The sequence below is a fragment of the Callorhinchus milii genome, unplaced genomic scaffold, assembly GCF_018977255.1.
Source record: "Callorhinchus milii isolate IMCB2004 unplaced genomic scaffold, IMCB_Cmil_1.0 Scaffold27, whole genome shotgun sequence".
In the NCBI taxonomy this organism is placed as follows: domain Eukaryota; kingdom Metazoa; phylum Chordata; class Chondrichthyes; order Chimaeriformes; family Callorhinchidae; genus Callorhinchus; species Callorhinchus milii.
Genome location: NW_024704768.1, coordinates 178935 through 240771, shown reverse-complemented (window position 1 = coordinate 240771; position 61837 = coordinate 178935). Strand labels below are relative to the sequence as shown.

Sequence of the window (61837 nt, the reverse complement as noted above, 5' to 3'; positions counted from 1 at the left end):
CACCCTCCCTCCCCGACACACACCCTCCCTCCCGACACACACCCTCCCTCCCAGACACACACCCTCCCTCCCCGACACACACCCTCCATCCCCGACACACACACCCTCCCTCCCCGACACACACCCTCCCTCCCCAACACACACCCTCCCACCCCGACACAAACCCTCCCTCCCACCCCGACACACACCCTCCCTCCCAGACACACACCCTCCCTCCCACACACACACCCTCCCTCCCCACCCCGACACACACCCTCCCTCCCCCCCGACAAACACACGCTCACCGACACACAAACACCCTCCCTCCCCGACACACACCCTCCCTCACCCACACACCCTCCCTCCCTCACACACACCCTCCCTTCCCCGACACACACCCTCCATCCCCGACACACACCCTCCCTCCCCGACACACACCTCCCTCCCCGACACACACCCTCCCTCCCCGACACACACCCTCCCTCTCCGACACACACACACCCTCCATCCCCGACACACACACCTCCCTCCCCAACACACACACAACCCTCCCTCCCCGACACATACACACCCTCCCTCCCTAACACACACCCTCCCTCCCCGACACACCAACCCCTCCCTCCCCGACATACACACACCCTCCCCGACACACACACACCCACCCTCGTCGACACACACACACCCTCCCTCCCCGACAAACACACACACACCCTCCCTCCCCCAACACACACCCTCCCTCCCCAACACACACACCCTCCCTCCCCGACACACACCCTCCCTCCCCGACACACACCCTCCCTCCCCGACACACACACACCCTCCCACCCCGACACACACACACACCCTCCCTCCCCGACACACACACACCCTCCATCCCCGACACACCCTCCCTCCCCAACACACATACCATCCCTCCCCAACACACACACACCCTCCCTCCCCAACACACACGCTCCCTCCCCGACACACACACACCCTCCATCCCCGACACACACACACCCTCCCTCCCCAACACACACCCTCCCTCCCCGACACACACACACCCTCCCCCCCGGACACACACACAACCCTCCCTCCCCAACACACACCCTCCCTCCCCGACACACACACACCCTCCCTCCCCGACACACACACACCCTCCCCCCCCGACACACACACACCCTCCCTCCCCGACACACACCCTCCCCGACACACACACACACACCCTCCCTCCTCGACACACACACACCCACCCTCCTCGACACACACACACCCACCCTCCTCGACACACACACACCCACCCTCCTCGACCCACACACACCCTCCCTCCCCAACACACACACACCCTCCCTCCCCGACACACACCCTCCCTCCCCGACACACACACACCCTCCCTCCCCGACCACACACACCCTCCCTCCCCGACACACACCCTCCCTCCCCGACACAAACACACCCTCCCTCCCCGACACACACCCTCCCTCCCGACACACACACACCCTCCCTCCCCGACACACACACAACCCTCCCTCCCCGACACACACACACACACCCTCCCTAACACACACCCTCCCTCCCCAACACACACCCTCCCTCCCTCCCCGACACACACCCTCCCTCCCCAACACACACACCCTCCCTCCCCGACACACACACACCCTCCCTCCCCGACACACACACACCCTCCCTCCCCGACACACACACACCCTCCCTCCCTGACACACACACCCTCCATCCCCAACACACACACACAATCTCTCCCCAACACACACACAAGCTCCCTCCCTGACACACAACCTCACTCACCGACACACACAATCCCTCCCCTACACGCACCTCTCTCCCCGACACACACACACCCTCCCTCCCGGACACCCTCCCTCCCAGACACACACCCTCCCTCTCTGACACACACCCTCCATCCCCAACACTCACACACACACCTTCCCTCCCCGTCTTACACCCTCCCTCCCCGACACACACACACCCTCCCTCCCCGACACACACACACCCTCCCTCCCCGACACACACACACCCTCCCTCCCCGACACACACACACCCTCCCTCCCCGACACACACATCCTCCCTCCCCGACACACACATACCCTCCCTCCCCGACACACACACACCCTCCCTCCCAGACACACACACACCCTCCCTCCCCGACACACACACCCTCCCGACACACACACACACACACCCTCCCACACACACCCTCCCCGACACACACACCCTCCCCGACACACACACACCCTCCCTCCCGACACACACACACCCTCCCTCCCAGACACACACACACCCTCCCTCCCCGACACACACACACACCCTCCCGACACACACACACACACCCTCCCCGACACACACCCTCCCGACACACACATACCCTCCCTCCCCGACACACACACACCCTCCCTCCCAGACACACACACACCCTCCCTCCCCGACACACACACCCTCCCGACACACACACACACCCTCCCCAACACACACCCTCCCCGACACACACACACCCTCCCTCCCCGACACACACACACCCTCCCCGACACACACACACCCTCCCCGACTCACAAACTCCCTATAGGGTGTGAGGGGTGGAAGGGGTTGAAGCTACACTGAATCAAACTGAAATACTGGGAGATAAATGAGTGGTCTGTACCATTCTGGATGAGAATCTGAGATCGTGTAAACCTGCCGTGAATTGCAGCCATGTGCAACGGACTTTTCCCATCTTTACTCTGAAACAGAGAGAGGTACAGATGGTGAGAGTGAGTGATGAAGGTGGAGGGACAATTTCTGGGCAACACAAGCAAGCAAGTCACTTTGCACACAGCAATAATAATAATAATAATCCATCATTTGATACAGCGCCTTATCAAGTCGTCGAGACGTCTCAAAGCGCTTCACAGGATACATTGTAAACAACAACAACAAATGACATTTACACAGCAGCTTTCACGTCAGGAGGACATCCCAAGGCGCTGGACAGTCAGGGATCTGCATCCGAGCTGGTGGCTGTGATCAGGAGAGTTGGAGGGCGGGGAGGGTAGGGGTAAGAGGATGACTGAAGCACAGTCGAAGCGGACGGTCTAGAGATGGGTGTTAAAGGAGGTGAGGGAGGGGGTGAGGCAGAGGGATTATGAGATGGAGTTCCAGAGGGTGGGGATAGGGCAAGGTGGGGGATATAGAGCAGGCCAGAGCCTGCTGAGCGGGAGGAGCAAACAGGTAGGTAGGGAGTTAGGACGTTATAGCAGTAGGGAGGAACAAGGCCATGGAGGGCTTTAAAGGTGACGGTCAGGATCTTGAACTGTATCCTCTGAGTGAGATAGAGCCATCGGAGCCGGGTGGAGGATGGGGATGATAGGGTCACGGAGCCTGGTGCTGGAGAGGACAAGAGCTGCAGAGTTCTGGAGGGAGGAGTTGGGGAGGCCGACAAACAGGGAGTTTGCGTAGTTGAGCTTGGATGTGATGAATGCGTGGATGAAGGTCTCGGTTGCCTGAGTGGTGAGGCAGTGGCGGAGCCGGGCAATGTTGCGGTGGTGGGGAAAGGCAGAGCTGGTCATGGCACGGATGTGGGGAATGAAGGAGAGTTGAGGATCGAACAGACCCCGAGGTTCCGTATTGGCTCCGTGAGGTGTAGATTGCATCGATGAAGGGTGATGCTGTCAGCCCCCCCCCCCCCCCTGACAGCATCACCCTTCAGCAATCATCCCTTTCTTGGAGGGATTATGACCCCCAGAAAAGTGATCCGCCAATCAACTAACACGCGGGTTGCTACTTACTGCCAGGTAAACAGGTGTGGGAAGTGAGGAGACTTGCCAAACATTTGAATCTCCCACAGGGGCCAGGAGGCAACTGAGCTCAGTGACACCAGCTGACACCAGTGGGCTAGGAAAGGGTGGGAACACACAAACACACAAACACACACACACGCTCAGACATACACGTGTAGACACACACATGCGCAGATACACACGTATAGACACACACCACACGCAGACACACACGTGCAGCGCACACACGATAATGGTTCCCACCTCACCTGAACATTCACGTCTGCCCCATTGTTGACCAGGAGCTCCAGGCATAAAGCCCCGTTTGTCGACACAGCAGCAAAGTGCAGTGGGGTGAAGCCCTGCTCATTGGGCTGGTTGACGTTGGCACCACAGTTAACCAGCTGGTTGGCCACGGCATCTTGTCCAGTGTAACAGGCGATGTGCAGAGCAGTGTTTCCATATAGATTGGGTTCATCGATCTGTCAGGAGAGAACAGCCACGCAATGTGTCATTATGATAATCCTCAGCAGTTCCTCTCAGAATCACTGGCTTTACAGTGAGCAAAATGCAACATTGTCATTGACAGATCAGGGCACCCCCCCAACCCCCACCCTGTTCCCCCCCACACACCTCCAGCATTCGCACCCCCTCTCCCGGGTCAAACCTCTCCAGACCCCTCCCTCTCCCCAACCCCCAATCCTCTTTCCTGCCCCCTACATACAGCTCCAGCCCCCGCTCCCCCCCTCTCCCGGGACACACCCCTCCAGACCCCTCCCCTTCACCAGACCACCATCCCCAAGCCCCCCCTCCCCAACCCCTACACACACCTCCAGCCCGAGCCGCAGGAGGTATCTGACAACGTCTATCTGTCCGTTGGAGGCGGCAGCATGCAGTGGTGTGTATCCTCTCCTGTCCTTGCTCGTGACGTCCGCCCCGCGAGAGGACAACAGCTTAACAACATCCAGATGTCCTGCAACGGGAAACCCACAGATCAGCGTTCCCATCCCCCGGCGTCCCACCCTCAGAACTCCCACACTGCCCCGAGTTCCCAAACGCCCCCCTCCCAGTGTTCCAAACCCCTTCCTCACAGTGTTCCCATTCGCCCCCCCGCCCCCTCAGCGTTCCCAACCTACTCATAAAGCTCGTAAGCACTCTGCAGGTCGATCCGGGACACACACTGACCTATGAAAGCTGCCCAGTGTATCGGTTGCCTTTCCTTCTTATCACAGGCCTTGACGTTGGCCCCTTTGTTCAGCAACAAATGCACCATCTGGGTAAAGAGATGTAATGAGAGAAGAGGAGAGAGAACGAACGTGAGGGGGGGTGGGGATGGGGAAATACAAAGATAGAGAGAGGGAAGAAAGGGAGGGAGATAAGAGAGGCAGCAGGGAAGAGAGGGAAAGAGGGCAAGAGAGAGAGGATGGGAAAGAGCTAGAGAGAGGGGGAGGGAGAGTGAGAAAGAGAGAGTGAGAGAAAGAGGGAGAGAGAGAGAGATTGTTGTTATTGGGAGAGACATTGTGCGATGCTTCATGTGGTGCGAGGCTCAGTGTGAGGAACAGTAAATCACCGCAGAATAAACACAAGATTCAAAGAATTCTTGTTCAACGAAGGGAAAGAGAGAGAACGAGAGAGAGACAGAGACAGGAGTAGGGGGGAGGGGAGAAAGACAGGACAGGTAGCACCCCGTTGCACCATCATTTTTCACCCCCATCCCTTCACTCTCTCGTTCTCTCCCTCTCTCTCACGTTCTCTCTCGCTCTCACGTTCTCTCTCGCTCTCACGTTCTCTCTCGCTCTCACGTTCTCTCTCGCTCTCACGTTCTCTCTCGCTCTCACGTTCTCTCTGGCTCTTTTGTTCCCTCTCTCTCGTTCTCTCTCTCATTCTCTCTCTCTCTCGTTCTCTCTCTCTCTCGTTCTCTCTCTCTCTCTTCTCTCTCTCTCTCGTTCTCTCTCTCTCTCGTTCTCTCTCTCTCTCGGTCGTCCTCTCTCTCTTTTGGTTGCCCTCTCTCTCTCTGGGTCGTCCTCTTTCTCGCCCTCTCATTCTTTCTTTCTTGTTGTATCTCTCTTTTTCGGCAGGGCTGGTGACTTGCCTCCAGGTGGCTGCTGTAGGCAGCGTGGTGCAGTGCTGTGCGGCCTGTCCTGTCGGCCGTGTTGACGTTGCTCAGCAGTGGGATCAGCCGCTCACTGCACTTTGTGGCCTTGTTGGCCGCGGCCACATGGAGCGGTGTCTGCCATGACTTGTCGCGAGCATCGGGCTCCGCAGAGTGTTTCAGCAGCACACTCACCGCTCGCTGTAACCACAACACAAGCTCACCCTCGTTCACACAACACATGACAGTTACACAGCACATTTCACATCAGGAGGACGTCCCAAGGCGCTGGACAGTCAGGGATTTAGACCCGAGCTCGGGATTTGAATCATGTGGGACGAAGGGCAAGGAGGGTGGGAGTAGGTGCCTGTCCGAAGGCACGGTTCAAAAGGAGGATCTCGAGGCGGACATTGAAGGCGGCAAGGGAGCGTGCGAGGTGGAGGGACTGTGGGATGGAGTTCCAGTGGGTGGGGCCAAAAACAAGCAGGAATGTACCATAACAGACATAATGCAATGTGCAGAGCATCTAACATCTCGGCCTGGGTAATGAGTCTCTCCCCCCCCCCTCACATCAGGGAGAGAGGGAGAGAGTAACTCTGTGAAATGCTGTCTACAGGTTCCATGTTTATTTATATCTGCGCTGCGAGGAGCAACTCGACCTGCAAAGCCCACGATACCCACGTGCTGGCCATTGCCGTAAGGTCCCTTCACAATAGCTGGACTCACCTCATTGCGGGATGCTGCAGCGCGGTGCAGGGGGGTCAGCCAGGCACTGTCCTTAGTGTTGACAATGGCACCTGTCACAGCAACAGAACAATCGCTGACAAACGGGAATGCAATGCTCCCAGACAACCCTCCATCTACACTGTACGTCCACACTCCCAAGTCAGTGACAGCTTGGGTTAGAGACATGGGTTGGCAAAATGATGAGTTTTTTTTCCAAATACAGAAGCACGAATCATGACGTCTCCAGCTCACAAAGAACGGGAGTAACGAGATGGGGAGTGGAGTATAAAAAGGAGTGTGGAAAGTGATTCCAGAATTGGCTGGTGTGGGAGAAAGCTTTGTGCTCAGAGTGAAGGCGTGTGTGAGCTTGTGGCTGATGTGATCAGCGAGGTCACTAACCTGACTGAATGAGGAGCTCTAGAATTTGAACATCGCCCAGGTAAGCAGCAGCGTGAAGAGGTGTGCGTTTCTGTTGGTCCTGTAAACACAAGTCAAACCTCACAGTTACCCAATGTAATTTAATACTGTGTGCAGTTTTGGTCTCCTTATTTAAGGAAGGATGTACTTGCCTTGGAGGGGGCGCAGCGTAGATTTACTAGGATAGTACCAGGGATGAAGGGGATGAGTTACGAGGATAGGCTGACCAATTTGGGGCTATATTCTCTAGAATATAGAAGAATTAGAGGGGCTCTTATAGAAACCTATAAGATCATCAAAGGGCAATGATAGAGTAGATAGTGGGAGATTGTTTCCCGTTTGGAGGAACTAAAACCAGGGGTCACAACCTTAAAATCAGAGGCAGCCCTTTCGCACTGAGTTGAGGAAGAACTTCTTCACTCAAAGGGCAGTGAATGTATGGAACTCACTACCCCAAAGGGCTGTTGACGCTCAGTCCTTGAACATATTCAAGACTGAGAGAGATAGATTTCTTATTGCTAAAGGGATTAAGGGATATGGGGATAATGGGGATAAGGCTGGGGGTTGGGGGGGGATATGGGGGTGAGGCGGGGTCAGGTTATTAGCTGGAGTTAGATTAGAAGATCAGCTATGATTGAATGGCGGGGCAGGCTCGAAGGGCCGAATGGCCTACTCCTGCTCCTACATGTTATGTTATGTTACTGTTCACATCTACATTTATACAGCGTCCCTCACGCAGGATAGCGTCCCAGAGCGCTTGACAGTGGCGGAGCAGGATTCCAAGCGGGAGGAAGGTAACCTCACAATTACCCAATGTACTGAGCACATCTACATGACACGATGTGTGGATGTGTCCATCTGTGCTGAACAGTCACAACCTCAGGCCCAATCTCTAACCTAAGGTAAAGAGTGTGAGGAGATGTGAGGCCCGTGGGGGTCTGCGTGCACGTGGAGAGAAGCAGTGATTGAGACAGGAAATTATTTTTCTGAGTTTTGTTCCATTGTTTATCAGAGAGAATTAGAAATGGCCAGAAGTGAGACGTCAGGGAGGGGATCGATGCTCTGGGGAACAGTGATTACCAGCTCTCGGGGGTGTTGGGGGAAGAGCTCAGTCAGTGCAGCTCTGATCAGCTCAGCACTTTACATTTGGCAGAATTCTGAGACCTGCCCTGTGCAAAGGCGCCGTGTAAATGCAAGTGGATTGTACTGCACTGCCCGGCTTACAATATAGCATAGACAATAAATGGCATTAGATTAAGTGGTAAAATCGGAGCCAGACTAAAGTATTGAGCGGAAATGCACCAGTTACCGCAGCTCCACAAGTGTCTGTGAAATCCTGAGAGGCGAGAGAGAGAGAGAGAAAATGCTGTCTGCGTACAACGACAACAACAACATTTGTATAGCGCCTTTCACGTCGGGAGGACGTCCCAAGGCGCTGTACAGTGACAGCATTTCAGACCCGAGCTGGATTCGGGGGATGGGGGTGGGGGTGGGGAGGGGAAGGTGGGGGGCCGATGGCATGGTCGAAGAGGAGGGTCTTGAGGCGGGATGGAGTTCCAGAGGTTGGGGGCAGAGTGACTGAAGGCTCTCCCGCCAATGGTGGGGATGGTGGGTCGGGGGACGTGGAGCCGGCTGAGCGGAGGGAGCGGGTGGGTTGGTAGGGGGTTAGGAGGTCACAGAGGTAGGGTTGGGCGAGGCCATGGAGGGCATTGTAGGTGAGGACCAGGATCTTGAACTGGATCCTCCGAAGGATAGGGAGCCGATGGAGTCAGGCGAGAGTGGGGGAGATGGGGTCACGGAGTTTGGTGCGGGAGAGGACACGGGCTGCAGAGTTAGTTCTGGATTATCTGCAGCTGTGGAGGGAGGAGTTGGGAAGGCCGACACGCAGAGTGTTTGCGTAGTCGAGTCTGGAGGTGATGAAGGCGTGAACAAGAGTTTCAGCGCCTGAGAGGTGAGGTAGTGGCAGAGTCGGGCGATGTTACGGAGGTGAGGAAAGGCAGAGAGGGTCATGGGTTGAATGTGAGGGAGAAAAGACACTTGAGAGTCGAACAAGACCCCCAGGTTCCTGACTGGCGGTGAGTTGGTGAGTTGTGGTGGGCAACCATGGAGGGTGATGCTCCCAGAGCCTGAGGTGCGGAGGCGCTGGTGTGAGCCAATCAGGAGCCTCAGTCTTGTTTCACATTCAACTGTAGGAAGTTTGCCCTCATCCAGGACTTGGTGTCCGACAGACAGTCTGTCAGGACAGCAGTGGTCCTGGAGTTGAGGGTGGGGGCAGAACGATAGAGTTGCGGGTCATCTGCATACATGTGGAAGTTGACCCCATGTCTGCGGATGATGTCACCGAGGGGGACCATGTAGATATTAAAGAGGAGAGAAGGACAGAGCCCTGGGGGACGCCAGACATGACAGTGTGGGGACTGGAGGAGAAACCGGTAGAGGCAACAAAGTGGAGACGGTGAGAGAGATAGGAATCGAACCAGACAAGGGGCAGGTCCACGAAGATTGAGTGAGGAGGAGAGGCGGTGTATGAGGATGGAGTGGTCGACAGTGTTGAAGGCGGCAGAGAGGCAGAGGGAGCCCTGATCACAGATGTTCGGAATGTCATTAGTGACTGTGACCAGGGCTGTTCCGTGCTATGGGCAGCGCGGAAGCCGGATTGGAGGGGTTCAAAGAGAGAATGGCGAGAGAGAAAGGAGCGGAGCCGGGACGCAATGACTCGTCTCAGGACCTTGGAGAGGAATGGGAGGTTAGGGATGGGGCAGTAGCTGGAGAGTAGCGATGGATCCAGGGAAGGTTGTTTCAGGATGGAGGTGATGACAGCTGTTTTTCGGGAGGTTGGAACTGAACTGGTGGACAAGGAGAGGTTGATGACATCGGACAGGAGAGGGGCCAGAAGGTGGAGCTGGTAAATGAGGAGAGAGGTGGGGATGGGATCGAGGGAGCAGGTGGTGAGTTTGAGTTTTCAGATAATCATGGTGAGGGAGGAGGGAGAGATAGGGTTGAAGGAGTATGGGGGATGGGTAAGTGGTGGGTCATGAGGGAGAGGTGATGTGGGGGTGGCTGTGGACGGGGCTGAGGTGGTTGAATGTATCCCCTCGATTTTAGATTCGAGGAAGTCCAGCATCTCCTCACAGTTGGAGTGTAAAAGGTTAACAACAACACCATACAGAATCATATAATACAACCCAGGCTGCAGACAAAGGGAACTCTCTTCCTTTTTCGTAAACTGCTGGTCTCAAAATAATAAAAATCATCCTTTCATCTGACACAGTCTCTGTAACGTCAAAACATTTCAAATTGCCTGACAGGATTCGCTGTGGTGTAATGACTGTGTCTGTACTATGTTTGTACACAATGCGGGAGCCAGTTTGTGCACAACAATGTCTCTCAAACAGCCATGAGGTCAGGGACCAATCTTATCTGGGTGTTTGTCAGTGGAGAAAAACTTTCTTCTCGATATTATCCAGTAGCCCGCAGTATCTTTAATGTTCACTTGAACAGGGCATAGACCGGAGCTTGGTTTAACATCTCATCCAAAGAACAGCCCCTCACACCATTCAGTGCTCAACCCCAACAGTGTGCTGCAGCCTAGACAATGAGCTCAAAGTCTCCCAAATGAGGCTTGAACCCACAATCCTGATTCCCAGCTGAGAATGCGATCGAAGGAGACAGGATGACACAATCGTCACCTGAAATTTTCACTTTTTCTGAGTTTTGTTCCATTGTTTATCAGAGAGAATTAGAAATGGCCAGAAGTGAGACGTCAGGGAGGGGATCGATGCTCTGGGGTACAGTGATTACCAGCTCTCGGGGGTGTTGGGGGAAGAGCTCAGTCACTGCAACTCTGATCAGCTCAGCACTTCACATTTGGCACAATTCTGAGACGCTGCCCTGTGCGAAGGCAGTAAATGCAAGTGGTTGTTGTTCAAGTGGATGGTACTGCGCTGCCCGACTCAGGCTGCGGGGGCTCAGGCTGCGGGGGCTCAGGCTGCGGGGGCTCAGGCTGCGGGGGCTCAGGCTGCGGGGGCTCAGGCTGCGGGGCTCAGGCTGCGGGGGCTCAGGCTGCGGGGCTCAGGCTGCGGGGGCTCAGGCTGCGGGGGCTCAGGCTGCGGGGGCTCAGGCTGCGGGGGCTCAGGCTGCGGGGCTCAGGCTGCGGGGGCTCAGGCTGCGGGGGCTCAGGCTGCGGGGCTCAGGCTGCGGGGGCTCAGGCTGCGGGGGCTCAGGCTCACTCACACGCTTTCCATACGTACCAGCCCATTGACATCTTCATTCTGGTTTATTAACGACCGAACCTCGTCCCGATCCCGGTTGAAAATAGCCTGGACCAGCGGCGTCTGTAACAGGCAGAAAAGAGTCAGAACCAGTGCCTCACAACCCCTCTCCCCGTCACCCTCCAGTGTAAATGTAGACGTCTCCTTACCTTTCATATCCACACAGACAGACTCCTCACACACACACACACACACAGACACACACCCAGACACACACAGTCACACACACAGACACACAGACAGACAGACACACACAGACAGACACACACACACACACACACACAGACACACACACACAGACACACACACACAGACACACACAGACACACACACACACAGACACACACACACAGACACACACACACAGACACACACACACAGACACACACACACACACACACACACACAGACACACACACACAGACACACACACACACAGACACACACACAGACACAGACACACACACACAGCTTTTTATATTGTTTCAAATATTTCTCTAATTTCTTTTACGGATTCCACTTTCTATATCCTAATGACCGTCGTTCTCCTGACTTCTCCGTTTGTTTTCTTCGTGATGACCAGGACAGTTTCCCCCTCGTTCCCAATGTCTGGGGAGGAGATGACCGGCCACACGGTTACAATCCAGGAATGGGAAAAGGAATGGAAACAACATGTCTGTCCTCTGAACCCAGAAAAAGTAAATGACGGAAACAGGAGGTCCTGAAACTCAATCACAAAATATCTGCTGCAAACGAGAGGATTTAACTGTGTCACAGCCAACAGCTGTAAAGGACAATAAAACCACAAATAACGGCAGGTCAGCAGCTCTGTCCTCTACACGCTGGGGTGGTACAGAGCGAATGCCGCCCTCCCCCAGCCCACACCAGATGGGCAAATGGAGATTTCCTAACAAAGGATCTGACTGTCTCGAACAAATGGTCTTTCACAAGTCAGTCGGACAGAAAAGCATTTTGTGTTTCTCTCCTCTGGAGAGTTCAGTTCACAGACATCTCCCCCTCCCACAGCTTCAATTATGATTATTAATAATAATAAGCAATCTTTTCATTTGATATTGCACCTTTTGCATCGGGAGGATGTCTCAAGTGTTTCATAGAATTTACTCTAAGGTGTAGTAACTGTGTTTTGTAGACAAATGCAGCAGCCAGTTTGTGACAGCAACAAACGCTCACGAAGTAAATGAACAATTTTATCTGGGGTGGGGTGGGTGAGGGGTTGTCGGCCAGGACACAGGAGCGCTCCCTGCTCTTTTTAAATAGTTCTGTGTGATCGTTATCGTCTACCGGGACAGGCCTTCCCCAGCCAGCACTGCGCTTGGACTATCAGCACAAACCCCAACATTACACTTGAGCCCAAGGAGGTTAGATTGTACCAGACTGACACCTGCCCCCCCCAAGCACTGATGTGATGTCCAGGCACATTCCCCCCGGGGGGGTGACACTGCAGTTGGAGCTGTTGAGGCGCTCGGAGCTGTTATTGTTTTACAACCTGAATGTCTGCCCAGATTGATGAAATTAGAATTCAACCAAACAAACAAATGCTCAGCACAGTGTCTCCTGAGGGAAGGGGAGGGCAACGAGGAGCTGCTTATTTCACACACTGCCCCGAGCCTCACCTCCCTGACTCACTACAAAACCTGAGCTTCAATCATGGTACGCTTATCATGGCCTGATCTGATCTCAGCCTCGCTCTGTGTGTTACTGATCTTGAGCAGAGAGCCCAGCAGCGTGAGGAGGGAACTGAGTGAGAATTCTGTTAAGGAATTTGATGAGAGTGGGAATTCTTCAGCAAGAGGATACCAGAGAGCAAGAGAGAACTGTTTCATTCAGCAGAAGAGTGGGAAATCTATATTGAGGTAGAGGCAACCTTATATGTAAGCAGGCAAACAAGTCAATTAGCAGTTAATCATAGGCTGGGTGTTGGGGATTAATAAATTTGCTGACGGGTCAAAACCGGATGCTTTTGTTTGAGTCCCATATAAAGAAGACTTGCGAGAGTCTCACTTGAGCAGAGAGCTCACCAGACTGAGGAGGGAACTGAGTGAGAATTTGCTGCAGAGGGGGAAGAGGTGCATAATTATAAAATATTTAAGCTATATTAAAATAATAAAAACATGTCTGGGAATATGGCAGGGCAGCTGAGATTGGTTGTATGCACAATGTGTGTCATGTGGGAATTCCAGGATGCTTTGTGTGACCTGGACAGATGTGTGTACGAAGTGCCTCTGGCAGCTTGAGCTCAGGGTTTCTGAGCTCGAGGAGAGGTTGGAGTCACTACACAGCACACGGGAGGCTGAAGAGTTCATGGATTAAATGTTTCACACCACACCCACAGAGGGTTCAGAAGGAGAGTGAGTGGGTGACATCCCGGCATGGTAGGAAGAAGGGACGGGCAGTGCAGAAATCTTCTGAGAGTGCGGCACTCACAAACCAGTTCTCTGCACTGAATACCGGTCAGGGTGATGACACCTCTGGGGAGAGGAGTCAAAAGCAAATGGATGAACTGGGGGACACAGGGAAGAATGTTAATGCAATTGTCATTGGGGACAACGGTGAAAGGAGTAGACAGAAGTTTCTGCAAACACAAACGTGACTCTCGCATGGTCTGTTGCCTCCCTGGTGCCAGAGTTGAAGACATCATGGAACGGGTGCAAAACCTTCTAACGGGGGAGGGGAACATCCATAAGTTGTGGTCCATTTTGGGATCCATGACGTAGGGAAAAAAAGGGCTGAGATTCTACAGAAAGAGTATCAGAGGCCAGGGAACAAGCTAAAGAGTAGGGCCTCACAGGTGGTGATCTCTGAATTACTCCCAGTGCCTCGGGCAAGTGAGTATCAAAACAGCAGCTCAAACACATGAATACATGGCTGGAGAAATGGTGCAGAAAGGAGGGCTTCAGGTTCCTGGATCATTGGGACCAGTTCTGTATGAGGTGGATAGGTTACATCTGAACAGGGCTGGGACCAATGTCCTCGCAGGGAGGTTAACTAGTGATGTGGGGAAGGGTTTGAACTAATTTCAAAGGGGGAAGGGACCCAGGATGTAGCATTAGAGAGGACAAACAAGTTACGTAGAGGGCTGGGAGAGACGAATAGCAATGTAATAAGGAGTAATCCAGAAGAAGGAGGGATTAGATGGGGGAGAAATGCAGAGCAGACTCAGTCAGGCTTGGAGTGCATGAGCATAAATGCACAGAGTGTGACAAATAAGATTTTGAGCTGCAGCTCAAGTTGCCACATGGGGTTAAGATGTAGTGGCAATAACGGAGACTTGGCTCAAACAAGGGCAGGAATGGGAGCTGAATATTCCTGGCTACACTGTATTCAGGAGGGATAGGGCAGGAAAGAAAAGGAGGGGAAGGGGCAATATGGTTTAAAGACACGCTTATGGCCCTGGAAAGGGATGATGTGCTAGAGAGTCCAAAAACAGAATCTATTTGGTTAGAGTTAAGGACCAGAAAAGGAGCTGTTACTCTGTCAGGTATTTATTATAGACCTCCAAATAGCGGGAAGGAGAGACGAGCAAATCTGCAGCAGATTTCAGAAAGATGCAAAACCAATAGAGTAGTGATAATGCGGGACTTCAATTATCCTGACATAGACTGGCAAAATAACAGTGTACAGGGCAAGGAGGGGGAGGATTCCTGAAATGTGTGCAGGAGAACTTTCTGGATCAGTACGTTTCCAGCCCAACGAGAAAGGAAGCAGTGCTGGATCTCGTTCTGGGGCATGAAGTGGGGCAAGTGGAGCAGGTTTCAGTAGGAGAGCATCTGGATAACAGTGATCACAAGACCATTGGGTTTCGAGTATTTATGGAAAGGTGCAAGACACTCAACTGGAAGAGGCTAATTTCAGTGAGTTAAACAGGGACCGAGCCAAGGTGGACTGGAACAAAAGATTGGCGGTAAAACAGCTAACGAGCAATGGGAAGCCTTCAAGGAGGAGAGGGTTTGAGGACAGAACAAATACATTCCCGCAAAGGGGAAAGGAGAACATTCAAACCTCCCTGGATGAATAAGGAAATTGGGATTAAAATAAAACAGAAAAAGAAGGTTTATGATAAATGTCAGGTCCAAAACACAGAAGATAATCAAATAGAATATAGAAAGTACAGAGGAGAACTGAGAAAGGAAATAAAAGGGGCAAAGAGATTGTATGAGAAAAGATTAGTGGGTAATATAAAAAGGAAGCCTAAGGTATTTTATAAGCATATAAAGAAGAAAGGTCAGTCAAAGATTGGGTGGGTCCAATTATGGACCAAAGAGGAAATCTTCCTGTGGAGGCAGAGGGCATCGGCTGACGTACTGAATGAGGACTTTGCATCTGTCTTCACAAAAGAAGAGGATGGAGCCAATGCCACAGTAAAGGAGGAGAGAGGAGAGAAATGGGATAAGATAAGAATAAACCGAGAGGAGCGACTAAAAAAGGTTGTCGGTGCTCAAGGTAAAGTCACCCGGTCCCCGGACGGGATGCATCCCAGGTTACTGAGGGAAGTAAGGCTGGAAATAACGGAGGCTCCGGCCACAATCTTTCAATCCTCCTTGGACACCGGGTGGTGCCAGAGGACTGGAGAGCTGCAAATGTTACTCCCTGTACAAAAAGAGACAAAAGGATAAACCCAAGAACGACAGACCAGTCAGCCTAACGTCAGCAGTGGGGAAACTTCCAGAGACGATAATCCGGGAGGAAATAAATTTTCACTTAGTAAAAAATGGGTTAATAAAGGACAGTCAACATGGAATTGTGTCTAACAAACCGGATAGTTTTTTGATGCAGTAACGGAGAGGGTGGATGAAGGCAGTGCAGTATGTGGTTTATATGGAGTTTCAAAAGGCATTTGATAAAGTGCCACATAAGAGACTTGTAGCAAAATAGCAGTCCCCGGTATTAAAGGGACAGCGGCAGCGGAGACCGAGAGCAGAGAGTGCTGGTGACTGGAGGGAAGTGCAGTGGTGTCCCCCGGGGTCAGTGTTGGGGCCACTGCTGTTTGTGATCTATATGAATGTCCTGGACTTGGGTATAGGGAGGACAATTCCCAAGTTTGCAGATGATACTAAGTTAGGAAAAGCAGTAAACAGTGAGGAGGATAGTAACAGACTGCAAGAGGACATAGACAGACTGGTAACGTGGGCAGACACGGGGCAATGACGTTTAATGTGGAGAAATGCGAAGTGATGCCTTTTGGGAGGAAGAATGAGGAGAGGCAATATACGCTGATGGTCCAATCTTAAAGGGGGTGAAGGGACAGAGAGACCTGGGGGTCATACAGTAAATCTTTGAAGGTGGCCGGACAGGGAGATACAGCTGTTAAAAAAAACTTACATGATAATAGGCTTTATAAATGGGGCATAGAATACAACAGTCAGGAAGTTATGATGAACCTTTATATAAAACACTGGTGAGGCCTCAGCGAGAGACTGGGTTCAGTTCTGGGCCCCACACGTTAGGAAGGATGTCAAGGCATTGGAGAGGGTGCAAAGGAGATTGACCAGAATGGCACCAGGAATGAGGGACTTCAGTGATCAGGAGAGGCGAGAGAGGCGAGGATTATTCTCCTTGGGGCAGAGAAGATTAAGAGGAGACTTAATAGAAGTTTTCAAAACGATGAGGGGATTCGATCGAGTGAACAGGGAGACACTATTCCCACTGGCGGTGGGTCGGTAACCCGAGGGCACCGATTGAAAATAGTTGTTAAAAGAAACAGAGGGGAGGGGAGGAGAAATGTCTTCACACAGCGAGTTGTTGGGATCTGGAATGCGTTGCCTGAAAGGCCGGTGGGAACCGATTCTATAACAACTTTATGAGAGAAGTAGATAATTATTTGGGGAGGACAAGTTTGCAGCACTATGGAGAGAGGCGGGGGAGTGGGGTTGATCAGGGCTATGGGGAGAGAGCGGGGGAATGGGGTTGATCAGGGCTATGGAGAGAGGCGGGGGAGTGGGGTTGATCAGGGCTATGGGGAGAGAGTGGGGTTGATCAGGGCTATGGGGAGAGAGTGGGGGAGTGGAGTTGATTAGGGCTATGGGGAGAGCGGGGGGAGTGGGGTTGAATTGGAAGTTCTTTTCAAGGAGCAGCACAGACACATTGAGCCAAATGGCCTCCTTTTATGCTGTATGATTCTATGTTTACGTTCCACTCCATGTGTTACTGTGTGGAGTCCTGTAGCTCAGTCGTTAGAGCACTCGCTTTGCAAGTGAGACAATAGACTAGACTTTGAATAGACAATAGACTAGACAATAGAATAGACTTTGCAAGTCTATTCTGCGAAGCACTTTGAGACGTCGAGAAGACGCGATAAGGCGCTGTATCAAATGAAGGATTATTATTATTAGTATTACTACTGATCTCAGTCCCGGTTTGTGATGAGGCGCTGATCTCAGCCATTTGGTTTACAACTATTTTGCCAACAATTACACTCCCGAGTTATTGCTCTGATGCAAAGGAGCAGAGTTCATGGCTGCCTCCGCATTGTAGACAGAGCTTCTCACTGTGACGCCAGCAGTACATTTCTGCAAATGGCTTTTCTTCGCGCTTCCACCCGGTCACCTGGGGGGTAGATACCCCAATGATCCATCCTTGGCCCCTTCTCTTCCTGATCTATATGCTCCCTCACGGTGATGTCACCCGCAGACACGGGGTTAACTTCCTCATGTTTGCGGATGACACTCAACTCCACTTTTCCACCTCCAGCTGCGACCCCCAGTCCCCATCTTCTGTCAGCTTGTGTGTCGGACATCAGGAGCTGGATGAGCGCAAATTTCCTGCAGTTAAAATCAACAAGAAGGAAGCCATACTCTTTGGCTCCCGCCAACGTCTTCTGTCCCACGGTTCCGACCTCCTCAACCTACCCGACCGGTCCTTAAAACTCTCTGAACCCGTGCGCAACTTAGGCGTCAGGTTTTGGTCCCCAGTTATCCTTCCTCCCCTACATCCGGTCCAGGGATCAGCACCGCTTTCTTCCATCTCCGCCACATTGTCCATCTCCGACAATACCTCACCGCAAAAGCTGCCGAAACCCTTGTCCGTGCCTTTGTCACCTCTCGGCTGGACAACTCTAACCCCCTCCTCGCCCGTCTCCCCTCCTCCACGGTCCACAATATTCAACTCATTCAAACTCCGCCGCCCACATTGTCACCTGCACCAAACCCCGTACCCCATTACTCCAGTCCTGGCCAAACTCCACTGGTTCCTGTCACAGAGCGGATCCTCACTCGAGTGTTTAAATGCCTCCATTCCTTGCCCCCCCCCATCTCTCTAACCTCCTCTCTCCCCACAGCAGTTCCCGCTGCCTCCGCTCTCCTGGGTCCGGCTTCCTCCGCATCCCCAGAGTCCTGTGCTCCACCATTGGGGCCTTCAGCCACTACACCCCCAAACTGTGGAACTCCCTCCCTCAACCCCTTCGCCTCATCCCCTCCTTCTCCATCTTCAGGTCGTGCCTGAAGACCTTCCTTTTCGACCGCACCTACGATCATCTCCCCCCTCCCCAGCTCGGCCTCGGCCAGTGTTAAGCTCTGAGACCCCGCCTGATGTGGAGGGCGCTGTATAAGTGCAAGTTGTTGTAACAGGGGAAGGAAGCACTTGCAGCTTAACTCTACACGTGGGTACTTTCCGTTTCAGAATAAACTTCTAAAAAGGAACCAAATGGACATGGAGTCCTGTAGCTCAGTGGTTAGAGCACTCGCTTTGCAAGTGAGAGACCTGAGTTCAATTCCCGGCAGAGGGCGAAACCTCGGGCAAGTTTCCTTACTCCACACAGAGCCTAATAATAATCCCTCCAAAACAAAAACGATAATAAATTGGTCATTTTCAATCCACGACTGTTTGTGGGACATTGCTGTGCGCAATTGGCTGCCGCGTTCGCCCACAAATATACAGTCAATTCACTTTACAGTGTGTTCTGTGAAGCGCTTTGGGACGTCCTCCCGACGTGAAAAGCGCTATATCAAATGCGAGGATTATTATTATTATAAATGAAACATTCGGTTTCATAAGACAATTTCAAACAGTTTCACAGACAAAACACACAATCAGTACACTTTACAGTACATTTGAGAAGTTTTTACTGAGTCACCACCAAATGTCATTTACTAGAGAATGTAATCGATTTCGAAGCCAAACAGCAGAGTTGACTGTGTGTCCGCACGGCATTAGGGAAACAGAGCCCTTCAGAAGAGGTGATAAACTGAGTGACTGTTCAGGTGGATGTCACAGGTGTCATCATCCGCAGACATGGGGTTCACTCCCACATGTATGCGGATGACACCCAACTCTACCTTTCCTCCTCTACTCTCAACTCCACGACCCCCGATGTCCTGACAGCTGTCTGTCCGACATCGAGTCCTGGACGAGAGACAACTTTCTTCAGCTCAACGTGCGAAAAACCGAGGCCCTCCTGATTGGCTCACGTCAGCGCCTCCGCACCTCAGGCGCTGACACCATCAGCATCCAAGGCTGCACTCTCCACCTCGCAAAGCCATCAGGAACCTCGGCGTTTTGTTCGACCCTGAGCTGTCCTTTCTCCCTCACATCCGCACCACAACTGGACCGCCTTCCATCACCTCCGGAACATCGCCAGACTACGGCACTACCTCACCCCTCACGCGGCTGAAACTCTGGTCCACACCTTCGTCACCTCAAGGCTGGACTATGGGAACTCTCTCCTCGTCGGCCTTCCCGGCCCTCCCTCCACACTGCAGGTCATTCAGAACTCTGCAGCTCGTGTACTGTCCCGCACCAGACACCGCGACCACATCACTCCCACCCTCATCCTCGTCCTCACTCCCACCCTCGCCCTCACCCTCGCCCTCACCCTCGCTCGCCTCCACTGGCTCCCCATCCCCCAGAGGATTGATTTTAAGATCCTCATCCTCACCTACAAGGCCATTCACGGCCTCACTCCCTCCTACCTCTCTGACCTACTATCCCCCTACCTACCTGCCCGTACCCTCCGTTCCTCCGGCTCCGGTCTGCTCCACGTCCCCCGCCCCAACCGCCCTACCATCGGTGGTCGGGCCTTCAGCCTCTCAGCCCCGAGGCTCTGGAACTCCATCCCCAGTGCCTTCGCCGCTTCCTCCCTCTCCTCCTTCAAGGCCGGTCTCAAAACCTTTCTCTTTGACCTTCAGCCTTCAGCTCCCCTCTCAACTCTCTACCCCCTCCTCGCTCCCTCCCTTCCCTCCCCTCACCCTGACCATTTCCCCCCTCCTCGCTCCCTCCCTCCCTTCCCTCCCCTCACCCTGACCATTTCCCCCCAATGCTCGGGTCATGACCCAACTGTGCAGCGCCTTGGGACGTCCTCCTGACGTGAAAGGCGCTTTATAAATGGAATCTTGTTGTTGTTGTTGTTGTTGTCAATGCTACGCTATTCAAACCCGGGACAGGAGTTTCCCCAGGTGTCCCCAGGTCAACTGATGATTTCCTCTTTGGGATCTCACTATGTCTAAAACCACAGCCAATAATTTGACAGCAGTTTACCCACAACTCTACGGACTTGGGATCAGTTAGTTCCTTTGGTTTTCTGGTGGCTGTCACAGACACCAGTGAAACAGTGACAGGTTGAGGAGAAGATGGGCATCAAAACCATGATCCCTGAGCGTTTAAACCACAGACAGTTATTATATTGAGATTTTTCATACTCGTTATCATGTGGTTCGTTTAACAAATGGTTTCAGTTTTGTTTGTCAATCGTGCTGCTCCCTGTGAGGTAGTGCCTGGTGCTGGGGCCAGGGGTCAGTGAGGAAATCCTGACTGATCTCTCGCTCACTGAGCCCAAGCCCCTGCTCTAAGCACTAATGGTGTACAGACCTGAGCTGCGAGGAAAGCACAGCTTCCTGGGCTCTGTGAAGTGGAGAACACCATACACTGGGAGCACATTGCAGGGTGGAGGAGACATCAGGCCCTGAAGCTGCAGTCCACACACAATGTCCCTCATCACAATAATAGCCTTGGATTTCACATTGTGACTTTTTAAAAGTCATCAAAACATCTCAAATAATTTCACAGAATTTACTGTAATAATAATAAGTGTAGTGACTGAATTCTGTAGACAAATGCAGTAGCCAATTTGTGCACAGCAATGTCCCACAAACAACCATGAGGTGAATGACTGAATTTATCTGGGGGATTGTCAACCAAGTCACGGGAAGAGAGAAACTCGCTTCTGTTTTCAAACAGTGTCGCGGCGTATTTAACCTGCACCTGAACGGGCAGAGAGAGGAGCTCAATCTCACTTTGTATCCAAGCGACGGCCCCTCAAACACCAACCGATTAATCATAATTAGTGCAAGGATTAATTAATAATAATCCTTGCAGTTGAGACGTCTTTGAGACGTTTCAAAGTGTTTCACAGAATATACTGTAAAGTGAACTGACTGTATTTTGTGGGCGAAATGAGGCAATTGTGCACAGCAGCGTTCCACAAACAGTTGTGAGTTGAGTGACCAAATTATTATTTTTTAAAAAAAAATTCTAGGGATTATTTACACCCGGAAAAGCAATCCGCCAATCAACAGACAACCAGGTTCCTACCTACTGCTGGTAAACAGAGGGTACAAACTGCTATCAAGAGGAAAACTGGATTTCAGGATAAGGTCACAGAGCAAGTGAATGTCAGCCGAGTGGCCGTAACAAAGCCCAGAACCTCCCTTCAAAATATACAATTATTTTGTAGACTTTATGCGCTGAGGTGCAACTGACTGTAAGAAGTCAGTGGGTCCAGATGATAATAAAGCTTGTTTTCGACGCAGCAATGTTACCATCGGGGTGTGTCAAACCGTACGTCAGGAATTACAGTTATGTGTAGTGACTGGTTGTGCAGGACATGTGATTGCTGCCTTCCATTCAATCTCAACCCCTCAATGCAATCGTTCTCTCTGTCTCTCTGTCACTGACACTTGTCCACATGGCTGCTCCGGCAGCTCCAATCAGCGGCACCAACACGCCAGTCACCCGCTGCACTGCTGTCACTCACCCCAATCCTGGCCTGCGTGATGGAGCCGGTGTAACTGCCATTACTATTATTATTATCATTAGACAACAATTCAGAACTAAAATAACTGTGCCATTAACCAGAAAGGTATTTGGAGTCATACTAAAACTTCCTGCACTAACTCGATCCGATTAGCTATCATCTGCGGCTCCTCTGATGATCTCAAGACGATAAAGGTTCTCCTTCCTGACACAGCAAAAGGCACCGATGGAACGCGGAGAGCCGGAGAGCGGAGAGCCGGAGAGCGGAGAGCCGAGCGGAGAGCCGAGCGGAGAGCCGAGCGGAGAGCCGAGCGGAGAGCCGAGCGGAGAGCCGAGCGGAGAGCCGAGCGGAGAGCCGAGCGGAGAGCGGAGAGCCGAGCGGAGAGCCGGAGAGCGGAGAGCCGAGCGGAGAGCGGAGAGCCGGAGAGCGGAGAGCCGAGCGGAGAGCGGAGAGCCGAGCGGAGAGCGGAGAGCCGGAGAGCGGAGAGCCGAGCGGAGAGCGGAGAGCCGGAGAGCGGAGAGCGGAGAGCCGAGCGGAGAGCCGGAGAGCCGAGCGGAGAGCGGAGAGCCGGAGAGCGGAGAGCGGAGAGCCGAGCGGAGAGCGGAGAGCCGGAGAGCGGAGAGCCGAGCGGAGAGCGGAGAGCCGGAGAGCGGAGAGCCGAGCGGAGAGCCGGAGAGCCGAGCGGAGAGCGGAGAGCCGGAGAGCGGAGAGCGGAGAGCCGAGCGGAGAGCGGAGAGCCGGAGAGCGGAGAGCCGAGCGGAGAGCCGAGCGGAGAGCGGAGAGCCGAGCGGAGAGCCGAGCGGAGAGCGGAGCGGAGAGCCGAGCGGAGAGCGGAGAGCCGGAGAGCGGAGAGCGGAGAGCCGAGCGGAGAGCCGAGCGGAGAGCGGAGAGCCGAGCGGAGAGCCGAGCGGAGAGCGGAGAGCCGAGCGGAGAGCGGAGAGCCGGAGAGCGGAGAGCCGAGCGGAGAGCCGAGCGGAGAGCGGAGAGCCGAGCGGAGAGCCGAGCGGAGAGCGGAGAGCCGAGCGGAGAGCGGAGAGCCGGAGAGCGGAGAGCGGAGAGCCGAGCGGAGAGCCGGAGAGCGGAGAGCGGAGAGCCGGAGAGCGGAGAGCCGGAGAGCGGAGAGCCGGAGAGCGGAGAGCGGAGAGCGGAGAGCCGAGCGGAGAGCGGAGAGCGGAGAGCGGAGAGCGGAGAGCGGAGAGCGGAGAGCCGGAGAGCCGGAGAGCGGAGAGCCGAGCGGAGAGCCGGAGAGCGGAGAGCCGAGCGAAGAAAAGATATAACTCCTAATTCCTAATGATCTCAGTAAACCCACTGGGGCCCAAGTCACAGGGAATGTTATTCTGCTTATAACCCACTGCCTGAAGTCAACTGCTCAGCGCCCAAACACACCCCCACACACACACACCCCCACACACACACACCCCCACACACACACACCCCCACACACACCCTCACACACACACCCCCCACACACACACACCCCCCCACACACACACCCCCACACACACACACCCCCACACACACCCCCACCCCACACACACACACCCCCACACACACACCCCCACACACACACCCCCACACACACACACCCCCACACACACACACCCCCACACACACACCCCCACACACACACCCCCACACACACACACCCCACACACCCCCCCACACACACCCCCACACACACACACCCCCACACACACCCACACACACACACACCCCCACACACACACACCCCCACACACACACACCCCCACACACACACACCCCCACACACACACCCCCCACACACACCCCCACACACACACACCCCCACACACACACCCACACACACACACCCCGACACACACACACCCCGACACACACACCCCGACACACACACCCCCACAACACCAAACACACAGCCCCAAACAAACGCACACACCCCCAAACAAACGCACACACCCCCAAAACAAACACACACACAGCCCAAACACACACACCCCAACACACACACACCCCAAACACACACACACCCCAAACACACACACACCCCAAACACACACACACCCCAAACACACACACACCCCAAACACACACACACCCCCAAACACACACACCCCAAACACACACACCCCCCAAACACACACACACCCCCAAACCACACACACCCCCAAACACACACACAAACACACACACACCCCCAAACACACACACACCCCCAAACACACACACACCCCCAAACACACACACACCCCCAAACACACACACACCCAAACACACACACACCCCACACACACACCCCAAACACACACACACACCCCAAACACACACACACCCCAAACACACACACACCCCAAACACACACACACCCCCAAACACACACACACCCCCAAACACACACACACCCCCAAACACACACACACCCCCAAACACACACACACCCCCAAACACACACACACACCCACACACACACACACACCCAAACACACACACACCCCCAAACACACACCACCCCCAAACACACACACCCCCCAAACACACACACACCCCCAACACACACCCCCCCCAAACACACACACACCCCCAAACACACACACACCCCAAACACACACACGCCCCCAAACACACACACACCCCAAACACACACACACCCCCAAACACACACACACCCCCAACACACACACACCCCCAAACACACACACACCCCCAAACACACACACACCCCCAAACACACACACACCCCCACACACACACCCCCCACACACACACACCCCCACACACACACACCCCCACACACACACACCCCCACACACACACACAAACCTGGGGCTCAGATCTCTCCATTGCCTTCATTTGAAGGCCCAACAAACCTGAGGTCAGTGCTCATCACTATGAGACACATCGCAAATGCTCATCAAAAGTGAACCCAATTACCCGCGGAACACAACGCAGATATCTCACACTTCTACACCACTGTCCCCTCCACAACACCGCCCAGGAATCCGGGCATTCCATACAGCGCCTCACAGCGCCTCACAGGACACACCGCCAAGTGTAGTGACTGTGCTCAGGGAGAAGGAATACACTGAGAGGGGCGGCTATACATGTAGGAAATTGCTGTATAAACACCAGTTGCTGATCCCCCCGACCGCCCCCGACCCCTCCCCCGCGACCCCCGGGGCCCGACCCCTCCCCCGCGACCCCTCCCACCCCCGACCCCCCCACCCCCGACCCCTCCCACCCCCGACCCCCCGGGGCCCGACCCCGCGACCCCCCCCCCCGGGACCCCTCCCACCCCCCCGGCTCCCCCCCCCCGCGGGTCCACCGCGCAATGACCGAGGCTTCAGTCCCCCCCGCGGGCCCGAGGCCTGTGTCCGGCTGTGAGGCCTATGGGATCCCCGGGTTTTCCTGCGTCTCCCTCCCGCTCAGCTGCGGCTGAGCTCCGGTTGGGCTCCGGTGCGGCCGCTCTCTCACCTGGTCCCCGAGGCTCAGGATCCCCATATCCCGCGCACTCCACACCCCTCAGTGGCTCTGAGCTGATGGCGGCGCATCACTGAGCAGAGAGCGCGGGGCAGCGGCCGGAACGGAGCCGCCTTCAGCGGGAGAGCATCAGCGCCACCTCCCGGCCCCGCCCGGTACTGCGGCTCTCCGGCTCCAGCGCCACCTCCCGGCCCCGCCCGGTACTGCGGCTCTCCGGCTCCAGCGCCACCTCCCGGCCCCGCCCGGTACTGCGGCTCGAAGCGGCCTCTGGACTTTCAAGTGATCAATGAAAGTTACACCTGAAAACAGACCATTTGGTCAAACTTGTGGTTGTTCATCCTGCGCCCCCCCTCCCCCCCCTTTCCCCCTCTCCCCCCTCCTTCCCCCTCTCCCCCCTCTCTCCCCCCCTCCCCCCTCTCTCCCCCCTCCCCCCCCCTCCCCCCCCCTTCCCCCTCCCCCCTCTCTCCCCCCTCCCCCCCTCCTTCCCCCCTCTCCCCCCTCCCCCCTCCTTCCCCCTCCCCCCCCTCCTTCCCCCTCTCCCCCTCCTTCCCCCTCTCCCTCTCCCCCCCTCCCCCTCTCCCCCCACCTCCCCCTCCCCCCACCCCTTCTCCCCCTCCCCCCACCTCCTCCTTCCCCCCACCTTCCCCCTCTCCCCCTATCCCCTCTCCCCCTCCCCCCCACCTTCCCCCTCTCCCCCCTCCCCCCCCACTTCCCCCTCCCCTCTCCCCCCACCTTCCCCCTAATAAAATAAAATAAAAATAATAAAATAAAAATTATTTTTAGTGAAGGATGACCCTGGAGTCTGACTCGCCAGTGGTCAGAGGCTCCGTTGTTCCCATGAGAGGTGGTGTCTGTGCTCTGTTGGGGTCTGAGCCCCACTGCACTGCCGGTTTCTGGGACTTTGCTGCTCCTATGGACAAAACCCACAGTGCACGATGTCCAATTTAACGCTACTGTGAAGTAAAGACTAACACAAATCTTGTACAATTAATCAAGGTTTATTAATTAAAATTAGTAACAGTTATAGGTAGTTAAAAGAATACAACAGAATAATTACGTATCAACATGATACGAGAGAGACAGAGAATGGGAGAGAAGGGGAGAGGATGGGAAGAGAGAGCGAGAGAGAGGGAATGAGAAGAGAGGTAATGAAAGGGGGAAGGGAAGAAGAGCAAGAGAGGGAAAGGCGGAAGGAGAGAAAGAGAGTCAACTCATATATATATATATATATATTTACAGTTAAATCGTAGATTTCTTTCCATAAAATAATGAGAAAGATATCCAAAAGGTAACATTTTAAGAGGAATATCGTTAAAGAATATGGGGGAAGAGCAAAGGAATCCATCATCTGCCATCACATCTCAATCCATCCCGACTTCCCCAAGTCTCTATCGTGGAGTCCTGTAGCTCAGTGGTTAGAGCACTCGCTTTGCGAGCGAGAGACCTGAGTTCAATCCCAGGCAGAGGGCCAAACCTCGGGCAAGTTTCCTTACTCCACACAGAGCCTAATAATAATCCTTTCAAACCCAAAAACAATAATAAATTGGTCATTTTCAATCTACGACTGTTTGTGGGACATTGCTGTGCGCAATTGGCTGCCGCGTTCGCCCACAAATATACAGTCAATTCACTTTACAGTGTGTTCTGTGAAGCGCTTTGGGACGTCCTCCCGACGTGAAAAGCGCTATATCAAATGCAAGGATTATTATTATTATTATTATTATTATAACATACAGTTCACAATGATGAACGTTGGCCAAACCAAATGTTGTGGAAGAGAGGAGTAATGTCCGATTTATTGTCCAATTGAATCCAATTTTAATCTATCAAAAGGTATCCAAGTACAACAAAATACAATACAACATTATATTTGTAAAGCGCCTTTCATGTCGGGAGGATGTTCCAGTTAGTGATTAGGACCTGATTGGGGGTGGGGGCTTGGTGGTTGGGGTCAGGGAGGGTGGAGGGCAGAGATTGTAGGAGGGTGGCTGAAGGCACAGTCAAAGAGGTATTGAAGTGTGCCTTGAAGGAGGTGAGCGTGGAAACAAGGCAAAGGGAATGTGGGATGGAGTTACAGATGGTGGGAGCAGAGAGACTGAAGGCTCGACTGCCGATGGTGAGAGTAATCCTCGCTTCTCCAGCCTCTCCTGATAACTGAAGTCCCTCATTCCTGGTATAGAGGATACAGTTCAAGATCCTGGTCCTCACCTCAAAGCCCTCCATGGTCTCGCTCCCCCTGAGCTCTCCGACCTCCTCACCCCCTACCACCCTGTTCACTCCTTCTGCTCAGCGGGCTCCGGCCTGCTTCACATCCCCCGCCTCGCTCACCCCACTATCAGCGGGCGGGCCTTCCGCCACTCTGCCCCCACCCTCTGGAACCCCATCCCGCAGTCCCTCCGTCTCACCCCCTCCCTCTCCTCCTTCAAGATCCACCTAAAGACCCTCCTCTTTGACTGTGCTTTCGCTCTCCCTGCTCCCCCCTCCCCCCCGCCGTCCCCCCCACCATCCCCCCTCCCCCCCGCCGTCCCCCCTCCCCCCGCCCTCCCCCCGCCATCCCCTTCCCCCCCAGCTCGGGTCCAAAACACCGTCTGTCCAGCGCCTTGGGATGTCCTCCTGGCGTGAAAGGCCTTACACCAGATCATGTTGTTGTTTATGTGACCCCCCCTCCCCCCCGGTCTCTGCTCCTTTCAGCTGACATGTAGGTTTGCGAGTCTCCGAGACCTGATCAGACGCTGCGATCAAATGTATCGATGATGGTTATTATTGCCTGCTGTTGTTGTTGTTGCTGTTGTTGTGGGGGAGGTGCAGTGAGTGAGAGGCAGCCCTCCTGATCACTGAAGTCCCTCATTCCTGGTGCCATTCTGGTCAATCTCCTTTGCACCCTCTCCAATGCCTTGACATCCTTCCTAACGTGTGGGGCCCAGAACTGAACCCAGTCTCTCGCTGAGGCCTCACCAGTGTTTTATATAAAGGTTCATCAGAACTTCCTGACTGTTGTATTCTTTGCCCCTATTTTTATAGTATCCCTATGCTTTTTTAACAGCTGTACCTCCCTGTCCGGCCACCTTCAGAGATTTACTTGTATGACCTCCAGGTGATGCACTTTGGGAAGATGAATGAGGAGGTAATATAAGCTTAAAGGAGGTGTTCTGTATAATTCTATGATTCTATGATAAATGTCGTCACTGGAACTGATCTGTGACGTAGGAGCAGCTGTAGGCAATTCGGCCCCTCGAGCCTCCCCCACCATTTAATAAGATCATGGCTGATCTTGTAAGTGTAACTGGGCTGATCCGGGTGTCAGTGTACACGGGGCTGATCCGGGTGTCAGTGTACACGGGGCTGATCCGGGTGTCAGTGTACACGGGGCTGATCCGGGTGTCAGTGTACACGGGGCTGATCCGGGTGTCAGTGTACACGGGGCTGATCCGGGTGTCAGTGTACACGGGGCTGATCCGGGTGTCAGTGTACACGGGGCTGATCCGGGTGTCAGTGTACACGGGGCTGATCCGGGTGTCAGTGTACACGGGGCTGATCCGGGTGTCAGTGTACACGGGGCTGATCCGGGTGTCAGTGTACACGGGGCTGATCCGGGTGTCAGTGTACACGGGGCTGATCCGGGTGTACAGCGTGCGGTACAGTCAGGAGAGAGACTCGGGGGTGGGGGGGGGGGGTGGGGGCTGATATCCAGATCCAGTCCAGTTCCCAGCAAAGCTCAGGCCGCCTTCCCCCACACACATCGCGACACAGAGCCCGACCCGGACCCGGTACCTGAGCAGCCGCCGCCCCCGCGGGACTCCCGCCAGAGGCTGCCCGAGCGCCCACTGCCGCCAACTCTCCATCTCCCGGTCCCTCCCGGTCTCCGCCTCTCACACACGGCTCCCGCTCCGCTTTAACAGAGGAAACTGTGTGAGGCTGAAAGGCCAAAGCCTCCCCCCACCTTCATCATCACCACCACCACCATCATCATCACCACCACCATCATCATCATCATCACCACTACCACCATCATCATCATCACCACTACCACCATCATCATCACCACCACCATCATCATCATCACCACCACCGCCATCATCATCATCATCATCACCACCACCATCATCATCATCATCATCACCACCATTATCATCATCATCACCACCACCATCATCAGCATCACCACCACCGCCATCATCATCACCACCACCAGCATCATCATCATCGTCATCATCATCATCACCACCATTATCATCATCATCATCATCACCACCACCACCATCATCATCATCATCACCACCACCACCATCATCATCATCACCACTACCACCATCATCATCATCATCATCACCACCGCCATCATCATCACCACCACCACCATCATCATCATCATCATCACCACCATTATCATCATCATCATCATCACCACCACCACCATCATTATCATCACCACCACCATCATCATCATCATCACCACCACCACCATCATCATCATCATCATCACCACCACCATCATCATCATCACCACCATTATCATCACCACCACCACCACCATCATCATCATCATCACCACCACCACCACCCAGGGCTGCCTCTCACTCACTGCACCTCCCCCACAACAACAGCAACAACAACAACAGCAGGCAATAATAACCATCATCGATACATTTGATCGCAGCGTCTGATCAGGTCTCGGAGACTCGCATACCTGCCCCTTATCTCGGGGTCCCTGCCCCTTATCTCGGGGTCCCTGCCCCTTATCTCGGGGTCCCTGCCCCTTATCTCGGAGTCCCTGCCCCTTATCTCGGGGTCCCTGCCCCTTATCTCGGGGTCCCTGCCCCTTATCTCGGGGTCCCTGCCCCTTATCTCGGGGTCCCTGCCCCTTATCTCGGGGTCCCTGCCCCTTATCTCGGGGTCCCTGCCCCTTATCTCGGGGTCTCTGCCCCTTATCTCGGGGTCTCTGCCGCGACTGAAGGTGCTGCTGACTGGAGCAATGGTGGGACCAGTGGCTGATTTTCATCCGATCGCTGCCCCCCATCGTACTTCCTGAACCTTGGTTCCTCTTCTCTCCAGAGTCTGAGGGTGAGATCAGAGACACCACAACAGACCATTCACCCCGTCCAGTGTAATCCCTGACCCCCGCTTGCTCCTCCCCATCCCCCCAACTTACACAGCCTTTTAATATTCGTCCCCTTTCAAAAATGAACCTGATTTGATGGTGTAAGGATCCTCAGGTTGGGAGTAGTTTTGTGATGATCTGAATGTTTGTGCGTCTCTTGATGTGTTTGGATGAATCTCCTCCTGTCAAAAGTGGGAAAGTTGCAAGAGATCGATATTTACTCGGTCACATGTGTGACCCCCCCACACACATGGTGCCAGTGTGTTGTCCTCGCACACACGGTGCTGATCTGGTCTGGCTCTGCTTGGGCTCAGGAGACACGGAAGTAAACAGCGTGTAAACACATCTCCTTTCCCCTCTCCCAGACACATGTCATCTTGCAGAACCCTCATAGCCAGAATAGCCAAACCAGAGCCCTGCGTGTGCCTGTCAAGCACAGCCCCTCCACGCCGAACATTCCTGAGCTTTCCTGGGCCTTTGACCTACAAGAGGAAGGAATACGCAGAGAGACGGATACTCGGGTAAGAGCTGTTTTGCCTTAAACGCTATGTCATCACCCTGTGTGGCCTCACTTGGTCAAGGTAAAGGGTCTGACAATGCTCTCGCCTCAGGGGCACAGCTCTGTCTGTGTCGGGGGTGTTAAGGAATGCCACATTGTCGGGCCTTCGGATGAGATGTTAAACCAGGTTCCTGCCTGGCCTGTTCAGGTGGATATTAAAGATCCTGTGGTTCTATCGGAAAAGAGAAGTGAGTTTCTCAGGGTATCCTGGCCAACAATCCCAGTAAATCTCTAGTTTCTGTGGGATGTTGCTGTTCGCAAATTAATTGGCTGCCGCATTTGCCTGTAAAATGCAGTCACTGCCCTTGACAGTAAGTTGCTGTAAGTGCTCAGTGCTCTTGTAATGTTACAGACACTGTGTCTGATGTTAGGATCTTGTATTCCAGGCAATCTGCACGGATGGGAAATTGTTTAACCACTTTGTGGAGGTTTAGCCCTGGAATTCCTGGTTACCCCCGAACCTGCACTGTGGATTTTTCAGTAAGGTTTTTGCTTCAAATTTATTTCGTTAATTTTATTTAACAGAACCTCTGCACACGTTGAAACGGGTTTAATGGCCATTGACTCCTGGGGCGACAGGACAGGCCAGAGCTTGGCACAGAATGGAAGGGCCCAGGTTCAAATCCTCATCAGAATCAGTCTGTTCGCTAAAGCAAATGCAGCCATCATTATCATTAGCTTTGCTGTATCTTATCAATAATAATAATCCTTGCATTTGATGTGGCACCTTATCGTATCATATTGTGGGCAAAAATGCAGCAGCCAATTGCGCACAGCGGCGTCCCACAAACAAACAAACAAAACAATGTTGTCCTTTTTCCAGATCTCGTTCGAATTCCATTCATGCCTGCACTCGCAGCTTGCCAGTCTTCTTTGACGAGGTGGTGAAGCAGATGGTGGCAGCATTTGAGTGCCAGGCCGGCAAACTGAGACGAGGATCCCCCGGGAGCTGATGTTTCACAAGGTTCACCAGACGTGAGCGGGACAGTCAGCGGCACAGGACCCGCTCGAGACAAAAGCTGACGACCCTGTACCTGTTTTTTTTAAAACTTCTATTTATTCATCACTGTTCTACGTTATAATGGCACTAATTTATGAAGAGACGGACCTGCCATCGACAGACAGACTCAGGTTTGTGTGTTGCAAAGAGAGAAAAATCCAGTGGAGGTCACGAGGTTACGCGATGCGGCGCGAGGGGAAGGGGTTTCCCAGGCGGCTGTTGCTCTGGATTCCATCTGGGAACTTGCACCGAAGGGGCCTGAGCCTGAGCAGGACCCTGAGAGCAAATCTTAGTGCTCAATATTTTTATTTTTTTTAAATTATTTTGTTTAAAAAAGGAAATTGTGCGTGTGCGGAGTGTTTGCGGGGTGGAGCGTGCGGGGCATATGCAGAGCGTGTGCGGGGCGGAGCGTGTGCAGGGCCTGGGTGGAGCATGTGCAGGGCAGAGCGTGTGTGGGTGTGTCTTGAGGGTGTGTGTAGTGCCTCCCATCAGAAATGCTTCCGTTTGTGGGCAGTTGTTGGTTTTCTTATAACTATCTTGTTTTTCTGCATAAAGAACCACAAAAGCATTGATCCTTTTTAATGGTTCTCGTGTTTGTAATCAGTGAGTAAACAGACCGGAGAGGCCCAGCTCCATCCTCCCTTGGTGCAGAGTCACTGATCACAGCTGGGGGGGGGTGACACATATCCACACTGCTGTACAGTTGGTATCGAGTGGTCGCTGATGAGCAAAGGATTGGCATCCACTGTCATGTATCCCCCCCGTTCTCTGTGTCCCACTCCCAGGTACCTCCTCCCCGTGGCCTGGCCACCCCACCCATCCCACTCCCAGTGCCAGGCAGAAGTCAACACCTCCAATAAGGAAATTGGAGGAATTGGAGGAAACTGGTGAGTTAAGACGCTGATCCTGTAAACAGCAATGTACTCAAATGGAATATAGAATGAGACATTTTCCTCAAATACAAGATTGTATTGTTGAGCTGTTGGTGAATGTTTGCGAATCACAAGTCATTTTGTTTTAATGAATGGGGGGGCTTCATTACTAACCTTTTCATCTCTTGCCCATCACGCCCCCACCATCAAATCAAGTGAGTGAAACCAGCCCCATGTAATGAGAGCCTGGCTCTATCGCTCACACTCTCGCATGTGGGTCACAAGCTTGTGGGGACTTTGAGCTCAGTCCAGCCTGACATTCTAGTGCAGTGTTTGCACTGGAGGGAAATCACTGTCAGAGTCACTGTCCTACAGACCAGAAGTTAAACCAAGATCATTTCTCCCTCCTCTGTGGTCACTCAACCTGACAAACCTCACTGTCCTGGGCTCAGGGGTGAATTATGGCCTGGGCGGGGAGGCACCACAGCTCATGGAACACTGTCTCAGCACAAGCCAGCACCAAAGGCCCCGTTTGTGCTGCATTGACGTGAATATAGGAAAGAAAATAGGGATAAATCTGAGGTGAAAGCAAGATTGAAGAAAAGGCAGCATCTAAACTGGTGTAACTGAGATCGACTTTCCACATTCAAACCCCAACCCACATCACCATGAGCCTGCCGGGCAAGTTCATTTACCGTTTGATTAATTCCTCTGCTCTAAATCCGCAGTAATCTGTCCGAGCTCCTCTCTAATCCTGCTGTGCGAGTATCTATGTCCAGTGTGACAGGTCTCAGAGAAGCGCATTTGACCGTATGAGTGGGTATTGTAGCTGCTTAATCACAGGAGAAATCTCTAGTTCGGAGCATAGCCAGGGTGAGAGCAGATTCTGTTCCACCAGTGAGTTCAGACAAGCCACCCTGTCCCTGGCTCAGGCACTTGAACTCACTCACCTTTGGATCAGAAGTTTGTAGATTTGGCCACACACTGATATTCAACTCACAGTCCATTGGCTGAAAAACCCAAATCCACAATAAATACGGAAATGCCACAGACTTCAGTATCCCAAAGGAGTAGCTTCCACTAACAGCCAGCAACCGGACCTGAACAGCAAGCGCGGGGCTGAGAGATTCCGCTATCAAAGGCGTTCCCAAACCAACGCAGCCAACACTGGTGACCTCAGGGACTGGCCTGAGCTTTTGAAAAAAGATCAACAAGGTCACCGTTTTCATCTTCTCACCCTGACCCCCTACACTGTACAGGTCAGCACTGCTGAGCTCAGGGTGTCCACAGAAGTGGTTAACTTTACAAAGAGTTGAGAGCAAATGGTGAGAAAGATTATTGGTGTTGATCAGCAACACCTAACTATAATCTGGATCATCACTAGAAATACAACGGGGAGGTTAGAAGAGATGTTTGTCTTTTATACAAAGGTTGTTCAAGGTGTAACATGTTACAAGTGAACGTTGACACCAATTCAGTTACGCATCAGACAAGGGAGTGACAAACGTTTGAAAAGATATAATAAAAAGGGTGAAGAAAGGGCAGGTAGTTCTAGGCCAGACAAGAGAGAGAAAGAGTAGAGAATTGGAATAAGACTAGAGAGCTCCAACAGGGGAATGAGCACCAGCAGAGACACAATGGGTTTGATGGCCTCACACTGAGCTGAGCGAGTGCTAGCTGTGGCTCACGGTTAAAGTGAATGATGGTTAAACCCGAGTCACTTCAGGTTAAAGTCAGCGGTTTCACAAAAACAAAGTAAACCTTGGGTGATTTTATGCTGGCAAATCTCATGCCAAAGTGACTCAGTCACAGGCTCCCATCCAGAATAAGTGTGTGTGAGAAACACGCACACACACACACTTATGCAAGTGATTTGTGTGTGTGGGGGTGGGGTGGGAACACACACAAAGGGGCAGGAAAGCAGAAGACAGACCAGGCAGATGGGATCCGTTTGTTTTTTTATAAAGGACGACATCTCCATGAATGCGGTACAGCCCAGCACTGCAGTTGGGTTCAGGTCAGATTCAAAGATTTGAAGTGAGGTTTGAACCAATAAACGTCCGACTCGAGGCGAGGACACAATAAAATGCAAGGATTATTAGAATTTGTGGGTCCCATCCCGACTAAGGCCAGTAGCTGAGCACAGGGTAGCAGCACCATCCCAAATATGGGCAAGACATGCACCCACTCCCACCCAAATACAACAAATGCTCTGCTGGTGTCAATAATAAAAACATTTATTTCGTTATTTAACTCAGAACAACCTGACATATGAGACATGATCAGTACATTTACAACAAATTGCTTTACAACGCTCTACTGTAGCTGGAGTACAGCGGGGAGGGAGATAGCCACAATAAAGGTAAAGAAAGATCGGTCTAGTCTCTTCCCAAGGAGTGTTTACCTGTCCAAACCTGATGGACAAACCGTCTGGCACATAAAAAAAAATTGAAATGTTAATAATTAAATTAAATTCTTTTCACTCTGCAAGTTTTCAACCCAAAACACAAAAATATATAAATCATCTCATTCATCAGGTTATTCTGAATGGCCACTTTCAGCGACTTGCCTCAAGGTGGCAACATTTACACTGGATGCGTATAAGCACAGATGTGTTTTTAATATTAACTTCCTCAACCAGGGCGGCTCAACCAGACTTGTCTCCCACCAGATGTATGAGGCCGTCAGTGCTCATGGACTTGGGTCTCTCCAACGGGAAGCCTAAGGCTCGGCTCCAGATAAGCTGTGCCAACACGCCCAGCGCTCTGGAGACGCCAAACAACACCGTGTAGTAATTCATTTCTTTCATTCCATAATACTGCAAGAGAAAAGTACCCCATTAATGCAGATACCCACACAACACGCCATATTATATATATATATATACATACACACACACACACACACACACACACAGAGTCCTCTAGCTCAGTGGTTAGAGCACTTGCCTCGCAAGCGAGTGGATTTAGGTTCAATTCCTGGCAGAGCGAAATGTTGGGCAAGTTTCCTTACTCCACATGCCTGTTTACCAGCAGTAAATAGTCCCTGGTTGTTAAGTCAATTGTTGGATTGCTTTTCCGGGGATTAATAATTCTTTCAAAAAAATAATAAATTGGTCACTCAATCCACGACTGTGCAATTGGTTGCTGGTTTCGCCCACCAAAAAAAATACAGTATATTCTGTAAAGTGAATACAACAGTACGCTAGTGGTTGGGGACACAATACCTCAGAAGCATCACTAGAAGCACGAGCTACATTTACAGATGTGGACCTGGTGCAATCCAAATTTGAGGGTGGCTCAGGCCAGTAAACGCATTTATGAAACAGCTGATACTAAAATGGGAAAAAGATCCAGGAAAAGGATAAATGAATGTGACCATTAGGCCTGGGGCTCTCACCTGCAATAACACACCGCTATGCGCATCCACGTTGGGCCACGGGTTCTTGGCTTTGCCCTGATCGAGGAGAACTTTGGGTACAATCTTGTAGAGTTGGGAGACGAGCTTAAACAAAGGGTCATTGGGCAGGTGTTTCAGGGCAAACTCCCTCTGGCAGGTGTAGCGGGGATCAGTCTTCCTCAGAACAGCATGGCCGTAACCAGGAACCACCTGAAACAAAGGCACCAAGCACTCAGAGGTCAATCAGCAGCAGCCAAAGACCAACTGGCCTGACATTGGGCCATACTGAAGCGAGGCCGAGCACTCTGATTCCTCCCTCTGTGTGCCACATGGAGAACGGCACAGAAACCAAGCTTCACCACAGCCACTGCAGCTCAGGAGCAGAGCAGGTCAGCATTTGTGCGCTTTCCTCTGTGGCAGCGCAGTGAAGATCAGCACCTCAGCCGAGCAGCATATTGCAAACGCACCGGTGCCTGGAGTGCCAGCATGCCACCCACGTCCTTGCGCCCGCCTGGCTCAGGGGTCAGGTGAGTGTTCTCGCTTGTCTGAACAGGGCTCTGAGAAGTGCCTCCTCATCTTTGCAGCATGGCATGCACTCAGTCCTGCCTCCACGTTGCTTTTCGAAGCGTAAGCTTCTAATAAAATCACAAGTGTAAACAGATAAACCTGCATCAGCAGCCAAGCCACTACACTGCATAGCACAGCTCCTTTAACACCACTGCCAGTCTAGCAGCAAGCCGTGGGGTTCCGTAGCCCTTTCTTGGGAGACTGTCTGTAGACTCTGGGGTGAAGACGGACAACACTGGAGCCAAAGGAGACAGTGAAGTTTTGAGCGCGCGCACACACATGCACGCACACACAGGTATGACATTATCCATTGTGCAGATCAGATACGTAGAGTAACGAGTAGAGAAAGGCCACAAGCCAATCAAGTCCCCTCTCCGATCCAAATCAACCCCCCCAACTCTAAATCAACTTCAGTCAGTCTGTCAGGGAGGTGAGAACCAGAGCAAAAAAATCACAGAAACCAGGGGAAAAAATACCGTGGAGAATTGCTGCCTGTCTACTGCTCCTGGAGTGGGCTGGCCCGGTACCAACACAAGAGGTAGTAACTGATCCCTACACCCTGACATAGCGCTGGTACCAATATTAGCCAACAGCCCATGAGCAGCTGCTGACCCATTCCGGCACTCACTGACCTCTGTGGAGACCAGGTGATACATCATGTCATGGTGGCAGATCACCATTTACCCTCTGTAGATTGGAGTCAAAGTGAGTGACTAAAAGGCAGTGAGTGCACAGATAGGTCCCTGCTGCAGAATCCACAACGAAAGGAGGGGAGGAGGGGACACAGAGGCCAGACTGCTGACTTGGGCCCCATGTGCTCATGATGTTGGCATTCAGAGTTTGCTCAGTGTTTACACTTACTCTGCCAGAATTCAGTGTGTTCCAAATGAAATCCCTCAGTTGTTCATCGGACACCTCTCCACCGAGCTCCTTCTGAAGGTTGGTCAGCCATACCAGCACTTCCTACAGGCGAGAGGAAGACAGATATAAAATCGCTTTACTCCATGAATGAGTACTGCCACCTGACCCCGTTATCATCGGTTTTGGAGGAAAATCAAAATCAACCCAAGTCATTGTAAATTTGCAAAATAAAAGTGACCCCCGGGTCTGACTTCCGGGTCATTGGGTCACTGCGGAGGTGATAATGGCTGGCCAGCAGTGAGGTGGAGTACACAATCCGTTAAATAACTGCCGTTAAAGGGGTCGGACTGATTCGCAACAATCTGTGCAGGAACTATATCAACCCTGCCTGGGAACAACAACAGGGAAGTTACTTAATGCCAAGCCTCAGACGGCAGATACATACAATGATCTGGTGACCACTCTGAATACAGCAGCAATTCCAGTTCCCAATGTCGTGATAGATCTGGATTTCACCAGCAGAGAGAGCGAGAGAGAGAGAGACCGTGTTCCTCTCCTGCCAGAAATTCCACCTGTGGCGCGAAATCGTGCAAATTTCTTAAATTCTGCCTAAATTCGGAAGCCTTTTCTCCTCAGCGCTTGAAAAGATAATGTTTCCAAATTGAGAAAGTAAGAATTCTGCAAATCCCTTTGGAACGCGTTCTTGCTTTCCATTACCTGATTTGCAAGTCCATGAAGAGGTCCAGCCAGTCCGTTCATTGCAGCTCCAAAGCACAGGTAGGGGTCGGAGAGAGCGCTACCCACGAGATGGCTGGTGTGAGCACTGACATTCCCACCCTCATGATCACTAGTGGGAGAATTAAACCAACAACAATCAAAGATAGTGTCACAGATTTAAGTTAATACTTCACCCGACCAGTGTTATCACATCCCTGAATCCTCACTAATGTGGATCTGTTTGGCTCAGTTGGAAGCACTCCCGCCTCTGGGCAGGAGATTATGGGTTCATACCCCATGTTCCTGAGTCCAGGCTGAGGCACTGAGGGAGCTCTGCACTGTCAGAACTGATGAAATAATAAACTGAGATCCCACCTGTACTATTCAGGTGGGCGTTACAAAGCACACGGCTCTTTAAATGATTCTCAAGAGGTGAACGTTTCCCATAGCATTTTGGCCAACAATGAACCAAGCATTAACATTAAACATTTTTTAATGTGACTTGATATATCAGGCGCTATAGCAAATGCAAGAATTATTATAATAATCACACATGCTTGAAGAGTTTGTGGTATTCTGCAGGGGGCTCTCACACCAGGAAGGAGGGGGTTAAGGCACTGACCTGTGAATAGTGAGGTAAAGTCTCATAAGCTCAGTAAACTGTGGTTCAGTGTAGCCCAGCATGTTAGTAAAGTTGTGAGACCAATCCAGCTTAGAATCAATAGCTCCAATACTGCTGCCTTCTCTGTACAGGTTCCGATAGATCTTAGCTGCCACACAGGGCAGTTTAGCAATCAGATCCATTGAATCTTCATATATAAACTGAAAGGGAAAGACAATTCAAACTGCAAGTCAACATCTCACTATGTTGGGATCAGGTCCAATCTCAAGCCCTTTCAATAAACATTAGGTGTAATTTTTCACACTCATCTTTACTCTTCCTGTGCACCATATCCCTATGGGCCAATGTGCTCACAACTCAAACAATAACAACAACAACAAGATTCCATTTATAAAGCGCCTTTCACGTCAGGAGGACGTCCCAAGGCGCTGCACAGTTGGGTCATGACCCGAGCATTGGGGGGAAATGGTCAGGGTGAGGGGAGGGAAGGGAGGGAGAGAGGAGGGGGGAAATGGTCAGGGTGAGGGGAGGGAAGGGAGGGAGCGAGGAGGGGGAAGAGAGTCGAGAGGGGAGCTGAAGGCATGGTCAAAGAGAAAGATTTTGAGACCGGCCTTGAAGGAGGAAAGGGAGGAAGCGGCGAAGGCACTGGGGGAATGGAGTTCCAGAGCCTGGGGGCTGAGAGGCTGAAGGCCCGACCACCGATGGTAGGGTGGTTGGGGCGGGGGACGTGGAGCAGACCGGAGCCAGAGGAACGGAGGGTACGGGCAGGTAGGTAGGGGGATAGTAGGTTGGAGAGGTAGGAGGGAGCAAGGCCGTGAATGGCCTTGTAGGTGAGGATGAGGATCTTGAAATCAAAGTCACAACTCAAGTAAGTTCTAGTGACTCTTCTGCCTTCTTGTATTTGCACAATTAGAACAAGTTGCTATGGTTCAATACTGGATAACAAGCTCCCAAAGGCTAATACAGATTGTCGGACAGTGGGATTTTATTCCTGAAATCTTCATGTTGCCGTCAACAGTTCTGGGATTCACACTGGGCAGAATAATGCAAAAATGAGTCTTGTAAATATTACATAGGTTATAAAGTGATTAACGCCATTTTCTGGACATACAGCACAGATAGACGCCAACAACAACAAAATTACATGTGTATCACACCTTTCACATCAGGAGGATTTCCCAAGACGCTGGACAATCAATGTTTCGGATCCGAGCTGGGGGTTGGGATTGGGTAGGGTGGAGGGCCGGGGGGAGAAGGAGGGTGATCGAAGGCACAGTCACAGAGGAGCAGTCAGTCCCACTTCTTGACTCATTCCCCATAATTCATATATTTTCTTTCCAAGTATTTATCTAATTACCTTTTAATAGCTACAACAGATTCTGCTTTCAACCAACAGATTTGGTGGAGCATTCCATATTTTAATAGCGCTTGGTAAAATATTTTAAAATGTCTTTACCTCTCCCTTAGTTGTTTTGTTTAATAATCGTAAATTTATGCGCTCTAGCAAGTGGTCGACTGTTGTTACAAGTGATAAAATTGGGCCAGAGGAAAACACGACAGACACAGCAGTGGAATGAAGCAACTGTGCACGAGTCTCATATCCCGGCAGCCATTGGTGTATCTGAGCGCAAGCTTAACAAATGCACAGGAGTTCCAGGCAGGCAGACACTGTAGAAAGCCTGTCCTCATCTTCACTCTCCTGCCCTGGGGTTAGTCTAAGAAGATGATAAGCGCTCTGAGATGCTACCCTGCGTGGAGGGTGCTACGTAAGTACAAGTTGTTGTTGCTGTCGTAGCTACAACGGAACCTGGCTTCACTGCACGTCGAGCAGGTGTCCAGGTGTAAGGCAGGGCTGCATGTCATGAACCACAAACGCTGTTCGACAGTAGCCGCCGTATGCAATGTAAGGAATATTATAGTGGAAGTTGTACATGTGGTAAGGAGCTGATTGGAGGTAAGCAAAGTCAATACAGAACATTCAATGTGGGAAACTAACAAACGACACAATCGTCTTACCTCCCAGTACTTGGCCTTGTTGACTCCCTCAGCGTAGGCGCGAGCGAAGCTGCTCTCGCTGTTGAGTGCCGTGACGGCTGCACTGAGCTGAGACATGGGATGCAAGTTGTTGGGGAAGTTGTCCAGCATGGTGACCACATGGGAGGGCAGCGCGGCACGCTTTGCCCATTCTGTAGACAGCCAGGCCACCTGCACAAGAGGAAACACTTGGGCTTTAAAACATTCTGAAGGAAACGCAGACCTTATGGAGCTGCTCCCACAGACAAGTCAAAGTCCCCTAAGGAACCATTCCCGAAAGAAACAAATGATGTGGTTTCCTGAGAGCCATTGCCTCAACAACACAAATTTACTACAACAACAAGATTCCATTTATAGAGCGCCTTTCACGTCGGGAGGACGTCCCAAAGCGCTGGACAGTTGGGTCAGGACCCGAGCAGGGGGGGAAATGGTCAAGGGTGAGGGGAGGGAAGGGAGGGAGCGAGGAGGGGGGAAATGGTGAGGGGAGGGAAGGGAGGGGGCAAGCAGGGGGTAGAGAGTCGAGAGTGGAGCTGAAGGCTCGGTCAAAGAGAATGGTCTTGAGACCGGCCTTGAAGGAGGAAAAGGAGGAAGCAGCGAAGGCACTGGGGGATGGAGTTCCAGAGCCTAGGGGCTGAGAGGCTGAAGACCCGGCCACCGATGGTAGGGCGGTTGGGGCGGGGGATGTGGAGCAGACCGGAGCCAGAGGAACGGAGGGTACGGGCAGGTAAGTAGGGGGATAGTAGGTCGGAGAGAGCGAGGCCGTGAATGGCCTTGTAGGTGAGGATGAGGATCTTGAATTCGATCCTCTGGAGGATGGGGAGCCAGTGGAGGCGAGCGAGGGTGGGAGTGATGTGGTCCCGAAGCCTGGTGCGGGACAGTACACGAGCTGCAGAGTTCTGAATGACCTGCAGTGTGGAGGGAGGGCTGGGAAGGCCGGCGAGGAGAGAGTTCCCATAGTCCAGCCTTGAGGTGATAAAGGCGTGGACCAGAGTTTCAGCCGCGTGAGGGGTGAGGTAGTGCCATAGTCTGGCGATATTCCGGAGGTGATGGAAGGCAGTGCCAGTTGTGATGCGGATATGAGGGAGAAAGGACAGCTCAGGGTCGAAGAGAACCCCGAGGTTCCTGATGGCTTTGAGAGGTGGAGAGTGCGGCCTTGGATGCTGATGCTGTCAGCGCCTGAGGTGCGGAGGCGCTGACGTGAGCCAATCAGGAGGGCCTCAGTTTTACGCACGTTGAGCTGAAGAAAGTTGTAAGGAGAACAATCCCAGTTTCTCTGGGCTCTTAACATAACTAAAGTCCCTCACCCCTGGTACTATTCTTGTAAATCTTCTCTGCACCCTCTCCAAAGCCCTGACTTCCTTCCTAAAGTGTGGTGCCCAGAATTGGCCTAGACTTTTTTGAGCCCACACTGTGTGTACAACAACAACAAGATTCCATTTGTAGAGCGCCTTTCACGTCGGGAGGACGTCCCAAGGCATTGGACAGTTGGGTCACGTTGAGCTGAAGAAAGTTGTCTCTCGTCCAGGACTCAATGTCGGACAGGGAGGCTGTCAGGACATTGGGGGTCGTGGAGTTGAGGGTAGAGGAGGAAAGGTAGAGTTGGGTGTCATCCGCATACATGTGGAAGTTAACCCCATGTCTGCGGATGATGTCACCAAGGGGGAGCATATAGAGGGTGAAGAGGAGGGGACCGAGGACAGAGCCCTGAGGGACACCGCACGAGACAGTGCGGGGGGGAGGAGAAGCCGTTCGTAGAAAAAAAATGAAGACGGTGGGAGAGGTACGACCTAAACCACTCAAGGACAGGGCCTTGAAGGTTGAGGTGGGAGGACAAGCGGTGGAGGAGGATAGCGTGGTCGACCGTATCGAATGCTGCCGATAGGTCGAGGAGGACGAGGAGGCAGAGGGAGCCCTGGTCGCAGATGGTCAGGATGTCATTGGTGACCTTGACCAGGGCAGTTTCTGTGCTATGGGCAGCACGGAAACCCGACTGAAGGGGTTCGAAACAGCGCAGCTGGGAGGCGACAACTCTTTCAAGGACCTTGGACAGGAAGGGGAGGTTGGAGATGGGCCAGAGATTGATAGCTGCGACGCATCAAGGGAGGGTTTTTTCAAAGTGGGAGTGATGATGGCAGTTTTTAGGGGAATGGGAACAGAGCCAGAGGAGAGGGACAGGTTGATGATGTCTGTGATAAGTGGGGCAAGGAGGTGGAGCTGGGAGATAAGGAGTGGAGTGGGGATGGGGTCAAGGGAGCAGGTGGTGGGTTTCAGGGATAGGATGAGTTTGGTGACAGAGGGTGGGGAAACGGGTACGAAGGTGTGTAGGGGAGGATGGGTAGGAGTCGGAGTGTGGGAGGGAAGGGGTGGGTGGAAGTTGGAGGGGAAGTGACCGCGGAGCGGATTCCCTTGATTTGGATTCAAGGAAATCCAGCATCTCCTCGCAGTGAAGGTTGGAGGAGATGACCTGCGCGGGGTGGTGGGGGGGACGGAGGAGTCGGGATGTGGTAGAAAACAGAAGCCTGGGGTTGTTCTTCGCCTCCAGGATTATCCTGGAGTAGAAGGACGACTTGGCCGAGGCTAGAGTGGAGCGGTAGATTTTGAGGAGGTCCAGCCAGATTTGTCGGTGGACCGTTAGGCCAGATTTGAGGCAGGTGCGTTCAGCGGCCCGCACCTGGCTCTTCAGTGAGCGGAGGTGGGTGGTGAACCAGGGGGAGGAGCGAGAGTAGGAGACAGTACGGGAGGTGATGGGGGCAAGAGTGTCGAGTGTGGAGGAGAGGGTGTTGTGGAGGAGGGTGAGAGGAGAAGAGGGGTCAGTGAGGGTTGAAGGCCAGAGGGAGAGGAGTTCAGAGGACTCCAAGGCAGAGGTTAGGGATTGTGGGGGTAACTTCTTCCAGGGGCGGTAGAAGATGGTGGTGGATCTGGTGGAGGTGGGTGGAGGTGGTGAAGGAGATGAAGTGGTGATCGGAGACGGCCTTGTCGGTAATGGTGATATCCAAGACACTGAGGCCCCGGATGATCACCAAATCGAGTGGGTGGCTGTGACTGTGAGTGGGGAGTTGATGTGGAGGGAGAGGTTGAGCGAGGAGAGCAGGGAAGAGAAGTCTGAGGAGATGGAGCAGGAGGGGGTGAAGTGCAGGTTGAAGTCGCCCAGGATGATGAGGCGATCAGAGCAGAGGCAGAGAGATGTAAGAGTGTAGAAATATCAGAGATGAAGGTGGGAGAGGTTTTAGGGGGCCGGTAGAGGAGGAGGATTTTGAGTGAGAGGAAGGAGGGGTGGGAGAGGGTGAGGTGCTCGAAAGAGGGGAAAGAGCCAGAGGAGTAGGGGGATAGGGCAAGTGGTGTCCTTGAGATAAGGGCTACACCACCGCCACGGCGGTTGGGGCGAGGGATGTGGTGGGAGGTGTAGCCGGGTGGCGTGGCCTCCGTGAGGGGGAAGGTGTCGCCTGGGGTGAGCCAGGTTTCCGTTAAGGCCATAATGTCAACGCTCTCATCAAGGATGAGATCGTTGATGACCAGGGCCTTGTTACAGAGGGAGCGGACATTTTGTAGTCCGATGTGGAGGGAGCGGTTGACAGAAGGCTGTGTGGGGAGGGAGGGGGTCCAGGTTGTGGAGCAGGGGTGGGGGAATGGGGATGAGGGAGGAGAGGTTGGCTCCCCGGGTCTGTGTCCGGGGTGGCTGGCGAGTGTAGTGGGGAATGGGGCAGTTGGTGTGGCTGCTGCTGGACAGCCAACGCCGAGTGCCACGGTGAGCCCGGTGGAGGGTTCCCAGGCTGGAACAGAGAGAGGTTGTAGGAGGGTCAAGTGGGGATAGAAGGCGAGAGGGACGGAGAGAGAGGAGGACAGAGCGGGAGAGATGCAGAGGGGGGAGGATTTGGGGGGAGAGAGGAGAGGGTAAGGGGGCTCAGGTCAGATCGGCAGCCATAGTGCGCATGCGGGGACCGGGAGCGAGCGGTTAGGTGAATGGCATTAGCCCATAGGCTGGGGCTGGGGCAGCCAACCCAACAGGACCATGGTGGGCCCTGATGCAAGCCCGGGGGGGGGGGCACAGAGGTTTTTTGTTTTTTGTTGCGCGCGCACACTCCTGAAACTAAACTATGATGTCAGCGGTTCCCCCACACCGCCCCCACAGACCCCACCCCCTTCCTCCCTAGCTGAACTCCCTGCCGCCTCATGCTTTATTACCTGAGAAGGTAAGCCCAGGCTCCCCCTCCCCTACTATTTCTAGATTCTCAGCCATTTTGGAGGTGGAGGTAAAGAGGAACTCCCCACTATTACCTGCATTATATGCCCAGAGGAGGGGACAGAATTCGGATTTGTCACATGTACAACCACTTCCCATTACCTGTTCTGGAGTGGGGATTTGTCCGGTCACAAGCAACCAGAAGAGCCCTTCAGGAAGAGGTTCATCTCCACCTGGGCCCTTAGGTAAAACCTTCTGACACTCTGGTATGCTATACCCACGGAAACGAATACCCTAGCAACAGATAATATATAAAAATTAAGATGCACGCATTTAACAAGTTCCCATTTGCAATGTAGCCCCAAGCCCCAACACCTTCTCAACACCCTCCCTGATCCCAACTCCCTCCGCGCCCCCCCCCCACCCCTGGGTCCTAATCCCTCACTGTTCAGCGCCTTGGGAAGTTCTCCCGACCTGAAGGGCGCTTTACAAATGTAGTTTTGTATTGAATTGTGAAGGAGATGTGAAACCAAGATATTGGACTTATATGAATTTGGGAGGGTAGCCAAATTCTGTTCACATAGAACACAGGAACTGATGAAGGGTCGTGGACCTGAAACGTCGACTCACTTTCCTTTCTCCAATAGATGCTGCCTGACCTGCTGAGTGTTCCCAGCCACTTCTGTTTTTGTTTTCAGATTTCCAGCCTCTGCAGCATTTTGTGTTTTGTTTATATTCACACATTGCCCAGGTTTGCCCAAACACGACATACCCTTTATACAAGGGCATAGTTAAGCTTGATCAATTATTTCCTGGGTGTCTTTGTGATATTGCTATGTGCAAATACATGGTTGCATTCCCCTACACTATTATTAGGCTTTACGTAAGACTCCACAAAGAGCTTCAAGTCATTTTGATGTGATAATGTTCTGGAAATAAATTACTAAGGATCATTAAGTAAATGGAGATCACCCAATGGTTTAGCAGCATGAGGCACACAGAGTGGAATCCTTTCTCACACAGAGCAAACCGGAGGGCAACCAGCATGTTCAGCACAAATGTTTTTAAGCCGCTTACCTCATCTGGGTCCAGCACTGATGTTTCATATACCAGGCCCTTCATTCCTCTCATGCCTCCGTACATCTGATACAAAACATTGATCAGTTACTAGTTGTAAACAACAACTTGCATTCATAAAGTGTCCATCAAGCAAGGTAGTGTCCCGGAGCGCTTGACAGTGGTGGAGTCTGACACCAAGCTAGGGGGAGAGGGGACCAAGAGCACGATCAAAAACGAAGGTCGTCAGGTGAGATTTGAAAGTGAGGAGGGAGGGGGCAAGGCGGAGGTATTGAGGGAGAATTCCAGAGTTACATTTTAGCGCCTTTCATGTCGGGAGGGCAGCCCAAGGCCAAAATAACTTTCTATACCTACTGCCTATGTATAGCAACATGCCCATGCAGATGGTCAATTACTATTGAGACAGTTATTTAGACGATTACTATTTAGCAACATGGCTCCGGGAAATTGGGACGATTCTCATCACCGGCTGACGGAAGCTGAAACAAGACGTACCATGTCCACGTTGATCTGTCCAATAACGGTTTTGCCATATTGTTGTTTGAAGGCTTTAATGCGGGTTTGTTCTTTGGGTATGAGATCTGCAAGAACGTCCTTCAGATTCTGTGCGCGAGGAGGAAATGATTTCCATATAAAAACATAGTGATATAGAATGCATTGTTGCTGCTTCTAAGGTTTGAAGGTAAAATTAGTACTTATAATTCTTGATGCAAAATAAATGACTGGTTGTTGGGAGTACTGTATCCAGGTCTGATTTCCGCAGTATAAGGTTATTGCCACCAACTACTGCAGTCGATACCCCAAATGGTTAATTGGAGATCAACAGAAACAGACCCTTTCAGCAGACAGGGACCATTATAGCCTTTTGTCAGTGATAATGTCACCAGTTTTACTATTTTCCAGTTCTTTCCCCCAAATCCCTGAACAGAACTCACAAAGCTTGAGCCCAAGAAAGAAAAACGTGCTATTTTCAAGCAGTGTTTTAATTTGCATTAAATTTGCATAAAAACACAAAGGGATTAATTTGATAACACAACAGTAAAGTTAATCCACTGAATGATACAATCCTGGATACTCACAGTGGATGAGCTGGTATTCCTTGCAGCAACTACTATGAACGTAGCATTCTGCAAATGACAGAAAGGGAGGTTTAGACCAACGGTTAATGGCATCACAGTATAAAATTACACTGGCTTCAGGTTGCACTGACTCGAGCAAAGCTCTACAGAGACTGCCCGGTATTCAGCTGCTACAGTAAATAATCTTCCTTGGGGTTTTCTTACCTTCCTATAGAGAAATATTTCTCCTGCTTTCAGCCCGAAGAATAAAACTAAAGTGACAAAGGTGTAATGAGTCTGTGGCCATGCCACACAACTAAGGAACATGGCATAAATCCCATTTTTACTATTGTTATTCTATGGATTGACTGGATTGTCAGACACCTAGTGCCGGGTGAGGGATTGGGAGGAGAAGATAGATGGGGGAGAGCAGTTCAGAAGTAGAATGCCGCCCGCATTCTCACCCGCACCAAACTTTGTTCCCCCATTACTCCAATCCTGGCCAAACTCTACTGGTTCCTGTCACAGAGTGAATCGACTTCAAGATCCTCACTCGAGTGTTTAAATCCCTCCATTCCTTGCCTCCCCATCTCTCTAACCTTCTCTCTCCCCACAGCAGTACCCGCTGCCTCCGCTCTACTGGGTCCGGCATCGTCCGTGTCCCCCAGAACGTTCCCTCCACCATTGGTGGCCGTGCCTTCAGCCACTATGCCCCAAAACATTGGAACTCCCTCCCTCAACCCCTTCGCCTCGCCCCCTCCTTCTCCATCTTCAGGTCACGCCTGAAGACCTTCCTCTTTGACTGTGCCTACGATCATCTTGATCGTGCAGTCCTGTAGCTCAGTGGTTAGAGCACTCGACTTGCAAGCGAGACACCTGGGTTCAATTCTAGGCAGCGCGAAACCGTGAGCAAGTTTCCTTACTCCACACACCTAATAATAATCCCTCCAAAACAAAACAATGAATTGGTCATTTTCAACCCACGGCTGTTTATGGGACACTCACTGCTGTGCGCAATTGGCTGCCGCGTTTCACCCACAAATATACAGTCAATTCACTTTACAGTCTATTCTGTGAAGCGTTTTGAGACGTCGAGAAGACGTGAAAAGCGCTATATCAAATGCAAGGATTATTATTATTATATATCTTCCCCTTCCCCCGGCTCAGCCTTGGGCTCTGCCATTGTTAAGCTCTGAGACCCCGCCTGGCGTGGAGGGCGCTGTATAAGTGCAAGTTGTTGTTGTTGTAGAATCAACAGCACTTAAACTGAAATTAAACATTGATTCTACACAAATGACACTGAATCAATAGCAGCAGTGTGACGAATAGAACTGGGGCAATAATCACACATTTCCACCCTATCCACAACAACAACAACTTGGATTTATATAGCGCCCTCCACGCCGGACGGCATCTCAGAGCGTTTCACAGCAACGGATCCCGAGACCGAGCTGGGGGGAGGGGGAGGAGCCGGGGGGAGGGGGAGGAAGGTGACCAAAGGTGCGGCCGAAAAGAAAGGTCTTCAGCAGAGACCTGAAAGTGGGAAGGGAGGGAGCGAGACGAAGGGAGTGAGGAAGGCAGTTCCAGAGCCTCGGGGCACAGGGGCTGAAGGCACGGCCGCCGAGGGTGGAGCGGAGGACTCGGGGGACAAGGAGGAGGCCAGACCCGGAGGAACAAAGGCAACGGGTACTGTGCTGAGGAGAGAGGAGGTCAGAGAGGTCGGGGGGTGCAGAGGAGTGCAGGGACTTGAATACGAGGGTGAGGATCTTGAAGTCGATCCTCTCTGGGACAGGAGTCAGTGCAGTCTGGCCAGGACTGGGGGGATCGGGGAGCGGAGTTTGGCACGGGTGAGAATGCGGGCGGCAGTTTTGTATGACCTGGATTTTATCAATGTAGTGGACGGGAGACCGGCGCGGAGGGCGTTAGAGTAGTCCAGCCGAGAGGTGACAAAGGCATGGACCAGGGTTTCAGCAGCTTTTGGAGTGAGGTATTGGCGGAGATGGGCGATGCGTCGGAGGTGGAAGAAGGCGGTGCTGGTGAGGGACTGGATGTGGGGAAGGAAGGATAATTAGGGGTCGAACCTGATGCCAAGGTTGCGTACGGGTTTGGAGAGTTTTAGGGAGAGGTCGGGTAGGTGAGGAGGTGAGAGCCGTGAGATTTTAGACGTTGACGAGAGCCAAAAGTATGGCTTCCGTCTTGTCAACATTCAGTTGAAGGAAATCTGTGCTCATTCAGCCCCTGAGGTCTGACAGGCAGCTGACAGAACACCAGGGGACTGGGGGTCGCAAAGAGAGGTGGAAAAATAGAGTCGGGTGTCGTCTGCATACATGTGGAATTGTACCCCACGTCTGCGGATGACATCCCCAAGAGGGAGCATATAGATCAGAAAGAGGAGGGGCCAAGGATGGATCCTTGGGGTACCCGCAGGTGACCAGGTGAGAGAGAGAGGAGAAGCCGTTTGTGCAGATGTACTGCTGGCGGTTTGTGAGGTAGGACTCGACCAGGCGAGTGCGGTCCCACTGAGGTGGAGGGCAGAGGAAAGGTGATGGAGGAGGATGGGGTGATCGACTGTGTCGAATGTGGCAGAGAGGTCCAGGAGGACAAGGAGGCAGAGGGAGCCCTGGTCACAGATAGAGCGGATGTCATTTGTGACTTTCACAAGTGCAGTCTCTGTACTGTGGGCGGAAACCGGACTGGAGGGGTTTGAAGAGGGAGTGGGAGGAGAGGTGTGCGCGGAGTTGATTGGCAACAACGCGCTCTAGAACTTTTGAGAGGAAGGGCCGGTTAGAAATAGGGCAGTAATGGCTGGGGTTTGAGGGATCTAGGGAGAGTTATTTTCAGAGGGGAGTGATGACAGCAGTTTTGAGGGAGGCAGGGACTGATCCAGAGGGACTGGTTGATGACGTCAGCCACTAGTGGGCAGAGGAGGGGGAGCTTGGTGACCAGTAAGTTGGTGGGGTGGGGGTCAAGGCAGCAGGTGGTGGGTTTCATGGAGGTGATGGTGGGTGAGAGGGAGGAGGGAGAGATGGGGAGGAAGGAATGTAGGATAGGGGTGGTGGTAGGAACAGATGATGAAGAAGGTGAGGGGGACAGAGAGTGCGTGGTGGTAGGTGACAAGGGGCAGTGGGTGAGGCTGCCTGGCGGATGTTAAGTATTTTAGATGAAAAGAAGCCCATGACCTCCTCGCACTTGGCATTTGATATGAAGATTGAGGAGGCCTGAGGGAGGGCACGGAGGAGGTAGTGGGTGGTGGAAAAAAGGATTTTAGGGTTGTGTTTAGCCTCCAAGATGATGTTGGAGGTGAAGGCCGTTTTTGCGTGTGTCAAAGAACTACGGTAGCCGTGGAGATGCTCGAGCCACAGTTGGCGGTGGACTGTCAGGCAGTTTTCCGTCATCTGCGCTTGAGCAGCCGGGTTTGGGTTTTTAGGCGGCGGAGATGGTTGTTGTACCGGGGGATCGGGTGGGTTTGGAGATGGTTCTGGATTTCAGGGGGACGAGGGAGTTGAAGGTGGAGGAGAGGCGATCATGGAGCAGCTGGACAGCTGCTTCAGGATCGCTGCGGGTGGAAGGCCAGAGGGATAGAATGTTTGATGATGAGAAGGCCTTTGTGAGGGTCTCAGGGGGTAGCCTTTTCCAAGTGCGTTAGAGGATGGTTGACGGCTTGGTGGAGGAGAGAAGGATGTGAGGAGAAGGAGATGAAAAAGTGGTCCGAGATGGCCTTGTCCACTATGCTGAGGTCGGAAATGTCAAGGCCATGGGTGATGACGAGGTCAAGTGCATGACCACAGTTGTGGGTGGGTGAATTTATATGAACCCATAACCAATGGGAGAGTAGGTGGGTCACAATTTACCCATAAACCAAACCCATTGTAAGTCTTGCACCACAGATTGTGCAAGACACCTGAATGTTGGAGATGTTGTTATAGGTGGTGGAATGCATACATGTGGAACATAACTTGGGAAGCAAGGCGAGAATAAAACTGGAAGGAGAAAGAGGCTCTACTCTTCCAGCCCACAGTCCTTTCATCTAATGTGGTCAAGCATTGGGTTCAGGCCTCAGTGATGCCCAAAAGCCACTTTTGACTGGGAATCACTCAGTCTCTACTCAGCTCCACCAAGAACAGGTTTGGGAAGTCAGAATCTAGCATTCCTCTCCATGCTCCTCACACATGTTTGTGACAGACGCAAATAAAAACCGACAATCTTCTTTTCTGGTATAATGGACATGTATTATATTATTTATCTTCGCAGCAACAAAAAGCTTTGGTTTGTAATTATCAGCATTTAAAATGCTAACAATAACAGATTTTGTGAAGCGGGTTAGCTTGAAACATTTATATACTCAAAACACAGGCTCTAGATCTGCTGCCAGACAGACGACACAGCAAATTGTACAAGGCAGTAGTGGGTCTGACTGAAGCCCTGGTGTCACCTTGTGTCGAGAACAAGGACACTGCGTGCGTTCCTGCAGCTCCCGGCCCTGATAATATCAGATGCTTACCTACAGTGCAGTCACTGGGCAGTGCACAGACAGCACAATGATCCTTGCAAAACCTGTGGTGCAAGATTTTCAATGGATGCTGTTTCTGGGAAGCATCTGTGATGCAATCAAGACCACTGGAATTTTATAATACTGTAAATGTAATTTGACTTTGTCAGACATGATCAATAAAACACTGTAGGTAAACACTGAGGCAGCACATGCTGCAGTGATGATAAGGACAGGAACATGACCCCAAACCCCCACCCACCCCCATCACACGTCCCTGTTTGGAGGGAAAGCTCTGAATAGCATTTAATGACTCATTTGGAACAAGGCATTGCAGCTGGCATTTCGGGCATCATCCTATGATTTCAATACAGGTATTTAATGAAATTCAGCTTCATACAGCTGTGCTTAACAAACAACAAGCCATGCTTACTGGTGACTCCCTGGTCTGCAGCTTGAATTATCTGACAAAGAGGTTACTTTAAAGTGTAGTGAATGTTATTTAGGTATCATCTTGATGAGCACGATCTTCCTACCATCAATGTATTTGTGAAACACTGAGCCCTCGGTGAAGGAGTTCTCCTCCATAGGCCCAGCAGCCTGGTTTCTGTGCTCTGTGATTCTGAAAGTTATCACTTCATAGAATCATAGAATTATTCAGCACAGAAGGAGGCCATTCGGCCCATCGTGTCTATGCTGCTCTTTAAAAAGAGCTTCCAAATCAACCCCACTCCCCCGCGCTCTCCCCACAGCCCTGATCAACCCCACTCTCTCCTCATAGCCCCGATCAACCCCACTCTCTCCCCATAGCCCCGATCAACCCCACTCTCTCCCCATAGCCCTGATCAACCCCACTCCCCCGCGCTCTCCCCATAGCCCTGCAAACTTGTCCTCCACAAATAATTATCTAAAACTTGTTTAAATCTGCAGAAATTAATATATTCTCTGACTGGAACGACTGTCAAAAATAAAGAAATCTCCACTGCACATCAGAAAAGACTGATTATTAAAGGGAAGATTATATCAAACTAAGTGTCATGGTTTCAGGAAACGTTTAGATTTCAATCTCCAAATCAAGCCATAATCTGAGTACAAACCATTGAAATATAAATGGTCAGTTTATATAAAAGCAGGTTAGACAAGGACACATGCTTTCCTTTTCATTTAGAATCCTGGACTCCGGTCAAGTATTTAATTCATAATCTTGTTAAACCAATGTTAAGTGTAATAAGTTATCCAATGTTTTTTTGGCAGGTCTCTCAAATTTATGTTTACATTTACAGCAATGAAAGAGCGATAAAGGATTTTAGCTCTGATACCACAGGTCTGTGGACTGAATGTTCCGCAAATTAATAATCAAAGCCTTTCTTAACTTTCTTACATTTGTCACCCAAATGCTCTCCCCACCGACAGAATAGGCTGACACACATGCTCTCTGCCAATATAGCACTTGATCTAGATAGGCAGATAAGTGCAAGTCATGCAAGTCAACCTGGAATCTGCTTCCCTTCTAGGAAAGTACAACACACCTGGACACCAGCTTTGTGCCCAGGACCATAGAGGACATCAAGGCTGAGCTCAATCTTGTCCTCACCCAACACCCACTCGGAGGGGGGAATCAGTGATCAATCTGGCTGGTTTTCAAGCAGAGGCAAATAGAAGCTCTGACTTTTGGGAGTCGAATTTTAAACTTGATACTTAAAGACACCTCAACAACAAGAACTAGAGTAGACCATTCACAACCACAAGACCATTGCAGGCTAGAGGCACTTAAGATATTTACAACCTCAGGACTTATGCGAACATGGGAGGTAAAGTACAATCAGAACGAGTGAGGGGTCATGACCTGAAGAATCACTCTATCATCTTCCAATGCCATCAGGTAATGCTGCTCGGATGGCACACAGATAACTTTAGGCCTTCATGATTCGATAATAGGAGCACAGCTCATTTCAAGAGAATTAAAAATAGGAAACTGAATCTCTGGTTCAAACCGACTCCATTCTGGACTGAACACTGAATAAATAAGAACATCGCTACCCAATGCAACCTCAGCATCGAAGCTTTGTTCATCTTGTATTTTAATGTTTTAATAGTAATTACAGATACTGTAGAAGGAAAGCTGGTTGGACCCACCCAGAGTCTGTGGAAGTTGAATGAACTGCTCAACGCACTGCTCTCTCTCTATAGATGTATCTTCAGATTCCTTAACGTGGTCTCTCACTACCTCCTAAAACACTTCTGCTTATAATCCTTGCATTGATGTAGCGCTTTTCACATCTTCTAGACATCTCAAAGCGCTTCACAGAATATGCTGTAAAGTGATTTGACCGTATATTTGTGGGAATGCGGCAGCCAATTGCACACAGCAGCGTCCCACACACAATTGTGGATTGAAAATGAACAATTTATTATTGTTCTGTTTTGGAGGGATTATTCTTCATGTCTCCTCCAGATATGACAGCATTTCCAAATTCACAATTCTTATACATTGAAGATATTACTTGACCTATTTTTAAACATATGTACTTATGCTTCTGTCTCAAAACGACAAGAATAATTTCAAGTATAAGCAAGACTGAGCACTTCTGGGTTGGGGCTGAGATAATCTAACCAATAGACCAATATAAGTGAGGTTTGTGCAGTTGCGGAGCCCTGTAGCTCAGTAGTTTAGAGCACTTGCCTCGCTAGCGAGAGTCCGAGGTTCGATTCCCTGGTAGGGCGAAAGCTTGGGGAAGTTTCCTTACTCCACAAACCTCTGTTTACCTAGCAGTAAATAGGAACCCGGTTGTTAGTCGATTGGCGGATCCCTTTTCCGGGGATAATAATTCCTTCAAAAATAATAATAATAAATTGATCACTTTAATCCATTACTGCTGTGCGCAATTGGCTGCTGCGTTTCACCCCCCAAAAAATACAGTCAATTCACTTTACAGTATATTCTGTGAAGCGCTTTGAGACGTCTAGAAGACGTAATAAGGTGCTATATCAAATGCAAGGATTATTATTATTATTAATAACAGTAGGTGGCAATGTTTCTGCATTGCAATAAAGACAAAGCTGTTCAGGTTACACAACAGCTGGCTGAAGTGATGTGGCAAAGAGAAATTAATCTCTCACACTGAATAGGATTTGCTTTTGTGTGGTCACACCAGTTTTCTGATGCATCATCACAAGTGTGAGCAGCTGCTTATTGGCTGGATGTGCCACACATCTCACATAATAATAATAATCCTTGCATTTGATATAGCGCTTTTCACGTCGGGAGGACGTCCCAAAGCGCTTCACAGAAATTTCACTGTAAAGTGAATTGACTGTATATTTGTGGGCGAACGCGGCAGCCAATTGCGCACAGCAATGTCCCACAAACAGTTGTAAATTGAAAATGACCAATTTATTATTGTTTTTGGTTTTGGAGGGATTATTATTAGGCTCTGTGTGGAGTAAGGAAACTTGCCCAAGGTTTCGCCCTCTGCCTGGAATTGAACTCAGGTCTCTCGCTTGCAAAGCGAGTGCTCTAACCACTGAGCTACAGGCACATGAAACATTAAATCAAAGTCCTGGCAGCCCATTGAACAACATGTATGTAGCGCCCTTCATGCGGGTTAGAGTCCCAGAGCGCTTGACAGTGGCGGAGTCTGACACCGAGCCGGGGGAAGGAGGGGGTATGTGATTGTAAGCACGATCAAAAAGGAAGATCTTTAGGTGGAATTTGAAAGACGGGAAAAGGTGGAGGGATCGAGGGAGAGAGTTTCAGAGTTTCGAGGCTGAAGGCAGAGCCACTGATCGTGGAGTGCAGGAGACGAGGGTCAAACAGAAGGCTGGAGCCAGCCGAGCGGAGGCAGCGGGTGGTGGAGTGGGGGGCAAGCAGATTGGATAGGTACGGCTGTGCGAGGGCATGAAGGGATTCGAAAACACGTGAGAGAATCTTAAAATCAATCCGTTTGGTAATTGGGAGCCAGTGGAGCAAGGACTGATATAATGGGGGCATGGAGTTTTGTGCGGGTGAGCATCCGGGCGGCGGAATATTGAATTAATTGAATTTTTTGTATAGTGGAGGCTGGGGAGACCAGCGAGTAGGGGATTGGAATAGTCCAGCTGGGACTTGATGAAGGAGTGGACAAGGGTTTCGGCTGCGTTGGTTGCGAGGTAATAATAATAATAATCCTTGCATTTGATATAGCGCTTTTCACGTCAGGAGGACGGCCCAAAGCGCTTCACAGAACACACTGTAAAGTGAATTGACTATATTTGTGGGCGAACGCGGCAGCCAATTGCGCACAGCAATGTCCTACACACAGTCGTAGATTGAAAATGACCAATTTATTATTGTTTTTGGTTTTGGAGGGATTATTATGTGTGGAGTAAGGAAACTTGCCCAAGGTTTCGCCCTCTGCCTGGAATTGAACTCAGGTCTCTCACTTGCAAAGCGAGTGCTCTAACCACTGAGCTACAGGACTACACAAAGGTAAGGATGGAGGCGGGCGAATAGATCTAAAACATCTATTCAGGTAGAGGTTATAGATCCCGTGACAATATTAGAAAAGAGAAGGGAATTTTTCCTTGTGCTCTGATCAACAAATCCTTAAGGTGAATTGGCCATTCCTTCCTGGCTTTTTGTAGGTCCTTGCAATAACTAACAAATATATGCTCCCAATACTTGATAGCGATTATGAAGCTCTTTGAAATGTTTGAATATTACATCTTGTACTAGGATTACATGGGATTAGTTACAGTTTATACAAAACATTTCCTTCCTTTTTTTTCCCTTTTCAAGATAGCAATGATTATAGCAATCCTAAACCAGATAATACAACAACAAAATTACATTTGTATAGTGCCTTTCACGTCGGGAGGACATCCCAAGGCACTGGACAGACAGAGTTTCAGACTTGAGCTGGGGGTCGGGGAGGGTGTAGGCCAGGTGGGTGGGGGGGAGCAACGAGATCGAAAGCAGAGGGTCTTGAGATGGGTCTTGAAGGTGGCAAGGGAGAGGGCAAGGCGGAGGGACTGCGGGATGGAGTTCCAGAGGGTGCGGGCAGAGTGGCAGAAGGCCCGTTTGCCAATAGTGGGGCGAGCGAGGCGGGGGACATGAAGCATGCCATAACCCGCTGAGCGGAGGGAGCGAGCAGGATGGTGGGGGATTAGGCGGTCGCAGAGGTAGGGGGGAGCAAGACCATAGAGGATCCTCCAAGGTGAGGACCAGGATCTTGAATTGTATCCTCTGTGTGATGGGAAGCGAGTGGAGTCGGGTGAGAATGGGGAAGATGGGGCCACGGAGTTTGGTGCAGGAGAGGACACAGGCTGCAGAGTTCTGGATGATCTGCAGCCTGTGGAGGGAGGAATTGGGGAGGCCGACAAGCATGGAGTTTGCAAAGTCAAGCCTTGATGTAATGAAGGTGTGTATGAGGGTTTCAGCGGCCTGCGGTGTGAGACAGTGGCGGAGCCAGGTGATGTTGTGGAGGTGGGGGAAGGAAGAGAGGGTCATGACACAGATCTGGGGTAGAAAGGTTAGTCAAACAAGACCCAAGGTTTGGGACTGGCTTAGCAAGGTGGAGTGAGGAGCCATGGATGGTGATGCTGTCAACGCCTGAGGTGAGGAGGTGCTGACGGGAGACAATCAGGAGCCTCGGTCTGGTTGATGTTCAACTGGAGAAACTTAGCTCTCATCCAGGGCTTGATGTCTGACAGACATTCTGTCAGGACAGAAGTGGGTCCTGGAGTCAAGGGTGGAGGCAGAGAGGTACCATCAGAGAGGTACCAGAGAGGGTGTCATCCGCATACATATGGAAGTTGACCCCATGTCTGCGGATGACATCACCAAGAGGGAGCATATAGATGTTGAAGAGGAGGGGTGAAGGACAGAGCCCTGAGGAACATCGCATGAGACGGTGAGGGGGCTAGAGGAGAGGCCGTTTGTGGAGATGAAAACCCTATTAGTGTTCATCCCAAAGGCAATTTTCTCTCCAGAGCCTCTCAGCAAAACACTTGCTTAAACAGTAGCTTTAAACAAATCCGCACACAATGCTTTCCAGCATAGCAACCCCTGAGGTCTTACTTTACTTAAAACTTTTCATGATCAAAAATATGGGACGCTTTCAGAGCCTCTAAGTGTGTTTCTGAAAAACTGAGATTCACCAAAACCCTGAGCTGGACATCACTGCCTTACAAAACCACTAGAGAGGACCTATCAAAAATAGCATGAGAAACTGACCGAGCCACATTTATTTGTGCACGTCCATTGGGGGAAAATTGTACAGTTAAAGCTGAACCACCCCCATCCATAGAAAGACTAAACAGAAAAGATGACCTAGCAAAGTAAGCCACAAAAAACAGGAGATAGACAAAGGCAATGCTGGGAGGAAAGTAACAAAAATGTGTAATGCGAGCGATCAGAGAACAGGAGGAAAAGTATATCCTGTATGCAGAGGATTAGAAAGACCAGCATCCTCAGTTTTCAGCTATCCCAACAGTGTAGGGAAATGAGAGGGGAGGATGTGCAAGACCCAGACCGCTCTCTGACAACTGTGATAGTTGATCAACTTGTGTCTGTTCTGGTGGTGCAGGCGCACACTATATCCTGAGCAATATTTCACCCTCATCTGTATTCAGTGGCTCATCTCATTGCTGCTTTGTGCTTGGGACAAATTGGCGCAATTGGCATAAATTATTTGCTACACTTGCATATGTAACAGCCGATACATTTCATAGTCACTCATTTTGCTAAGCAGTTTTGTGTTTGTTCATAGCTATCTTTACAAATATTGCAAGAGTTTCCTCAAAAGATTTTCTCAAAACATTGGAAATATTACATTTATAACTAGAAAAGGCATTTTCCCTCAACAAGCAACAAAAACTGTAAATCCGTTAAACTTCCTAATTTTCTGCAGTCCTAACTTTATACGCATTTATGTAAAACTGATGATCAAGAAATCCAACCAACAAGAGTAAATAGTGTTAAATGAAATGTACAGGTTTGATAATTTGGAGTCCTGTAGCTCAGTGGTTAGAGCACTCGCTTTGCAAGTGAGAGACCTGAGTTCAATTCCAGGCAGAGGGCGAAACCTCGGGCAAGTTTCCTTACTCCACACAGAGCCTAATAATATTCCCTCCAAAACGAAAATAATAATAAATTGGTCATTTTCAATCTACGACTGTTTGTGGGACGCTGCTCTGCGCAATTGGCTGCCGCGTTCGCCCACAAATATACAGTCAATTCACTTTACAGTATATTCTGTGAAGCGCTTTGGGACGTCCTCCCGACGTGAAAAGCGCTATATCAAATGCAAAGGTTATTATTATTATTGCACCAGAAACGGAATTTAAAGTGAAGCTAATACTCAATACATAAAGTGTCACCCCTTAGCTAAATGCAGCAAATTCAAAAAGGATCTGGATATCAATTAGCCAGCTAAAAAAAATGCAAAATGGATTTTTATGATAATCTTTGATAGAACATAAGCTGAATAGTACAATGTGTTGGAGCAGAAATTGATCTCAAGTGTCTCAAAGCAGATTGGGTGCCCACCTGTCAGTAGTTTGGGGATAGCAAAATGTGAAGGGCTGAGGCTGCAGAGAAATCAGTGATTAATTTCCAAAGTGCAAAATGCTAACAGCCAATCTGAATCCTGCTAAATTACTGCATTCTACCTGCACGAATCAGTATAAATTACTCATCCAAATGTCATGCAAATCCAAATTATCACTTGAAAGTAAGCTTGAAAAGCAGGGCGAGAGGACACAAATGAAAATTAATGAATAGTACATTTAGAACTAGAATTTTTTTTCACACAGCAACTTGCATTTATATAGCACCTTTAGCCACCAACCCAAAGGAAAGAATGGACTCATTGGGGCTATTTCAGTATGGTAAAATGCATAAAAAAATACTAGAATTGGACTATATATACAAGAATGTTGAGCTGCAACCCTGTTACTTTTTATATTACAATATATATACATAATCCTTGGATTTGATATAGCACTTTTCACATCTTCTAGACGTCTCAAAGGGCTTCACAGAATATACGTAAAGTGAATTGAATGTATGTTTGTGGGCAAAATGGGGCAGCCAATTGGGCACAGTGGCATTCCACAAACAGTTGTGGTTTGGGTTTTTTTTCATGAGGGATTATTATCAGGGTGTGTGGAGTAAGGAAACTTTTTAAGGAAACGCTTGTGAGGTGAGTGCTCTAACCACTGAGCTACAGGACTCCATGGGTATTCTAGGGAATCCTGTCTGCAAGCCTGTGAATTTTGCTTGTGAACCCTCTTCAGAGCTAAAAGGAAAAAGCGGATTGATTCATTGTATTCCCCCCACACAAAACAAGGAGGCACCCACAAATAACTCCCCTGTTTTCTTCTCCCCTCTCTGTCCAACCAATCTGTCAGTAAGGTGACATTTAAAAAATGAGCCACCAAACGGAAGATTTAAGATCGCCCACAAAATATACAGTCAATTCACTTTACAGTGTATCCTGTGAGGCGCTTTGAGACGTCTGGAAGATTTGATAAGGCGCTGTATCCGATACAAGGATTATTATATAGTGTTCTGTATAATAAAAAAGAATCAGATGCTGACAGCCAACCACAAAATACGCTGGGAGAGGATCCTGCAGGGAATTCCGGAATGTGTCATTGACTTGGAGCTTCCTGACGAGAGAGAGGACAAAGCCTTCCCTCGAGAAACGGGAGATTTCCATAAAGGACAAACTCTACCCCTTGAAGGAGAGGCTGAGAACCTTGGGATGACCCTCAAGAGAAACCAGACATGTCTGTCACGGCACCGGGTCACACGGTGAGGAGCCACGGGACGGCCAGGGCAGAGCACGAGTGGAGGAAAGGCGACCCGAGGCGCTGGTCTCCCTCCCGCCTCCACCCCCCCACAACCCAGCAACGGCCGCGCGGCCACAGCTCCATAGTAACAGGCGTGTGTGGCCTAGGCCCCGGGGTGAAGCCTGCAGCTGGCGCTCGAGAGTGTGCTTCGCCTCTCCCCTCACAGTTCCCGGGCCGGGCGGGGCCGGGCGCCGCTCCCCCGGCGGGCGGGCGGGCGGGCACTCACCTTGCTGCTGCCGAGGAGCCTGGCGGCCGCTCTGTGGGCTACGAGCAGAGACATGGCGGCGGCGGTGCTGCTCCGACTCGCGAAGGTTGAAAGGTCTCCGGGCGGCAGCTCGAGCGGACGTCACTGCGTCACCGCGGAGCGGACGTCACCGGGGAACGTTCCTGGTCCCGCCCTCCACCTCCCATTGGCTGCTCTCCGCCGCCCACAGGGGCTCGGAGCCCCGAGGTCCCGCCTTCCGAGCTCCGCCATTGGCTACTCACACTGGGCCGCCAATCTGCCGCCTCCGCCATTCCGATTGGTCGCTTGTCTTGTCACTCATAGGCTCCTGTCAGGAGGCTCCACCTCCTGATTTCCCGGGTATCTGTTGTGTATATTTGTATCTAAACTGCTTTCACACAACAACAACAACAACATGATCTGGTGTAAGGCCTTTCACAACAACAACAACAACATGATCTGGTGTAAGGCCTTTCACAACAACAACAACAACATGATCTGGTGTAAGGCCTTTCACAACAACAACAACAACATGATCTGGTGTAAGGCCTTTCACAACAACAACAACAACA

General features: G+C 51.3%; 2 protein-coding genes and 1 long non-coding RNA gene across 3 annotated transcripts; 1 reads left to right on the top strand and 2 right to left on the bottom strand.

Moving 5' to 3' along the window:
• Nucleotides 1–2614: 2614 nt before the first annotated feature.
• Nucleotides 2615–25816, bottom strand: LOC103172539 (serine/threonine-protein phosphatase 6 regulatory ankyrin repeat subunit C-like; the record flags this gene model as incomplete). Its single annotated transcript, XM_042344341.1, is given in 9 exon segments — nt 2615–2693; nt 3998–4210; nt 4559–4701; nt 4914–5001; nt 5821–6021; nt 6547–6617; nt 6946–7024; nt 11214–11297; nt 25669–25816. Coding segments are annotated over 9 exon segments (985 nt in total), but the record flags the coding sequence as incomplete, so codon positions are not given.
• Nucleotides 25817–31195: 5379 nt separating this feature from the next.
• On the top strand, nt 31196–32901 carry LOC103191029. Its single transcript, XR_489218.2, has 2 exons — nt 31196–31293; nt 32155–32901. It is a non-coding gene; the product is annotated as an uncharacterized LOC103191029 (long non-coding RNA).
• A 2526-nt stretch (nt 32902–35427) lies between these two features.
• On the bottom strand, nt 35428–61353 carry cs (citrate synthase). Its single transcript, NM_001293009.1, is given in 11 exon segments — nt 35428–36021; nt 36603–36812; nt 38031–38132; nt 38748–38877; nt 39370–39569; nt 41386–41574; nt 45746–45877; nt 46661–46726; nt 47156–47263; nt 47740–47787; nt 61269–61353. Coding segments are annotated over 11 exon segments (1410 nt in total). The 5' UTR covers nt 61323–61353; the 3' UTR covers nt 35428–35850.
• Between the last annotated feature and the right edge of the window lie 484 nt (nt 61354–61837).